General features: G+C 42.1%; 3 protein-coding genes across 4 annotated transcripts in view; 1 reads left to right on the top strand and 2 right to left on the bottom strand.

Annotated features, from left to right (window-relative positions):
- Window positions 1–3,261: 3,261 nt before the first annotated feature.
- lmo2 (LIM domain only 2 (rhombotin-like 1)) lies at window positions 3,262–6,168 on the bottom strand. The gene is made up of 3 exons (XM_041878618.2): window positions 5,365–6,168; window positions 4,587–4,802; window positions 3,262–4,319 (listed from the first exon to the last, which is right to left on the bottom strand). The coding sequence occupies exons 1-3, from the start codon at window positions 5,403–5,405 to the stop codon at window positions 4,097–4,099; spliced, it is 480 nt and encodes a 159-aa protein (XP_041734552.1). The 5' UTR covers window positions 5,406–6,168; the 3' UTR covers window positions 3,262–4,096.
- A 10,856-nt stretch (window positions 6,169–17,024) lies between these two features.
- On the top strand, window positions 17,025–53,346 carry LOC121568046 (caprin-1-like). The gene is made up of 17 exons (XM_045213861.1): window positions 17,025–17,168; window positions 18,105–18,278; window positions 23,106–23,168; window positions 23,415–23,501; window positions 24,449–24,696; window positions 25,044–25,126; window positions 30,662–30,799; window positions 31,224–31,276; window positions 31,548–31,631; window positions 34,926–35,102; window positions 40,027–40,440; window positions 42,659–42,769; window positions 50,219–50,350; window positions 50,846–51,005; window positions 51,225–51,413; window positions 51,639–51,751; window positions 52,218–53,346. The coding sequence occupies exons 2-17, from the start codon at window positions 18,105–18,107 to the stop codon at window positions 52,305–52,307; spliced, it is 2,316 nt and encodes a 771-aa protein (XP_045069796.1). The 5' UTR covers window positions 17,025–17,168; the 3' UTR covers window positions 52,308–53,346.
- A 2,786-nt stretch (window positions 53,347–56,132) lies between these two features.
- The window catches only part of LOC121568050 (tyrosine-protein kinase CSK), a 26,426-nt gene continuing 13,118 nt past the window's right edge, over window positions 56,133–69,440 (bottom strand). The window contains exons 1-12 of one of the 2 annotated variants that reach the window (XM_041878615.2): window positions 69,221–69,396; window positions 68,864–68,959; window positions 65,955–66,071; window positions 64,862–64,974; window positions 62,018–62,237; window positions 60,523–60,682; window positions 60,075–60,174; window positions 59,446–59,536; window positions 59,277–59,350; window positions 58,786–58,981; window positions 58,117–58,203; window positions 56,133–57,351 (exon numbers count right to left, since the gene is read on the bottom strand). In XM_041878615.2, coding sequence (XP_041734549.1) covers window positions 57,169–57,351; window positions 58,117–58,203; window positions 58,786–58,981; window positions 59,277–59,350; window positions 59,446–59,536; window positions 60,075–60,174; window positions 60,523–60,682; window positions 62,018–62,237; window positions 64,862–64,974; window positions 65,955–66,071; window positions 68,864–68,878 — 1,356 coding nt within the window. In that variant the 5' untranslated portion in view covers window positions 68,879–68,959; window positions 69,221–69,396 and the 3' untranslated portion in view covers window positions 56,133–57,168. Of the gene's footprint in view, window positions 57,352–58,116; window positions 58,204–58,785; window positions 58,982–59,276; window positions 59,351–59,445; window positions 59,537–60,074; window positions 60,175–60,522; window positions 60,683–62,017; window positions 62,238–64,861; window positions 64,975–65,954; window positions 66,072–68,863; window positions 68,960–69,220; window positions 69,397–69,440 lie in introns of those variants that run through there. The other variant, XM_041878614.2, reaches the window with a different exon arrangement.

Below are 69,440 nucleotides of genomic sequence, written 5' to 3'. Positions count from 1 at the left end.
CCCCTTTTCCTGAGCGTGCAGCGTTGACATCCAATGACTTACAGTGGGGAAAAAAAGTATTTAGTCAGCCACCAATTGTGCAAGTTCTCCCACTTAAAAAGATGAGAGAGGCCTGTAATTTTCATCATAGGTACACGTCAACTATGACAGACAAATTGAGAAAAAAAAATCCAGAAAATCCCATTGTAGGATTTTTAATGATTTTATTTGCAAATTATGGTGGAAAATAAGTATTTAAATGTTAGACTAAATGTATCAGACTCTAAATATGTAGACTAAATGTATCTGACTCTAAATATGTAGACTAAATGTATCTGACTCTAAATACAGTGGGGGGAAAAAGTATTTAGTCAGCCACCAATTGTGCAAGTTCTCCCACTTAAAAAGATGAGAGAGGCCTGTAATTTTTATCATAGGTACACGTCAACTATGACAGACAAAACATCACATTGTAGGATTTTTAATGAATTTATTTGCAAATTATGGTGGAAAATAATTATTTGGTCAATAACAAAAGTTTCTCAATACTTTGTTATATACCCTTTGTTGGCAATGACACAGGTCAAACGTTTTCTGTAAGTCTTCACAAGGTTTTCACACACTGTTGCTGGTATTTTGGCCCATTCCTCCATGCAGATCTCCTCTAGAGCAGTGATGTTTTGGGGCTGTCGCTGGGCAACACGGACTTTCAACTCCCTCCAAAGATTTTCTATGGGGTTGAGATCTGGAGACTGGCTAGGCCACTCCAGGACCTTGAAATGCTTCTTACGAAGCCACTCCTTCGTTGCCCGGGCGGTGTGTTTGGGATCATTGTCATGCTGAAAGACCCAGCCACGTTTCATCTTCAATGCCCTTGCTGATGGAAGGAGGTTTTCACTCAAAATCTCACACGATACATGGCCCCATTCATTCTTTCCTTTACACGGATCAGTCGTCCTGGTCCCTTTGCAGAAAAACAGCCCCAAAGCATGATGTTTCCACCCCCATGCTTCACAGTAGGTATGGTGTTCTTTGGATGCAACTCAGCATTCTTTGTCCTCCAAACACGACGAGTTGAGTTTTTACCAAAAAGTTATATTTTGGTTTCATCTGACCATATGACATTCTCCCAATCCTCTTCTGGATCATCCAAATGCACTCTAGCAAACTTCAGACGGGCCTGGACATGTACTGGCTTAAGCAGGGGGACACGTCTGGTACTGCAGGATTTGAGTCCCTGGCGGCGTAGTGTGTTACTGATGGTAGGCTTTGTTACTTTGGTCCCAGCTCTCTGCATGTCATTCACTAGGTCCCCCCGTGTGGTTCTGGGATTTTTGCTCACCGTTCTTGTGATCATTTTGACCCCACGGGGTGAGATCTTGCGTGGAGCCCCAGATCGAGGGAGATTATCAGTGGTCTTGTATGTCTTCCATTTCCTAATAATTGCTCCCACAGTTGATTTCTTCAAACCAAGCTGCTTACCTATTGCAGATTCAGTCTTCCCAGCCATAGTGGAGTTTGGAGTGTGACTGTTTGAGGTTGTGGACAGGTGTCTTTTATACTGATAACAAGTTCAAACAGGTGCCATTAATACAGGTAACGAGTGGAGGACAGAGGAGCCTCTTAAAGAAGAAGTTACAGGTCTGTGAGAGCCAGAAATCTTGCTTGTTTGTAGGTGACCAAATACTTATTTTCCACCATAATTTGCAAATAAATTCATTAAAAATCCTACAATGTGATTTTCTGGAATTTTTTTTCTCAATTTGTCTGTCATAGTTGACGTGTACCTATGATGAAAATTACAGGCCTCTCTCATCTTTTTAAGTGGGAGAACTTGCACAATTGGTGGCTGACTAAATACTTTTCCCCCCCACTGTATCTGACTCTAAATATGTAGACTAAATGTATCTGTCTCTAAATATGTAGACTAAATGTATCTGTCTCTAAATATGTAGACTAAATGTATCTGACTCTAAATATGTAGACTAAATGTACAGTGGGGAAAAAAAGTATTTAGTCAGCCACCAATTGTGCAAGTTCTCCCACTTAAAAAGATGAGAGGCCTGAAATTTTCATCATAGGTACACGTCAACTATGACAGACAAAATTAGGCAAAAAAATCCAGAAAATCACATTGTAGGATTTTTAATTTATTTATTTGCAAATTATGGTGGGAAATAAGTATTTGGTCAATAACAAAAGTTTCTCAACTCTAAATATGTAGACTAAAGGTATCTTAAACTGAAATAATCCACCAATGCCTTGTGAGATCAACTGGTAGGAGAGTCATATAAGTGGAAAGTGCAGTTGGAATGTAATATATAGTCCTCTGATGACCTCTTCTGGTTTGGTTTAGATACAGGAAGTGCTTTATCACTACAGTGTGTTGCCCTGACAGGAAGTGCTATATCGCTACAGTGTGTTGCTTCCTGTGTAAAATTAAACCAGAGACACAATTTAAAGATAAACTATATATACAAATGTATGTGGACACCCCTTCAAATTAGTGGATTTGGCTATTTTAGCCACACCCATTGGCAGTAGAATGGCCTTACTGAAGCGCTCAGTGACTTTCAACGTGACACCGTCATAGGATGCCACCTTTCCAACAAGTCTCTGCACTGCTAGAGCTGCCCCAGTCAATTGTAAGTGCTGTTATTGTGAAGTGGAAACGTCTAGGAGCAACAACGGCTCAGCCGCGAAGTGGTAGGCCACACAAGCTCACAGAACGGGACCGCCGAGTGCTGAAGCATGTAGTGCGTAAAAATCGTCTGGCCATCGGTTGCAACACTCACTACGGAGTTCCAAACTGCCTCTGGAAGCATGACAATGCCCCCGTGCACAAAGCAAGGTCCATACAGAAATGGTTTGTCGAGATCGGTGTGGAAGAACTTGACTGGCCTGCACAGAGCCCTGACCTCAACCCCATCGAACACCTTTGGGATGAATTGGAACGCCGACTGCGAGCCAGGCCTATTCGCCCAACATCAGTGCCCGACCTAACTAATGCTCTTGTGGCTGAATGGAAGCAAGTCCCCGCAGCAATGTTCCAACATCTAGTGGAAAGCCTTCCCAGAAGAGTTGAGGCTGTTATAGCAGCAAAGGGGAGACCAACTCCATATTAATGCCCAATTCTGGAATGAGATGTTCAACGAGCAGGTGTCCACATACTTTTGATCATGTAGTGTAAATAAATAAAAACATTATACTTGTTTTATTTATCTTTCATCCATCCAACGCATATAAAATGTATCATCTGAAAAGAGAAGATCAGTGGTCTACTAAATGTAACATATTTTAATGAGGGTTGAATTAAACAGATATATATATAACAAATATCCCAACGTGTTTGAGAGCATATTGAAAGAACACAAAAGTTACAAAAACAAAACACAAACATTGAAAACTTGTCTCATGAACGTCTTTCAGTCCTATTGAAATAATACTGCAAGCTTTCCCCTTGACCACTAGGGGGCACATGTGGACTCCCCAAGTACACCTTTACTGTATGAATGTATTAATTCGGAATGGCCTCGACATTTTTGGACATAACACTTTATATATATATTCATCACAAATGTCATAATACTTATTTCTCTAGAGAGGTGAAACAACAGTGTTGGACTACAACAAATTCCAGTTACATCGCTCATCATTTAGCTCAATGAGCAAATCTGTATTACACTGTTTCATGCAAGAAATATTGAGATTTCTGCAATGAGCACATGGATTATTGCATGTATACATTTTCCTTTTTTTGCATTGAAAGGGTAGAACCCAAGATATTGTAATATTTCTCCCTTCGCTGGTGGATCAAGCCTTCATTTTGTCTCCAGTACAGACCCAATGGTGAAACAACTCTTCAAACATCTAACAAATATGAGAAGTACAAGAGAGCCTGTATGTGGCTACAAAATGTACAAAAGCTTGAGATCCATTATCTTGCTGTACATCTTGAGATATATTGTCATGCTGTTGATCCCAAATGGAGAGATCACGATCACAATCAAAAACCACCTCATCGTTGTGGTGTTCTAGAATGTTCTAGAGTGTTCTACACCATGTTTTTGAGGTGTTCTAGAGTGTTGTAGAATGTTCTAGAGTGTTCTACAATCTACTAAACCATGTTGTTGTTGAGTTTGGTCCACTCAAAGATGTCCTGCTCACACACAATGTCTGAGTTGATGAGCAGGTAACGGTCCCCGACACAGAAGTGTTTCTGGCAGGCCGCGCATTTAAAACACTCCAGGTGGTAGACCTTGTCCCTCACACGCATGGTCATCTCAAACGCTCTGATCCTCTTCTCACAGCTAGCACACAGTCCGTCCTGTCCAAACAGCCTGGGAGGGAAAGGAAATAAAGGTTTATAACTTCCATGGATAAGCATTAATAAACCATTTATAAAGAGTTTACGTGCTATTGACTAATGAGTATTTTGTCATATTTGTATGAATTTTGTAAACATTTACAATCATTTAAATGTAAGTGTCATATGAGCAGGATTTCAATTACTTTTTGACTCTTGGGGGTGCCCAACATCAAAATATCTGACTTTGATTTTTTTGGGGTGAGGGCATGTGGTAAATGTCAACCGTAATGTGTCTAACCTGAGGTAGTCTCTGCGGCAGAGCTTTCGTCCCAGTTTGTAGTAGAGCCTTCGGCCCACCTCTCCCAGCCTGCAGCCACACAGGTCACAGCTCAGACAGTCCTCGTGCCAGTACTTCTCTATGGCCTTCAGGAAGAACCTGTCCCCGATGCTCTGCTGGCACCCCCCACAGTTCAGGAGGGACGGGGGCATCTGTAACACCTCGTCCACAGGCTCCCTGGGTGGAACAAGGACAGGAGACAGATGAGGACATGGAAGAATAGAAGTCCAGAATAGAAGTGTGTGTGTGTGCGTGCGCGCGTGTGTGCGTGCGCGCGTGTGCGCGCTACCACGTAATAAGCACTTATTAGTAGTAGTTTAACCCACAGGAGGGAGCCATTGCCTTATTTACCAGTGAGTACAGCACATAATCTATATGACCAATGTTCATACAACCAAAATGTGTACTGACAAAAGGTCCTGGCGTACAGCAGCCCGTTTAACTAGACCTATATTGTTCTTTATAATGACCTTTCTCCCTTTTCTTGTTGCTTCCTTCTTCAATTTGTTCTTTCATGATGTTGGATTGAATTGGATTGAACTCTGAAGAAACTGCTACCGGCCTATTGCATTTGCCTATTTCCAAGCAATTATTGTAACTGAATAATAATACATTCTACAGCACTATGAAGTCAACATTGAAGGCACTGCCCGTCCTTGATTTGATCCTATTCTATTCTATCATATTCTATCATATTCTATTCTATTTCAAGGAAACAGACTACTAGTAGGTTACTTACTCGTTAGCCTCCATCGTCTTCCTTTCAATTGCAGATGACATTTTCCCAGTATGTAATACTTCTCAGGTTGACATCAAGTCGTTATAGATCCCGCTTCTCTTCTCTGTGATCCCGACTTGCAGGCTTTAAGGCTCGCGCCACGTTCACGGTTAAATATTCAGATCACGCGTATAAGGGTTACCGTCGAAGGGACACACACTGCACCTGCTCTGATATAATGTAGCCCTAGATGTCAGTTGCGCGCGGAATTAACCTTCATTTTATATGACATCATTTCCATCAGCAGCTCTAAATCCAACGAAGATCATCATGACATGTGACGCATTTTCAGTGATGGAGGCAATTCTGAACATTTCCTCAGGCAATTGAGAAACCGCGGTGAAATTCTGTGTAGCCTTCGTCTTTCATAAGTGATTTTTTTTTATTATTCCATTGCGACTGTCTACAGGTCTTCAAACCCTAGATGAATTAAAATCATCAAATGTTGCTTGATTGAGTCTCCCCCTCCTCCTCCTCTTCAGTGCGTATTTTTATGCCCTTCTTCCCTGGCGCGCTCTATTCTGAGAATGAACGTTACCGCGGTTCCGTTATTGAGCGGCTGCGTCGTGTTTTTAAATACCAGCTCGGCCCCCCTAGCTCGGTCTCTGGTTTCGTTTCACCCTTCCTGCTCACGACTGCTTGACAATGGGGGGAAATCGCTCTTAAAGCGACAGATAGCCAGCCAGAGCAGAGCTCGAGAGCTAAACTCCTTCATGCATGATTGCAGAAGTAAGTCGTGACAGAACATGGGGGTCACGAGTGTTGTATCGAGTTCAAGTGGTGTCTATATGTCTGAATGGCAACAAAAGTGACATGAATAACGCATTTTGGCCATTTGTATGACACAGTCTCACACACTGTGAGGTAGTCTTATTAGTGCTTGTTTATTTATTGTTTGTTTCTTCCTAATAGGTCAATTACCCAACAGTCAATATAATATTAGGAACAATCATAACATAAATCCATGGCTCTGGGAACAGCAGCTCCTGGTGGGAAACCCCAGGTTGGATTATCATGAGCCTTGATGGTGCATCTATTGCCTTTTATTGAAAAACTTGTTGAAATGTGCCATGGTATGTGTTCCTTTATACACACAAATATTATATGGACAGTGCTTTCCCCGACAGTTTTATGATATCACATTTGAGGAATAACATTTGCATTATAGGAGCATTCGAGTTGGGTAACATGCATATAGTATTTCAGTCTGAAAAGGGATCTAAAACTCTCATGTCCAAAAAAGCTTTATTTAACCAGCAGAGCGACTCGCCCTCCCTATCTCTCTCTGTATAATCTCTGTCCTTACACCCATCCTCAACCAACGACCTTAGGGAGCCTTCCTCTTATCTGCTGCCAGGGTCCCAGGCAAGGCTGACTGTTAGAGGGAGGGAGGGAGGGAGACACACACAGCAGTTGGACTGAGCTGAGAGATAAAGCACCTTGCCTACAGCAACACCGGTTTATACACACTTGTCAGGCATTAATAATCAATCATCATCAACCCCAGTTTCCACCATTACACTACCGCTGAGGGTGGGTGGGCCGAATACAGCCTGAGAGTGACAGTGTGTTTGTGCTATCATGCCAACTCATTGTCACTCATTGTCATGACACTCAAGCCGGCACTCAGGCTAGGCCGAGTGCTACTCCTCCCCAGGCAGATGCTTGGTTAAATGTAGGTGGAACACAGCCTGTGGCTAGGTGCTGGTGTGAGGTTGGGTTGTGGGTTTTGTTGTGTAGGCCCAGTGGCCACACTGAGACAGAAACAGAGCTGAGAAGGTCCAGGAGCACAGCTATGCCTAGTACGGATCTAAAACAGAACAGCTTTGAGAGACAGAGAGAGTACTATTCAGAGTTACATGATCACAGAACCAAACACAATTCACAGTTGGTGAGTTCTAGAACACCAACCAAGACATCTGGTTAGACAGGAATCTTGGAACCTTTATTTTAATAGGGTTTTATCTTATCTGATGACAAGTGATTTGGAGAAGAACTTATGATGTCTACGAAAATAGATTTAACTCAATTTTGTGTATTTATTTCAGGGCAATTCCACAGTAACGGAATTACGCTTTGACTCTGTTTTTTTTTCACTTTAAAACGTATGCCAAACAAAAACCATTGAGTTAAAAGTTTAACGAACCATACAACTCTATGCACAAGGACTACTTTTAACAATTTCCTCTGAAAAATGTCAACAAACTAATTTAGTGGAAGAACTGTGCAGATGCAAACTTTGGTAATGGAATTACGGTAAAATCTCCCTCAGGTTTTTATGCAACCACGTTTTCCAAAAAACTGTTAAGATTAAGATTCCTTTGACACCTAATTGGATGTGCTCCTGTTAACTTCACATGTTGGTGCTCATGGATCCTTTTCGATAGAAATGGGGAATCATGATGCCCTTATCCAGAGAAACCAACAACACAAGGTTCATCATATACAGTGGCACAAAAAAAAAGGTGCTATCTAGAACCTAAAACGGTTAATCGGCTGTCCCCATAGGAGAACCCTTTTTTTATCCAGGTAGAACCCTTTCCACAGAAGGCTCTACCTGGAACCAAAAAGGGTTCTCCTATGGGGACAGCCGAATCCTTTTGAAAACCTTTTTCTAAGAGTGTAGTCTAGTCTTCCAAGAAAGTCAGAGGCTTATATTAAGCAAGTCTTTGTGACAACGCAGTCAGCATCTCTCCAACGGTTGGTGCTACTGTGAAGATGCATTCACCACTTAAACCATCCACCATTTCCTGTGGATTTGACAGGGCAGGCCTAGAAGGATGTGCAATAACTACAGTCAGCATGCTTCAGTTCTGCTGGTGCCTAGCCGAACTCGGCTCTGCACCAAACGAGTGTGCTCGCATACTTCCTTAAAAGACCTTTGCTTGAAAAACTGGAAAAAAAAGCGGCAATAGTACTGTTTGTCCATTTTGAGACGCGGTAGCCAGTATAGACTTCATCAAAACAGTCAGAATTAATCTAAGATAACTCAAGAAATCTCTCATTAATTTTGACATCTTTGCAGAGATCTTAGTTTGCGCAATTTTACATCACGGAATAAGAGATGAGGCTTTCCTGGGAGGGGTTAGGCCTACTACTTCTGCTGACTAGCCCCATCGCTCCCTTGACTTCGCTGCCTGGTTGCAGATGGCTCGACCTGATAGGAGGCCGACGAGGCTGATAGAGCGCTTGAGAAAATTTAGGGTCTGTACATTTGGCCCAGGAAACAGGAAACAGGAAACAGAAAGTGAGCCTTTCTTACTGCACAAGTCTAGGTAGTCCCTACCTGTTTCAGTCCATTTGGTGCTTAGAGTGGCAACCAGCAGTTGAAACAGTAACAAAATGGAATCCCTGCCACTGTTTCAGTAAAAGGCTGACGGATGGGGCTGGAGAAATGTAACCACTCTCAAATTCATAGACGGAGCTACGGAGGCAAGGACTGACCATCCATGATATCAAAATTATAGTTTTAACCATGTTTTGAGGGTATGCAGTATTTGTTTACATTTACTTTGAGGCATTTAGAAGTTATATTCTTCAAGAGTCAATGGGTACATACTGTATCATTAATGTATTAGTCCATAAATGGATGAACACAACCCTGGTGTGTTGTTTTGGGTTCTGAGTTCATTAGGTGGGAAAGACCATATCAGTCCCCTAGGGTTTCCTTTACAGCTTCTAAAACAAATGGTATATGAAATGACAACAAGTTATACTACCATGGCAACATGACAACACATTAAAATATACTGTAACAATGTGGTAACATGACAACACGTTATAATATACAGTAAATACACAGTAACATGACAACACGTTATAATATACTGTAACTACACAGTAACATGACAACACATTATAATATACTGTAACTACACAGTAACATGACAACACATTATAATATACTGTAACTACACAGTAACATGACAACACGTTATAATATACTGTAACTACATGGTAACACGACAACACATTATAATATACTGTAACTACACAGTAACATGACAACACGTTATAATATACTGTAACTACACAGTAACATGACAACACATTATAATATACTGTAACTACACAGTAACATGATAACACATTATAATATACTGTAACTACGTGGTAACATGACAACACGTTATAATATACTGTAACTACACAGTAACATGACAACACATTATAATATACTGTAACTACATGGTAACATGACAACACGTTATAATATACTGTAACTACGTGGTAACATGACAACACGTTATAATATACTGTAACTACATGGTAACATGACAACACATTATAATATACTGTAACTACATGGTAACATGACAACACGTTATAATATACTGTAACTACATGGTAACATGACAACACATTATAATATACTGTAACTACATGGTAACATGACAACACGTTATAATATACTGTAACTACGTGGTAACATGACAACACGTTATAATATACTGTAACTACATGGTAACATGACAACACATTATAATATACTGTAACTACGTGGTAACATGACAACACATTATAATATACTGTAACTACACAGTAACACGACAACACATTATAATATACTGTAACTACACAGTAACATGGCAACACATTATAATATACTGTAACTACGTGGTAACATGACAACACATTATAATATACTGTAACTACACAGTAACATGACAACACATTATAATATACTGTAACTACACAGTAACATGACAACACATTATAATATACTGTAACTACGTGGTAACATGACAACACGTTATAATATACTGTAACTACACAGTAACATGACAACACATTATAATATACTGTAACTACACAGTAACATGACAACACATTATAATATACTGTAACTACACAGTAACATGACAACACATTATAATATACTGTAACTACACAGTAACATGACAACACGTTATAATATACTGTAACTACATGGTAACATGACAACACATTATAATATACTGTAACTACGTGGTAACATGACAACACATTATAATATACTGTAACTACACAGTAACATGACAACACATTATAATATACTGTAACTACACAGTAACATGACAACACATTATAATATACTGTAACTACACAGTAACATGACAACACATTATAATATACTGTAACTACGTGGTAACATGACAACACATTATAATATACTGTAACTACGTGGTAACATGACAACACATTATAATATACTGTAACTACGTGGTAACATGACAACACGTTATAATATACTGTAACTACACAGTAACATGACAACACATTATAATATACTGTAACTACACAGTAACATGACAACACGTTATAATATACTGTAACTACACAGTAACATGACAAAACATTATAATATACTGTAACTACACAGTAACATGACAACACGTTATAATATACTGTAACTACATGGTAACACGACAACACGTTATAATATACTGTAACTACACAGTAACATGACAACACATTATAATATACTGTAACTACACAGTAACATGACAACACATTATAATATACTGTAACTACATGGTAACATGACAACACATTATAATATACTGTAACTACGTGGTAACATGACAACACATTATAATATACTGTAACTACATGGTAACATGACAACACATTATAATATACTGTAACTACGTGGTAACATGACAACACATTATAATATACTGTAACTACATGGTAATATGACAACACATTATAATATACTGTAACTACGTGGTAACATGACAACACATTATAATATACTGTAACTACATGGTAACATGACAACACATTATAATATACTGTAACTACACAGTAACACGACAACACATTATAATATACTGTAAATACACAGTAACATGACAACACATTATAATATACTGTAACTACACAGTAACATGACAACACATTATAATATACTGTAACTACACAGTAACATGACAACACGTTATAATATACTGTAACTACATGGTAACATGACAACACATTATAATATACTGTAACTACACAGTAACATGACAACACGTTATAATATACTGTAACTACATGGTAACATGACAACACATTATAATATACTGTAACTACGTGGTAACATGACAACACATTATAATATACTGTAACTACATGGTAACATGACAACACATTATAATATACTGTAACTACACAGTAACATGACAACACATTATAATATACTGTAACTACACAGTAACATGACAACACATTATAATATACTGTAACTACACAGTAACATGACAACACATTATAATATACTGTAACTACACAGTAACATGACAACACATTATAATATACTGTAACTACGTGGTAACATGACAACACATTATAATATACTGTAACTACACAGTAACATGACAACACGTTATAATATACTGTAAATACATGGTAACATGACAACACGTTATAATATACTGTAACTACACAGTAACATGACAACACATTATAATATACTGTAACTACACAGTAACATGACAACACGTTATAATATACTGTAACTACGTGGTAACATGACAACACATTATAATATACTGTAACTACACAGTAACATGACAACACGTTATATAATATACTGTAACTACATGGTAACATGACAACACATTATAATATACTGTAACTACACAGTAACATGACAACACGTTATAATATACTGTAACTACACAGTAACATGACAACACATTATAATATACTGTAACTACGTGGTAACATGACAACACGTTATAATATACTGTAACTACGTGGTAACATGACAACACATTATAATATACTGTAACTACACAGTAACATGACAACACGTTATAATATACTGTAACTACACAGTAACATGACAACACGTTATAATATACTGTAACTACGTGGTAACATGACAACACGTTATAATATACTGTAACTACATGGTAACATGACAACACATTATAATATACTGTAAATACATGGTAACATGACAACACATTATAATATACTGTAAATACATGGTAACATGACAACACATTATAATATACTGTAACTACACAGTAACATGACAACACATTATAATATACTGTAACTACACAGTAACATGACAACACATTATAATATACTGTAACTACGTGGTAACATGACAACACGTTATAATATACTGTAACTACATGGTAACATGACAACACATTATAATATACTGTAAATACATGGTAACATGACAACACATTATAATATACTGTAACTACACAGTAACATGACAACACATTATAATATACTGTAACTACGTGGTAACATGACAACACGTTATAATATACTGTAACTACATGGTAACATGAGAACACATTATAATATACTGTAACTACGTGGTAACATGACAACACATTATAATATACTGTAACTACACAGTAACATGACAACACGTTATAATATACTGTAACTACACAGTAACATGACAACACATTATAATATACTGTAACTACACAGTAACACGACAACACATTATAATATACTGTAACTACACAGTAACATGACAACACATTATAATATACTGTAACTACACAGTAACATGAGAACACATTATAATATACTGTAAATACATGGTAACATGACAACACATTATAATATACTGTAACTACACAGTAACACGACAACACATTATAATATACTGTAACTACACAGTAACATGACAGCACATTATAATATACTGTAACTACACAGTAACATGACAACACATTATAATATACTGTAACTACACAGTAACATGACAACACATTATAATATACTGTAACTACATGGTAACATGACAACACGTTATAATATACTGTAACTACATGGTAACATGACAACACATTATAATATACTGTAAATACATGGTAACATGACAACACATTATAATATACTGTAACTACACAGTAACATGACAACACATTATAATATACTGTAACTACACAGTAACATGACAACACGTTATAATATACTGTAACTACATGGTAACATGACAACACATTATAATATACTGTAAATACATGGTAACATGACAACATGTTATAATATACTGTAACTACACAGTAACATGACAACACATTATAATATACTGTAAATACACAGTAACATGACAACACGTTATAATATACTGTAACTACATGGTAACATGACAACACATTATAATATACTGTAACTACACAGTAAAATGACAACACATTATAATATACTGTAACTACGTGGTAACATGACAACACGTTATAATATACTGTAACTACATGGTAACATGACAACACGTTATAATATACTGTAACTACACAGTAACATGACAACACGTTATAATATACTGTAACTACACAGTAACATGACAACACATTATAATATACTGTAACTACACAGTAACATGACAACACGTTATAATATACTGTAACTACATGGTAACATGACAACACATTATAATATACTGTAAATACATGGTAACATGACAACATGTTATAATATACTGTAACTACACAGTAACATGACAACACGTTATAATATACTGTAAATACACAGTAACATGACAACACGTTATAATATACTGTAACTACATGGTAACATGACAACACATTATAATATACTGTAACTACACAGTAAAATGACAACACATTATAATATACTGTAACTACGTGGTAACATGACAACACGTTATAATATACTGTAACTACATGGTAACATGACAACACGTTATAATATACTGTAACTACACAGTAACATGACAACACGTTATAATATACTGTAACTACACAGTAACACGACAACACATTATAATATACTGTAACTACGTCGTAACACAGAAACAGATCTGGCTACCAAGCTATCTGAACATGATCTAGTACACAGGACTGTTATTCACCGGCCGAGGCTTTCGGTGTCTAACAGCAGAAAATGGGAAACAAACAGTTAAGAATCTAGGCTCGATTACCTTTTGGGAAGTGGTGTCACTCATGTCTGGCTTCCTGTTTTGGCTGTTTGGCATTGAGAGAGAGAGAGCGAGCATTATGGAGTTGAAGGCTGTCGGGTGGAATTTCAGGGCAGTGGAAAATATAATGGGTCGGGGCTATTAAGCGAACAGTAAAACGATTTGCCCGCTCTGTAATCATACAGTGAACTATGTGTGAATATGGAGAATTAGGTCCAAGTTTGCTCATTGATCAGCATGAAAGTCGGGGATTTTAGTCGGTCACAATTAGCCTGGCACCAGATCTATGGTCACTGTCTCATAGAAGTTGGCAAGACAGCACAAACAGATCAGGGACCTGGCTAGGTCACAAAATGGACTACGTCCCATACAGAACCTTGTAGACACCTAGAGATGTTTGTTGCCCAGTTTGACTTGTTTTCTTCTACTTAAAGCGTTAATCTACTGGCAAGACAAAGTGGTCATCCATCACAGACTGTCTAAATACACACACACACACACACACACACACAGGCCTATTTCCTGTAACTAGAGAGAGTGTGCTCTGGAGCAGCAATAGCCAGTCTCCTGCTTCCTGTCTATAATCTGAAGCAAAACCATTATTGGCTTATGTTGGAAGTTTAGTTCATCTCTCTTAGATGGAAATCCATCTGATTCATTCTGCCTTATTAGACTATTACCGTGGTGAACTTTGAGAGAATAGACCGGAGAGAGGAGAATCAAGTTGATGGTTTCACAAACTCCTGCTGATAAGGGCAGAGGTCAGAGCTTTAGCCAGGGTCGTGTTCGCCATGCATAAAATGGAAGAAAGCTGGCTGAAACAGGAGGGGACTACCTGGGCTTGTCCAATAAGAAACGCTCATTTTTCTTTATTGCTTGCCTTAATGGTAGTTTAGAAAATGGAGGACGAACAGGGCAGCCCTGCTGTCTAACTGAAACACAGCAGGCTGCCATGGAGCGGAAATGAGTCACTCGTTGAAAGGGAGCATCGCTTCCCTTAGGGATCCTCCCATAATCAGTATTGTCCCTTGAAAAAACAGCCTTTCAATGGGCCAGTGCAATCAAAGAGCAGCGCGGCCATGTTAACTGCTTCCTGAATAAGCCAAACAAAACTGATTCCACATTCTTAAGGACTCTGGTTAGTTTGCACTGTTGGAGCGTTTGACGTTAAATACATGCTCTAATTTGAAGAAAAAACATCTGAATGTATTTCAGATGGACGTGAATTTTCATAGGAATAGAGAAGACCCCATAGACAGTGAGATTGTTTTATCTCCATTTTTGCAAATGGAGGGGAATTGTTTGTATAGCTAACTGTCAGGTATCCAAATTGTATAAATTCCAATAATGTCTGTCACGGTTGGGTTATGTAAAAGCTGAGGCATAATGTTCAATTCATCCAATAGAAGAAAGGCCCGATAGTCCAAATATGACTTGTGACCAAATAAGCTTGATATCACATTTAGTAACTGGTGTATGACCATTTTTACTAGCAGTAGTAGTATACATAAGGTTCAGGAACTCCACAATAATTTTGAGCTAATATTCAATAAGAGGTGCAGGAACTCAAGAAGTAGAACATTTGAGGTGCCGGTACTCATAAGCCAAAACAGGTCAGGAATCTTGGTCACCAATCTGGCAGTCATAGACCTACTGTAGCCTACAGTATACAGTACAGTTACTTTCCATGGCCAGTGTTGGAGAAGCTACTCTGAAAATATAGTTTACCAAGCTACCAATTACTTCACAATGGAAGACGTTAAGCTACACTAAAGCTACCCTTAAGAAAAATATAGTTTACTTAACTAAAGTTGCTTTTAAAAAGTAGTTCACTACATCCAAACTACTTAGTAATAAATTATCATATCTAAATCTGAAACGTCATAGACTACAAATTGCAAGGACAGATCACTCTGAAGTCAGATGTTAACAGAATGTGTAATTTAACTATTAAACACAAAAACTAAGTTTCAAGTGAGAATTAGGCAGGTCTACTAATGCCTAAAAAGAAAGGAAATTCTTGCCTACTTTTCCCATATTTCCTCTTCTTCAGTAGTTAGCCACTGCATGGTAAAAAAAAAAAAAGTAATTAACTACTGAAACACTACCAAAATTTGAATTTAGTTGCTCAACTACCACCAAGCTACTGCAAAATTCAATTAAATTACTAGTTGAACTACATGTAGTTCACTACCCCCAACACTGTCCATGGTACATTACTGCCCTCTGCTGATCTACAGTAAATACATCGATCTCATCACCAAGCTACTGTTCATCTTCGCATTCCAAATTGTCGACTTAACAATGTCACAAAGATGTAGCTAGCAATAGGCTATTGTAATCTGACAAACTTGAACCTAAATCAATGCATTGATTACAGACAATGTAGCAGCATTGTACAGTGCAAGAGCAAGAAATATACAGCGCACACACCATTTAGCTTGAACAAATCAATAGAAGTTATTTTGCAGATTTGGGGATTTTGGGCCAAGATTGGCTATGCGCATTTTTGCCCGTCTTAGAAATAGAAAATCTGTTATGTACATTTTAATATTTCATCAACATACGAGTCTATAATTTGTATTTCGTAATTCAGTCTTTCACAAACTGTCTCTATATCGTGTTTCTTCCCCAGTTGATTTGTTTAGATCAGATCAGTCTGGTTCGTTCAGTCTGGCATATTTTCGGGCAGCCGAAAAGGGACCTTCTTCTTTATAAGGAGTTTCTTCACCAATCAAACCGTCTCAGTTGTCGGTGAGGCCGGCTGGGCGGATCCTCAGTATTGAAAGAGAAAATAAAGCAACACAATAAAAACATCTTGGCTATTGCATTTCTCTCGTGAACAAGCTCCACCGTGGATACATAGAGCATAACGGTAAGCAAATATAAAGCTAGCCAAATGAACCTATTCGACAAGGAGGCGCAGCTATGTTAGCTAATGCTATGCTAACTTTAGCTAGCTGAGTTATCACATTGGACAGCGGGTGCATCACAGCCAAAATTGGCTAACGTTCCTTGTCACGCGATGATTAGCTAGCTAATGAGCCACAATAGCTAAAACATTTTAGTAACTAGCTAACGTTACATCTACATTGCATAATCTAATCAATCTAACCTCTGATCATACGTGTGATTGAGCCTAGATTTAGCTCATGTCCGCTAGCTAGTTATCTGGGCAAGCTGCATACCCGCGTGCTGCATAGTTGGAAAATCTGCTAGCTAACGATAAGGATCTCGGTTCGGCCTTATGCGATGACAGGCTAATTAACGTTAGCTAGCTATCTTATCGTCTTGGTAAGATTGAGCTGCACGTGGTAGCGAACTAGGTCAACTAATATTCTTGAAACTGGTTAACAAGTTCATGACCTATTTAAATGGTCCGGCGTGGGGCGGCTGGCAACACTTGATCTGTTCAATCAAGTGGACCATGTATGTAACTAACGTTCGCTACTTGTGGGCCTCAGATTTGTATTCCACCATGATGCCCATTGTTCTCCAATCCAAGGCTAGATTACATTTGCAACTGTCATTCTCATTCCTCCCTCCTGGGCAAGTGACATGACTGAAATGATATGGACATAGATGGGCTTGCCACATAGATGGGCTTCCTTATGCTCAACCACAATTGAAAGTTGGCTACACCAGCAGTTATTTTGTTAGATGAGTAGGGCGGTTTCCTCGACACAGATTAAGCCTAGGCTAAAAAGCAAACTCAATGGAGTGTCCGGGAAACTTTCAAATCCAGCCATTGTTCCTCGTCTCCACCTCCATAACTAACTTATTTGATGTGCCTCTTGCTTTCTCTATTCAGATGCCCTCAGCGATGAATGGCAACAGGACAGTGCAGTCGGCCAGCCCAGATGTGGGATCTGCTCCTGGACAGATCACCCTGGGCGGAGGGCAGTCCTCTGGGGCCCAGACCGAGGCAATGAAGCAGGTCCTGGGCGTCGTCGACAAGAAGGTCCGCAACATGGAGAAGAAAAAGGTACGTCTCGTTTTATTTTGGGGGAATGAAACTTTCACAAATGTGATGAGGGTGAAAAGTGGCCCCTGGGGGGTATTGGAGTAATAAAGTTACTTGGCCTTTTGATACCTCCATCTCTGGTGCCACCTCCTGCCATTGTGCCTTTGAGCAATACACCTAACCTGGGGTGTAATCATTAGTTCAAAATGTTTTGTAACGAAAATGAGAGTTCAGGCCTTGAATTGTGTGGCCCCTTGTGTGGCCGTAATGCCCCCTAAAAAAATCCATGCCCTTGGGCAGAATATAATAATTAGAACTCCCTTCTCCTGGCTGACAATCGCAGTGCTCTGAAGCACCTCTCACTCACATGGATTTCTCAGATATCTCAATTCTTATTAGCCAATGCCTGTCACATGATCGGGTTCTTTTCACACTCATCGCAGCTCCGAAGTAGGCAACAAGTGAAGATGGGCACATCAGCGGGGCCGCAACGGCACGTATCGTTATCGAATTCTGAGGCGCATATTGAAGATGTTAGAAGAACTGTACACATTTTACTTTTTGTCAGCCAACAAGATGAGCAACGAACACCAAAAGTATTAGCCTATGTCAATCTACTATCCCCCCATAGTACTAAAGTTATATTCTATTAGTCAGCTTGTCGTTCTGTGTGAGAAATAAATATTCAAAAACAGACTCTGGGACAGTTGTCGGACGATAGACCCAATTAATACAACCACAAAGAATTAAAAAAAACAACGTTTAAAAGCAATGAGGCTGATGCAACGGATCAGAACCTTAGCTTAAAATGTTGATAAACTATTAGGCTATTTCTTCACGTTAGAAAAGCAGCAATGCGCACATGGCAGTAGGCTACAAGGAATGAATGTTCCAAAATGCAATTGGCGGAAAACACTGTTCTCAAAAGCGCACTGCAAATGCGAGTGGTTTCAAATGACTGATGAAAAGGTCCTTTTTTTAGAAAGAGGGAAGATTTAAAAATGCAACAACTAGCATGGGTTGTTAATATGACTAGGATTGTCTTTGGTTGCTGGGACAACGAAAGAAAGTTAAGAACATGCCATACTGGTTTCAGTGGCATATGAGGAAGTGTTTATAAAATAATCCACTTAACATTCCTATGGTTGGAACACGGTAAGACATGCCTCATAAAATGACAAAGAAATGTCCAGGTTTTAAACAATTACCTTTATGGTTAAATAGTTTCAAAATGTTGACTGCCTCTGGGTTAATGGCCTTGGTGCCCTGCCAGATTGGGCACTTCCTGAAGGCCAGATGGTCTTGCCCCTAAAATCACAAAAAATTCCAGGCCTGCGAGAGTTTTTATTGGACAAATTCAGGTAGGTCTCTCCCCATTTGGTTCCTAGTGAATACACCCCTGCTCTTCGGCTGACCCGGCACTGCTTCCAGCGTCTTTTCTGTAGTGTCTGGGGGGGACTTGGGAATTAAAAACAGACTGCAAACAGACACATTTCTGTTTTTGATGGACAACAGTTACTTGTATCGTATTCTATGGATGCATAGAGTGTGGCACTTTTGCTACTGCACAGGCTCAGTGCCAACATTGTGCTGATCATGATGACCGCGGTTTCCTATCAGACAAGATCAATCAAGGCGCATTGCGTTATGCAATTCCTTCCAACTGTGGAAGAGGAGGAGGAGAGGGGACTCTAAAATAGACACAGCTGTCCTAGCAAGTCATCCAGTACTGCAGACACAGCATCTTGCTTTTTGCTCTCACTGCTTAGTTGCAACATCACCTCGTCTTCCCCGACATTACAGTTGCACAATCAAAGTGCAAGTCCCTCTCTGCAGACTGGCAAGCTAGCTCAGCTCAGTTTTCAAACTTTTCTTGCCCAGGGACCCCCACCCAGGCAAACCGACGACCCAGGGACCCCAATCATATGTTACAAGTAATCAACATTTTTAACAGTTCATTGGAAGAGAAAGTGTAAACTCTTAACTTCAGCTGTGTTCGAATACTCATACTAACTGTACAATTTTGACTTAATTGAGGATGTAGTATGCTTATTGGTCATAGTATGGATATAGTTAGTATGCCAAAAGTTCCCGGATGTCGTACTACATTCGCCAAAATACAAGGTATACAAGCAGTGGACACTATTTCTGTGCTTTTAGGGCCCATAATGCGATTCTTCAGAAAATGGGCGTGGCTTCACCACATTTTCCGATTTAAAATTTTTTTTGCAGCAGAAGTCCAAGAGCGGATACAAATTCATTGCTTTAACTAATTATGACAAGTGTTAAATGTTGAGCAGTGTAATGACTTTTCAATTAAGTTACATTACACGTTATGTTGGCTGACAATTTGTTAGCTACGCTATCCTTACGAACTGCATAGCATATCATTACAGCAGCAGTATGTTAGCTAGCTGTCTAACGTTAGTTGGCTACTAATACATCGAACTTGCCAGTACATTAACTATATGCTAACTAACTACCCAATCTAACTACTACTTGATTATTCACGTCATTCATAGCTTAGCTAAGTGGTATAGTCTTTGTGCATTCTCAATGGACATTGTTAATTCGGGTGCGTTCGTAAATTCGCTCTGGCTATCTACTCTGATTTCAGAGCACTCTCATCTGTGTGTGCCAGAGCGCAGAATAACTGATGAATTTACGAACGCTCGACACCCGTTGAATACAGCTGGTGTCAGTAAACATTGGCAAAAAAAAGCGTAATTAAATTGTTGCCAGCAGCACAGTTAGTCACCAACACTCTGGATAACATGAAAACAGTCTAACCATTTACATTTACGTCATTTAGCAGACGCTCTTATCCAGAGCGACTTACAGAGCTCTGCTAGGATGAGTAAAATGGTCAGAGTGAGGTGTTCTCTCATTTGTACTGGAAGTAACTAGCAGGCTAGCCAACGTTAGCCAGTTAGCTTGAGTGCTTGACTGCCGTTGTCAGGTCAGAACGCTCGGATCAACCCTACTCCTCGGCCAGCGCGTCCAGTGTGTGCTCTGAATTTTACTAACGGACAATCTGACAACGCTCTGGATTTACGAATGCCCATAGCGCACTCTGGCACTCCAGATTGAATTTACGAACACACCCGAAGTCGTAAGATGTCCTAGCTAGTAATTTGTTATGCTAACAAGCTAGCAAGAGGTTGCATAGCAACAGCATCAACTTCCGGTAGACAGGCGTAGCGCTAGTACACTCAACTGAAAGGATACCGTTAATTTACAGTATACTGAAATGAACTAATGGTATGTAGTGTGTGTATATACTCATTAAGTATAGAGTATGTTAGTATGGGTATTCGAACACAGCTATAATCTATTAGCTAGAAAGCTATCTTGGCGGCGTAGAGAGCATTTTGCAGTAAGGGGGGGGGGATTCTCCCTTACTGTCTAGCTTTTATTTGATTGTTAGTTTTCAAAGATGGTATTATAAAAATATATATATATATTGTTCAATATCTTTTCTGCATGCTTTCTATCGTTTAAATTGACACTGAAACTGTTTTTCCAAATTACTACTTTCTATACAGGAAAATAGGTCCAATTACTGTAATTTCCTTCATATTGAAGGAGATTTTGGCAATGAAGCCATTTTTATCTGTTTCCCCAGAGTCAGATGAACAGGAACCGCGATCATGCTAACTGTACCTGTAGACTTCCAGGCATTGTGCTAACGCTAGTTAGCATTGGCTCATGAAACTACCTCTAACCTCTTTTTTTTTATTTTTATATTGGACACAGAGACATAATGTTTTTATCCACGATGGTATTCTGTTGCAGCTAGCGATATTGAAATTATTTTTCACATCAAGAAATCGCAAAATATACCCCCACAAAAGTGTGGAGCCCCTGTAGAACCCGTATAGGGGCGCGGACCCCCGTTTGAAAACCCCTGCGCTAGCTAGCTACTGTAGCTAGCTATGCGTTGCCTTGTTTAGCAAGCTAGTTAGCAAGCCCGTTAGGCAGATAGACAGACAATTAATGATATGAGGCCTTTATGTGTGAGTGTGTAGAATCAAACAAACGTTTAGCATCAAATATTTCATTTCATTTGGCAAAGAACAAGCAATGTAGGTTTTTCAAGCACATGGAAAAAACGTCTGTTAGCTAACATTAGCATAATAACATGGCGACTGTCTGCAGGCAAAATTATATTGGTTGACGTTGATGTCTTGAAATGGCCAATAATAATCATTCTCGGTAATTGCATGAATTACCGGTCTAGTTGTAAAATCAACTTATCTCAGTTTTAGCTAGGCTTTGTGTTCTCAGTGCGGCTGGTTGAGTAGGCAGGTTTGTGGTGTTTGCCAAAGCTGTTCTGAAGAAGTTGTCCGTCTCATTAACTCACTAGCTGTCAAGCACACTTGTACTGTGTTGAGATGTATGGCGTTGCTCTGAGGTGTCAACAAACCTGTCATGTTTTTAGTGCAGCGTTACCGTGGTCCTCTGTAGTTCAATTGGTAGAGCATGGCGCTTGTAACGCCAGGGTAGTGGGTTCGATCCCCGGGACCACCATGCACGCATGACTGTAAGTCGCTTTGGATAAAAGCATCTGCTAAATGGCTTATTATTATTATTTACCATGGGATTAGCAACCTGTGGATGAGGTTACCATTGGATATCTGTTGCAGGTTTTGATGTTTTTTTGGCCCTAACCATACACTTTAAACAACAACAATCCCACTAATCAGGAATGAGGATCGGGGCATCGCTTCCCACCTAAACCAACAACCGAGACATTTCAGCTCTTATCTTCTACTCTGTAGAATTTAGTTTTTTATTATACCATTAGATCAACATACTGTAATGGTTTTAATCCTCTCTGTCTCACAGGGCAAGCTGGACGATTATCAAGCCAGGAAGGACAAAGGGGAGCGTCTCAACCAGGACCAGCTGGTGGGTCAGCGTTCTACAACATACTGTATGAGTCCTATATCATCTGTAGTCACTGAGCTAACATTACTGGGTTGGTGTAAGCAAATTTTCCACTGCATTGCTTTCACCAATTAGCCGACGTCTTCAGTTCAGTCATTACTTCAAGGAAGCAGGAAGGAATGATGCAATACATTTTTAAGACTTTGAACAGTAGATGTTAGGCTTTCTGTGTTAACCAGTTTCCTCTGTCTCTCTCATCTCCTGAAGGATGCCCTGACCAAGTATCAGGAAGTGACTAATAACCTGGAGTTTGCCAGGGAGTTACAGAAGAGCTTCCTCTCACTGGGGCAAGATGTAAGCAAGACTCTTAACCACTAAACTGCTCCAGGGGGCGCTGCTCTGTGGCTGACCCTAGATTCCAACCCCTTTGCGGGGTTGTGTGTGTTTCTTCTTGGGAGGTTAAAATGGCAATGGATGACTGTGTTCTTCTAACACTGGAGCTCTGGAACTAGTGTCTCTGGTGTTACCCCTGTGTCCGTTTTGTATTGATATGGCCAGCACCACACACTGGAGGTATATTATATTTTCAGCTTATTCATTACGTTGTGGTCCGACTCCCTGCTCTTTGTCCGGCAAACGGTACCGGAGCATCGGCTCTCGGACCAACAGGCTCCCCAAGCCATCAGACTGCTAAATAGCCAGACTGCTACATAGTGCAGATAGTTTGAGTACCATTAATTGACTGACTATCTTGCACACACCCTACGCACACTCACTAGACTATATATATACACATATATACACACCTTACAAAACTCCCACACATTCACTACATAAAACACACGCAGACCAACACAACGCACATTCTCACACTTACTCATCATGTGCTGCTCTGTCCATTATTTTATTATCTATCCTGATGCCTAGTCACTTTGGTATTCGTACTTCCTGTATATAGCTCCTCATTGAGCTGGTACTTCCTGTATATAGCTCCACATTGAGCTGGTACTTCCTGTATATAGCTCCACATTGAGCTGGTACTTCCTGTATATAGCTCCACATTGAGCTGGTACTTCCTGTATATAGCTCCACATTGAGCTGGTACTTCCTGTATATAGCTCCACATTGTTCCTGTATATAGCTCCACATTGATCTGGTACTCCCAGTGTATATAGCTCCATTCTTCTGTATTTTAACTCAGCGTTGTTGGGAAGGGCTCGTAAGCAAGAATTTCACAGTGAAGTCTGTACCAGTTGTATTTGGCACGTGACAAATAACATGTGATTTCTCCTCCTGTCCAGATCCAGAGGGTGGTGAAGAAGGCAGTGAGGCGGGAGCAGCTCCAGAGGGAAGAGTCTGAGCAGAAGAGGCTGAAGACGATCCTGGAGGTCCAGTTCCTCCTGGACAGGCTGGGGGAGGACCGTGTGAGGCAGGAGCTGAGACAGGGGGCCGCCGGGGGAGGCACCCCCTCACTACTCACCGACACGGAGCTCACTGCCCTGGATGAGCTCTATAAACTAGTGGGACCAGAACCACACCAAAACACCAGGTTAGACAGTGGGGGGGAAAAAGATATGTGGACGGTTTTTTTTAATTTATTTTTTACTATAACTTTCCTTCCTCATGAAAACATGTCTTGGTTTCAGGAGAGGGCTTCTCAGCCCATCTGTCGAATAATTTACATACCATGAACATGATGGTCAACTTCGATGTTTAGAAGCTGGGGTTTCACTTTTTTGACAACCCCGATTTGAGAGGGAATTGCAACTCAAGCCTTACCAAGACGTTTGTGTCAATGTTGCACTCAATAAAACTGCAGGAGCATTGAACAGCTTGTGTGTGGGGGGGGTATCCATTTTTCTTTCACAAGTTCCAACTTTACCACTCCTATTGCAGGTTTACTGACCAGTACGAGGAGGCTTCTCAACACCTCATGGATCTGTTGGAGGGGAAGGACAAAGCTGTGGCAGGAACTACGTGTAAGTCTAACCAACAACTGCCTGGGTGTGTGTTCAGTGACGTGAAAAGTTCTGAATGTTGCAGATAGAATGAATAGAGCTGAGAGGATTCTCTATTCTATCTGAATATCATTTCTGTTCTACACGATACCTTTTTGAATGTTCTGTGACTTTAGATCCTCATTAACAAGTCCCTCTGCAATTGTCTCTGTGTGGATGGAAGCTACTGGAAATAATTTAATTTAGATATTTTTGCCAGTAGCATTGCTAGGGTTTTTTTGTCTTCCAGTTTGGCCATAGCCTGCTCCCAGATCAAATATATCTGGGACCAGGCTAGTTTGGCCAATGACTTTGTCTAATATTTGTTCTCTAGACAGGAAAGACATTTAATTATTCAGGAAGACTCGCAGTGTTATCATTTAGTTACCCAGTAGGTGGCGATATATTTGGCAGGATATTGTGGCAATGGCAAATGGCTTTATAACTCCATGATCAGAAAAGACTGAAAGGATTGTGTGAGTGTGTTTGGACTTGCCACTGGATGGTTAGAGCTGGCAGTAACTATCCACTGTCTGTCACACAACTCGTTGATGACAAGATGTCTCCTTCATATCCTGAGGTGTCTGCCTTCAGAGAGAGATCTTGGAGACCTAAAGGCAACCCAGTTCCCGTCTGTTCTGTTATTTCCAAGGCCTTGTACAGTAGATATGAGGGTGCATTCTGCATGAGTAATCATGTCCTAGGGGGTATAGGCTATAAGAGTGTTGGTTTGAGATTGCTGAGGCCTTGGGGGACACAGTGACGTGTTCTGGTGTTGAATGCTGAGGGCTTCTCCATACTCAGCCAGGGCAGGATGCCCCGTCCCCTGTGGTCCAGTAGACGACTATAGGGCAGGGTGCCCCATCCCTGTGGTCCAGTAGACGACTATAGGGCAGGGTGCCAGTTGCCCCGTCCCCTGTGGTCCAGTAGACGACTATAGGGCAGGGTGCCAGTTGCCCCATCCCTGTGGTCCAGTAGACGACTATAGGGCAGGGTGCCAGTTGCCCCGTCCCCTGTGGTCCAGTAGACGACTATAGGGCAGGGTGCCAGTTGCCCCGTCCCTGTGGTCCAGTAGACGACTATAGGGCAGGGTGCCAGTTGCCCCGTTCCAGTAACGGCAGGTGCCAGTTGCCCGTCCCTGTGGTCCAGTAGACGACTATAGGGCAGGGTGCCAGTTTCCCGTCCCCTGTGGTCCAGTAGACGACTATAGGGCAGGGTGCCAGTTGCCCCGTCCCTGTGGTCCAGTAGACGACTATAGGGCAGGGTGCCAGTTGCCCCGTCCCCTGTGGTCCAGTAGACGACTATAGGGCAGGGTGCCAGTTGCCCCGTCCCCTGTGGTCCAGTAGACGACGATAGGGCAGGGTGCCAGTCAGTGGCCCCAGTATCGCCTGCCCTGTGGTCCTCAAAAAGTTATACAGCTGTACCATTGAGAACATCTTGACTGGCTGCATCACCGCTTGGTACGGCAACTGCAAGGCACCTAACAACAAGGCGCTACAGAGGGTGACGTGGATATCCCAGTACATCACTGGGGCCGAGCTCCCTGCCACTCTGTCAGGCGGTGTGAAAGGAAGGCCCGGAAAATGTTTAAAGGGCAGACCATCATTTTGACTCATTGTCTAATGCTCCCGATAGTTTTCCCAAGACGTTCCCCTTCAAGTGATCCCAATGGTTTAATCCAGAACATATCTCTATAACCTAGCAGCAAGCTGCAGTTGCTTGTTGAGCCTGTGTGGAAGATGGAGAACCATAGTCAAGGTTCTACTGTTAGGGTAAGATGAATGATGTATGCAGACTCCAGCCACTCAAGCCAAAGACTGTTCTCTCTGCTTCCGCGAGGCAAGAAGTACCGATGCATCAAGTCCGGAACCTACAGGACCCTGAACAGCTTCTATCCCCCAAGCCATAACACTACTAGTCCGGAACCTACAGGACCCTGAACCTTCTATCCCCCAAGCCATAACACTACTAAATAGCTAACAGTGGCTACGGGGCTATCTCAGTTGACCTTTGTATTTATTTATTTTTTGCACTGTCTCTCACAGGACCCTACACACTCATATGCGTGCGCGCACACACACACACACACACACACACACATAGATTAAATATATGCAGTAGTGGTAACTGTGGGCTTTAATCTTACTCTTGAAATTTGTAATGGTAGAATGCCCAATGTGCAATGTCGAAATTGGGTAGTCCATCGTCATTGTCATGTCAGTAATTTGCATTTGTAACTTGTCAGAAATGTCCAGATCAACTAGCCCATTTTAGCTAGTGTTTTTTTTTTTTTTTTTTTTAGCCCATAGATTTTGTTGTAATGTTTGAGTCACTCAAATATCACATGAATACACATTAGACGTGGCAAAATGTATAGAATTGCAAGAAAATGTGTTTTTAAAACTGCTAAATCTTCTTTGCACCCCATGACAAAATGTGTAGAATTGCAGGAAATAAGCTTTAAACCTGCTTTAAATGTTTTCTCCACCAACGAGGGGTGTGAACAGTTTGTGTCATGAACAGTGCTTGTGGCCATAGAAAGAGACATGGTGTGCAGGGGGGCACGGGATGTTCCTCAATGCTGGAAGGGGGCCCTGAGTGGAAAAAGTTTGGGATATATATCTTGATTTAGATAAGTATTCAACCCCCTGAGTCAATGCATGTTAGAATCAGCTTTGGCAGCGATTACAGCTGTGAGTCTTTATGGGTAATTTTCTAAGAGCTTTGCATACCTGTACTGTACAATATTTGCCCATTTTTTTTATTATTTGAGAAATTCTTCAAGCTCTCAAGTTGGTTGTTGATCATTGCTAGACAGCCATTTTTATGTCTTGCCACAGATTTGGAAGTCAAAACTGTAATTAGGCCACTCTGGAACATTCAGTGTTGTCTTGGTAACCAACTCCAGCGTATATTTGGCCTTGTGTTTTAGGTTATTGTCCTGCTGAAAGGTGAATGTGTCTGTGTCTGTTGGAAAGCAGACTGGATTCTGCCTGTGCTTAGTTCTATTCCGTTTCTTGTTATCCTAAAAAAAACTCTCCCTAGTCCTTGCCAATGACAAGCATACCCATAATATGATGCAGCCACCACCATGCTTGAAAATATGAAGTGGTACTCAGTGACATGTTGGATTTGCCCCCAAACATAACGCTTTGTGTTCAGGACGAAAAGTTAATTTCTTTGCCATATTTTTTGCAGTATTACTTTAGTGCCTTATTCCAAACAGGATGCATGTTTTGTAATATTTTTGTTCTGTACATGCTTCTTCCTTTTCACTGTCATTTATGTTGTGGAGTACCTACAATGTTGTTAATCCATCCTCAGTTTTCTCCTATCACAGCCATTCAACTCTGTAACTGTTTTAAAATCACCAATGGCCTCATGGGGAAATCCCTGTGCAGTTTCCTTCCTCTCCGGCAACTGAGTTAGGAAGGACGCCTGTGTAGGGTCGCTCAGCCCCAGAAGTGACTCTTATCAACTGTATGCAAGAATTTGCTGTGTGTCGTCTTAGGAATTCAACATTCTCTGTGTCGTCTTGGGAATTCAACATTCTCTATGTTGGTCTTGCCAACCTTCATTGTCACACCTCTGAGAAGCAGAGTTTACATCATGTAGGTCTATCTGATTGGATGTTTAACTTTACAGTAATACTATTGGCCATCAACTCAGGTTTTGAATCCTAACAACTCAGGTGCTTATAAAAGGGTCTTAGATTCATTGTTCTATCTCTTATGTGTTCCTGACCTGCTGTGGTGAGATTCTCTCTCCATGCTTAGAAAAATGCTTTGTACCTTTTTAAGTTTATGCCTTGTGAATCCATTCATTTTACAAAGTAATTAAATACACTTGTATTTAGAATTCTATTCTCAGACATTTCTTCATTGCCTACTACTGTAACTCAACTGTAGTCTTCTTGCATATTGTTATTTATCTTATGGAGTCAGATAAAGATGTCATTTAATGGGCTAATGGCTTAGTCTTAATTCGAGTCGCATGTGAGGTATTTATAATAGCATACTTTTTAAATATGACTGTCCACTACACCTGTATCTTAGTAGTAACTGGATGTATTGATACACCATCCAAAGTGTAATTAATAACTACACCATGCTCAAAGGGATATATATTCAATGTCTGCTTTTTACCAATAGGTGCCCTACTTTGCGAGCCATTGGAAAACCTCCCTGGTCTTTGTGGTTGAATCTGTGTTTGAAATTCACTGCTCGACTGAGGGACCTTACAATTATCTTTGTGTGGGGTACAGAGATGAGGTAGTCATTTAAAAAATCACGTTAAAACACTATTGCACACAGTGAGTCCATGCAACTTTTGTGACTTGTTAAGCAAATGTTTACTCCTGAACTTATATAGGATTGCCATAACAAAAGGGTTGAATACTTATTGACTCAAGACATTTCAGCTTTTCATTTTTTATTAATTTGTAAACCTTTCTAAAAAAAAATTCCACTTTGACATTATGGGGTACTGTGTGTAGGCCAGTGACACACACAATCTCAATTTAATCCATTTTAAATTCAGGCTGTAACACAACAAAATGTGGAAAAAGTCAAGGGTGTGAATACTTTCTGAAGGCACTGTATGCTGCTGCTCTGTTTATCATATAATAATAATAAGGCTGCTGAGGGGATGACTGCTCATAATGTCTGGAACGGCGCAAATGGAATGGCATCAAACACATGGAAACCATGTGTCTGACGTATTCGATTCCCATTCCGCTCCAGCCATTACCACGAGCCCGTCCTTATTCCGCTCCAGCCATTACCACGAGCCCGTCCTTATTCCGCTCCAGCCATTACCACGAGCCTGTCCTCCCCAATTAAGGTCCCACCAACCTCCTGTGATTGGAGCTGACCCTGTGTATATAGTTTCTAATTTCTCATGTTTTTCCTTTTTATTTCTATTTCTCGTGTTTTTTGTTCTACCTAATGTTATTTTTTTAGTACTACATTGATAGATTACTGCATTGTTGTGTTTAGAGCTAGCAAGAAAGGCATTTCACTGTACTTGTGCACGTGACATTTTAAAACTTGAAACCGTAGACGGCAATAGGGCAGGATGCCAGTCAGTGGCCCCAGTATCGCCTGCCCTCTGGTCCCACACAGAGGACCCATTCACACACAACAGCACTTAACAGCTCTACAGCCATATAAGTGACCCCATTCTGCTTAACGAGGTTAGAAACCCCCCCCTCTCTTGGAGAACTGCCTTATAACAGGCAAGTTGTAGTGCATGGTTGAAACAAGCAGATTCTCCGGTTAGATTTGTCCACCATCATATTGCATTGTAGATGTCAACAGTGTAGTGTGTGTTTGAATGGAGTTCCTATTGTTGCTGATGGCTCCATCATAGTTTGGGTCGGCATGATGGTTTGAAAAGGGTATCAGATGGTCCCTTTCTGGCATCAGCAGGCACTGACTAGCCTAGTGGAAGTTTTGTACATTGACATGTTATGTTATGGTGTTTCTGATGGTATTCTCAATTCCCCTCCCCACCCAGACAAAGCGCTGAAGGACAGCCTGGACCGGGTGCTGCTAAGCGGGTACTTTGACCAAGCCCAGTCCCACCAGAATGGAGTGTGTGAGGAGGAAGAGCCGGCTGTAGTGAAGGAGACTGAGGAGCAGGCCGTCGACCCAGGTCAAAATCTTTGACGTTGGCGTTTAGAAATGTGCACTTTGAGTTATAAATTGACCAAGTTATATATTTTCTGTTTGCTAAACTGGTCTCTTTCCATCCTTAGAAATGTGCACTTTTTTTTTCTCCCCCATTTATTTTTAAATGACGAAGCAATACCCATGTAGCTGTTGGCGAAAGTACACTTTTTAGTTGGTTAATTTGTAATCAAGTTGTAAGCAATACAAATGTAGTTAGCTTAAGTGCACTTTTCAAATTTAATTTGTAAGCAATACAAAATGTAGCTGTTAGCTCCTTTTTTAAGTTTGTTGTATTGTATTTTTGTTATTTTACCACCACTACAAATTTCCCAATTGGGACAATAAAGATGTTGGTTGATTTGAACATCTTTCGTCCTGCGTTCTGAAAGTTATTTTTCTCTTTCCAGAGGGAGAAATAGTTGACGATTACATAGAGCCCGTTGAGGTGGAAGCTACAGAGGTGAGAGGACTTCCTACCATGGGTCGTGTTGATTTGAGCCTCATTTTGGCCAAACTTAAAACGATAAAAAAAAATTCATTTTGTGACGGAAAACTAAAATGAGTGCTTCTTATTGGACAAATTTAATTCAGATAGTACCACTCAATTTCACTGATTTCAGAGCTTCTTTTTTTCTTCCTTCCGTTTAGTACCTACTGAACACGACCCTTCTATTTCAGTTCTTATGACTTGGCTAGTTTGTGACGGCGGCCATCTTGTTTCTGTGTTTCAGTTCGTTAACAGACAGTTCATTCCAGACACCACATACAGCAGCTGCGACAAGGAGCAAGGAGATGAGTGGACCTCAGAAACGGAGGTATGTATGTATGCTGCTCGCCTGTTCCTGACCACTACTTCCTACAGTCCACTGGTTTCCTCTCCTCACCATCACACAGCACTCACTAAAAGCTGATGGGTACCTTTTTTTCTTTGTTGATTAAAAAAATAAATGAATTATGAATGTTTTTCAGTTTAACAGACAGCATCTATTAAAGATCAGTGTCCATTGCACATGCCCCACACAAACTATATATATGTGTGTGTGTGTGTACAATTGAAGTCAGAGGTTTACATACACCTTAGCCAAATACATTTAAACTCAGTTTTTCACAATTCCTGACATTTTAATCCTAGTAGAAATTCCCTGTCTTAGGTCAGTTAGGATCACCACTTTATTTTAAGAATGTGAAATGTCAGAATAATAGTAGAGAATGATTTATTTCAGCTTTCATTTCTTTCATCACATTCCCAGTGGGTCAGAAGTTTACATGCACTCAATTAGTATTTGGTAGCATTGCCTTTCAATTGTTTAACTTGGGTCAGACGTTTCGGGTAGCCTTCCACAAGCTTCCCACAATAAGTTGGGTGAATTTTGGCCCATTCCTCCTGACAGAGCTGGTGTAACTGAGTCAGATTTGTAGGCCTCCTTGCTCGCACACGCTTTTTCAGTTCTGCCCACAAATGTTCTACAGGATTGAGGTCAGGGCTTTGTGATGGCCACTCCAATACCTTGACTTTGTTGTCCTTAAGCAAACCGGAGTCTGGCTTTTTTATGGCGGTTTTGGAGCAGTGGCTTCTTCCTTGCTGAGCGGCCTTTCAGGTTATGTCGATATAGGACTCGTTTTACTGTGGATATAGGTACTTTTGTACCTGTTTCCTCCAGCATCTTCACAAGGTCCTTTGCTGTTGTTCTGGGATTGATTTGCACTTTTCGCACCAAAGTACGTTCATTTCTAGGAGACAGAATGCGTCTCCTTCCTGAGCTGTATGACGGCTGCGTGGTCCCATGGTGTTTATACTTGCGTACTATTGTTTGTACAGATGAACGTGGTACCTTCAGGCGTTTGGAAATTGCTCCCAAGGATGAACCAGACTTGTGGAGGTCTACACACTTTTTTCTGAGGTCTTGGCTGATTTCTTTTGATTTTCCCATGTCAAGAAAAGAGGCACTGAGTTTGAAGGTAGGCCTTGAAATACATCCACAGGTACACCTCCAATTGACTCAAATGATGTCAATTAGCCTATCAGAAGCTTCTAAAGCCATGACATCATTTTCTGGAATTTTCCAAGCATTTTAAAGGCACAGTCAATTTAGTGTATGTAAACTTCTGACCCACTGGAATTGTGATACAGTGAAATAATCTGTCTGTAAACAATTGTTGGAAAAATTACTTGTGTCATGCACAAAGTAGATGTCCTAACCGACTTGCCAAAACTATAGTTTGTTAACACGACATTTGTGGAGTGGTAGAAAAACGAGTTTTAATGACTCTAACCTAAGTGTACGTAAACTTCCGACTTCAACTGTATATATGCGCGCTTTGAACATTGTATTTGGGAAAGTAGTCAGGTAGGTTGTAGACACGGTTGGGGAGTAACGGGGTTAACTGATTTTTGTAACTGATTACAAAAAACGAACTATTCCGTTACATTACCAGCTAAAATATTGTAATCAGATTAGATACTTTTGAAAAACTAGATTACGTCTAGGATTACTTTTAAATTCAGAAAGGGTTTTTGCGCAAAAGTTGACACCTTTCTGTTTTCTCAATGACATTCAAATCAGCATTGAAAAAAAGGTGCACGTTAAGTTTGTTCCAACTGAGCGAATCTGACCACAAGCTAAAGGACTGATGACACCAAATGCGTTTGTATGGATCGCGGGAAAATCACAGGAATAGGGTTTTGTAAACTACAGTCCAAGCGATGTCTTCCAATGGTGCGACTGCTGTCGGCATCCAAACATTATCCCATTTTAAATAAAAGCTTGGAGGAAAGCAGTGGCGTAGCCTACGGGCGATAAGGATATCACTTACTATTGATATCTACATAGCAGCAGTGTGACTCACGTCAATGCGCTTTCTCATTTGGGTATTGTTGTAGATGGCTGTTCATAAATGTGTGTGTGTATTTTAACCGATTAATGGTTGAACTGAATACGTTTTTAAATTGCCTATCAATCATTGTTTTTGCAGCCAGTGAAAAATGCTCTCTTGCAACAGCTGCGGAACCCAGCCTATGGAATAAAAGTTTGAGTTCCTCTCTTCTAAACTCCTCCATGGTATTTTGCTCCACACTGTCATAACCACGTTTAGTTTAAGAAGACAACGAGGGGGGATTTTGTTGCTCAATTTAATTTGCGCCGATTCCAAAAAAAAAAAAAAAAATGTCCATAGACCTAACGGACACATGTTGAAACTCTCGCAAATTATCGAGATATCAAAGGGTCACCAACAAAAAGGAAATAATAGCTCTAATGTAAATAGCGCCTCCTGGAGCTCAGTTGGTAGAGCATGGCGCTTGCAACGCCAGGGTTGTGGGTTCGATTCCCACGGGGGGGGCCAGTATAAAAAAATATATATAAGCACTCACTATAACTAAGTCGCTCCAGAGCGTCTGCTAAATGACTAAAATGTAAAAATAGCACTTTTTGGTATTGCTCAAAGCATGCCATTCCATGAGAGCAGCATTTTATTTTTCAACTGGAAGCAGTAAGCCCAATCAGTCCTTAGTTTTTGAGTTATGCTCAGGTCAGACAATGTGGTCCTAATCTATTTCCAAGTCCCTATTTTTGAAGACCAAGGGTTATTAAATTAATTATGACTGGAAATCTGACACTTTTATTTTTTTATTTATTTTATGTAAAGATGTAGCCTAATGGTATTATCTGTAGTAGAAAGCAATGGGTTAGAAGAAGCCTACATCACCAACACAAAGTAAAATGCAACATTGATTTATGGTCATTTACATTTTAGTAATTTAGTAGACGCTCTTATCCAGAGCGACTTAGTTAGTGAGTGCATACATTTTCATACTGGCCCCCCCGTGGGAATCGAACCCACAACCCTGACGTTGCAAGCGCCATGCTCTACCAACTGAGCTACATGGGGATTACAATTTTGGACCGGTAACTAACGGATTACATTTAGAAAGTTCCCTACCCTGGTTGTAGAGTGCCAGTTACAGGTCATCCTAGGGTTGCAAAATTCTGAAAATGTTCCCTTTTTTTTTAAGAGATCTTGTTTATAGGCCGGAAAGTTTCCGGAGATTTGCAACCCCAGGTCCTCCCGGGTTACCATGACAGCTACTGACCATACTCCTCCCTTTTCAGGAGGGGAGTGCCATCCTGCAACAGCCTGTACAGTCGGCCCCTCCCCCCATCGTCACGGAGGCCCAACCCCTGAACGGGGCCGCACCCACAGGCACGCCCCCTGCAAACTCGGTGGTCAGGAAGCAGGTGGTCCAGGACCTCTTGTCACAGATGCAGGGGCCTTACAACTTCATGCAGGTGAGGATTTGAACAACAACCCTCTTTTTTTTTTTAAGACTGTTATCCCACAGAGCTAAAGCCTAGGCATTAGCTCTGACTGGTGACTGGTCACAGATGCAGGGGCCTTACAACTCCATGCAGGTAAAGAAGCTGAGCTGCCTTCAAGACTATTCAGATTGAGAACTTTTAATGTCCTCGAGCCAATTTATTTTGCAGCAGTCAAAGTGCATACAGACAACATCACATATTAAAATGTAAAACACAACAGGAAAAAAAGCAAGGGATATTTACAAAAAGTCGGCAGGATCGTGCAACGTTCTTTAAAATTAGGGCCGGGACCATGCCAGTATCACCAGACTCGTTAGTATCGTGGCGAGGAAACAAAACACAAAGCCGATTTTAACATCTTTAGGAAAACAGCCCTAATGTTGCAATCAAACATCATTATGTTGTCATCCAGAGTCACATTTTATTTTCTAAACTATAGCACACCATATTTTACATACAGCAGGTTTTTAAAGGACCAAAGAGTTTGGTCTGCTTCATGTTTTCATTTTTGCCGTGTAAAAAAATATTGCTATACCGGTATCGTCACAGCCCTACTTAAAATGTCTTGAGTAAGGCTGGGCCTATCTAAATGTGCATGTCAAAGTGCTTAGTGATTTTAAAGTGCATATTCATCCAACACCTTGTTCATTTGAAGTATTGCACTGGGAATAAAATAATTTCTGGCCTTTGTTGGTTTTTACTTTTGGATGCCTGTACCTGTAGCCAGAGGGGAGTGGGTGGGAAGAGTCTGACGTAAAAAAATATATACATGTATTTCAATATACAAATATCACAAGACCAAATGAAAGTAAATAATAAATCAAACCAGTGAGACAGAAGTATATTACACTATAGACAAGTTACATTTTGACAAATACTGTAGACACTGATTTGCTATTTATACCTTTTCAGGGATGTTATATAATCAATTATAAAAAAATATTGAGAAGTTTTATTTTATTTTACCGTGAACTTCATTTTATGGATGCCTTTTCCAAACAAAAAGTAACATTCACAATGTATTGGCAGTCACTGTGCGTGTATGTCAAATAAAAAATAACATTTGGTCATGCTTACAGGATCACCCATCTTATCGCTAATATAGCTTGCCTTTTACAAGACCCTGGCGCTTGCCTACGGAGCAGCAAGGTGAACTGCGCCTCCTTACCTTCAGGCTATGCTCAAACCCTACATCCCAACCATCTCTGGTCTCTTGGCCCTCCCACCCCTACGAGAGGGAAGCCCCCGCTCAGCCCAGTCAAAGCTCTTCTCTGTCCTGGCACCCCAATGGTGGAACAAGTCCCTGCCCATCTTCTTCGGAAAACGTCTGAAACCTCTCTTTAACGAGTATCCCCCGAAAAGGCACTGGTCTTCTCATACTAGCACTGACTTCGATGGAAAATGAACTTGATATGATTGTGACGTGTTGTCTCACCTAGCCATCTTAAGATGAATGCACGAATTGTAAGTCACTCTGGATAAGAGCGTCTGCTAAATTACTAAAATGTAAATGTGGTCCGCTGTAGCTCAATTTTACATTTGACATTTTTGTCATTTAGCAGACGCTCTTATCCAGAGCGACTTACAAATTATGGTAGAGCATGGCGCTTGTAACGCCAGGGTAGTGGGTTCAATCCCCCGGAGCACCCATACGTAAAAATGTATGCACACATGACTGTAAGTCGCTTTGGATAAAAGCGTCTGCTAAATGGCTTATTATTATTATTATTATTATTATATATTTTCATATCTGTCCAATATTTCACTATGCAAACAATCACAGAATAAATGCTCTATAGTCTAATTTTCCAATCCACTAAAGCTGCATCCATTTTCTACTTTAATTAAATATTTAGAAATAAGACTATCACAAGGAAAACATCTGTGAAGGATCTTGTAAGAGACTTCCCTCGCTTTACTAGTGATCAAATGTATGTGGATTAGTCCATACATGCTGCCATTTCACATCCAAACGAAGATGCCCATTGGAAAACTTCCTGTTAATAATTTCTGACAAAAGTGTTGTAAAATGTCTAATCTATTGATGCCATTTTTAATTTCTACACTCGCTAACTTGGTGCATGTAATGAAAAGCTTGATCGATCCTTCAGTAAATATGGAGCATTCATTAAAATGTCATTCCTTACACAACGTAGTTAGTTATTTGGCTAATAATTCATTGCAAGTATAAAGATTACCATTTATGATGTTATTGGCAAACCAATTATCTAATATCACTGTTATTAAATACCTCTTAATCCTCTTCACCTTTTTGTAGGCGGATTAAACAGCGTAAAATCTAAAACATTAAGACCACCATCACACATCTTGTTGATACACTTCCTGATCTTGTCTTATTTTTCCAAATGAAATGGAGTAATCATTTTCGAGAGTGGTACACGTATACTTGGAAATCTCTTTTTTTTTTTTTTGTAAAAAAGATAAGAAGCTCGAGGTAGCTTAGTGGTTAAGAGCGTTGTGCCAGTAACCGAAAGGTCGCTGGTTCTAATCCCCGAGCCGACTAGGTGAAAAATCTGCCGATGTGCCCTTGAGCAAGGCACTTAACCCTAATTGCTCCTGTAAGTCGCTCTGGATAAGAGCGTCTGCTAAATGACTAAAATGTAAAAAAAAAAAAAAAAAAAAACTTCTTCCTTTGACAGGAACTCTACCCTGAAGAGAGATCTCTTGTCAAGCATTAATTACATCTATTTTTATAGATTTAGTTTCCTCTCCTTCTGCAGGGCTCTGTACAGATGACAGGTCTTCTTGTTGCTGCCCCATGATTTTACCTCAATCTGACTTTTTTTTTGGGGGGGTGAATTTAGTTTCTGAACCAGCAGGTCAGGCAGTAGCATAGGATACTTTCCACCAATGACTTATGATAGTGCAGTCAACATTAAAGTTACATTTCTGGAGGAAATACAATCCCTGTTGCCCTTTATTTAAAAGTGTCAGTACACTGATCCCAGGACAGCCCGAGGTATTTTGTAGTCCTCTGTGATTTCTATAGGCTCGCCTTTCAGTATTGATGTTTTGCGTGGTGGAGTTGCGTCAAGTCGATCATCATCTCCTTTATTTCAAATCAAATTGTATTTGTCACATACACGTGTTTTTAGCAGATGTTTTTTGATACGTTCCGTGTTAGATGGGACGACGACACACCAGGCCGCGAAATCGTACAGTCTCATCCCCTTCGACTATGTTAGGCTGCTGAGCTAAAGCCTAGGCATTCTCTCCGTTAAGCGCTCAGCTGCCCTCTAGCAGGTAAAACTGTGGTGCAGATTAACGGATGGGCATTTGAAATAATTGTCTTATTCGAGTAATATCAACAACAACAAAACATTTGATATCTGGAAAGTCAACATTTTGCTCTTGACTCTTGACCAATTAGAATGACGCAAACGCTGCTTTTCTTCGTAGATTGGCTAAACGCAACAGCAAAAGAGATCTGATTTTCGCCATGATAGAACTGATTTCTGTTACAAAAAGCTTTTTCGGTGAGTGTTTTGCATTGATCTGTGTCGGGTATTGTGGAAACTCCGTTCGATGAGCGCCTGTAATTGCTATTTGAAGTGGGGAAAATAACACGCTGATATCCAGATATTCGATTTAACCGTGCCCATCCCTAGTACAGATATGGAGCATTGCACCAAGTCTTTCCTGATTCCTTCTAGCTGGTTGACTGGTACAGAGATGGAGCATTGTGCTTCTAGCTGGTTGACTGTGGTACAGAGATGGAGCATTGTGCTTCTAGCTGGTTGACTGGTACAGAGATGGAGCATTGTGCTTCTAGCTGGTTGACTGTGGTACAGAGATGGAGCATTGTGCTTCTAGCTGGTTGACTGTGATACAGAGATGGAGCATTGTGCTTCTAGCTGGTTGACTGTGATACAGAGATGGAGCATTGTGCTTCTAGCTGGTTGACTGGTACAGAGATGGAGCATTGTGCTTCTAGCTGGTTGACTGTGGTACAGAGATGGAGCATTGTGCTTCTAGCTGGTTGACTGGTACAGAGATGGAGCATTGTGCTTCTAGCTGGTTGACTGTGGTACAGAGATGGAGCATTGTGCTTCTAGCTGGTTGACTGTGATACAGAGATGGAGCATTGTGCTTCTAGCTGGTTGACTGTGATACAGAGATGGAACATTGTGCTTCTAGCTGGTTGACTGTGGTACAGAGATGGAGCATTGTGCTTCTAGCTGGTTGACTGTGGTACAGAGATGGAACATTGTGCTTCTAGCTGGTTGACTGTGGTACAGAGATGGAGCATTGTGCTTCTAGCTGGTTGACTGTGGTACAGAGATGGAGCATTGTGCTTCTAGCTGGTTGACTGTGGTACAGAGATGGAGCATTGTGCTTCTAGCTGGTTGACTGGTACAGAGATGGAACATTGTGCTTCTAGCTGGTTGACTGGTACAGAGATGGAACATTGTGCTTCTAGCTGGTTGACTGTGGTACAGAGATGGAACATTGTGCTTCTAGCTGGTTGACTGGTACAGAGATGGAGCATTGTGCTTCTAGCTGGTTGACTGTGGTACAGAGATGGAGCATTGTGCTTCTAGCTGGTTGACTGTGGTACAGAGATGGAGCATTGTGCTTCCAGCTGGTTGACTGTGGTACAGAGATGGAACATTGTGCTTCTAGCTGGTTGACTGTGGTACAGAGATGGAACATTGTGCTTCTAGCTGGTTGACTGGTACAGAGATGGAGCATTGTGTCATGTCTTGATTCCTTATGTCCTTGATCCTTTGCCGCCTCCTAAAAAAAAAATCCATTGGAGGAGAAGGCCTGAGGTTCCTCTCTTTGGACGTGATGATCAAGGAATCAAAGATGTGAGGAATCAAGGAAGCATTTTTGATATTCAGCCATAACTGTTTTCTTCTTCCTGCTTCAGGACTCTATGCTGGAGTTTGATGGGCAGCCCATCGACCCAGCCATCGTATCAGCCCAGCATATCGACCCAGCCATCGTGTCAGCCCAGCATATCGACCCAGCCATCGTGTCAGCCCAGCATATCGACCCAGCCATCGTGTCAGCCCAGCACATCGACCCAGCCATCGTGTCAGCCCAGCACATCGACCCAGCCATCGTGTCAGCCCAGCATATCGACCCAGCCATCGTGTCAGCCCAGCATATCGACCCAGCCATCATGTCAGCCCAGCATATCGACCCAGCCATCGTGTCAGCCCAGCCCATGAAGGCTCCAGCACAGAACATGGACCTGCCTCAGATGGGCTGTCCCCCAGTCCACCCAGAATCACGCCTCTCACCACACAACACTGTTCCCCTACAGCCTGAGCCCACGCAAGTGAGTACTGGGGTTACATTACATTTACATTTAAGTCATTTAGCAGACGCTCTTATCCAGGACGACTTACAGGAGCAATTAGGGTTAAGTGCCTTGCTCAAGGGCACATCGGCAGATTTTTTTACCTAGTCGGCTCGGGGATTAGAACCAGCGACCTTTCGGTTACTGGCACAACGCTCTTAACCACTAAGCTACCTGCCGCCCTACCACAGCGTGATAGCACAGTGTCCTTTTTTAAAAAGCAGCATAACATGTTGAGAAATCCCACAGGGCCTGATGTGACATACTTTATCCTCTGGTTCTCCTACTGCTATCTTGTTTATTATTATCGATCTCTGTCTGTACTCTGTATTGTCGACGCTTGCTTGTGGTGATTAATCAATTTCCCTTAGGAAAGGGATTATTGAAGCAAATCAAATCAAATTGTATTTGTCACATACAGTGGGGAGAACAAGTATTTGATACACTGCCGATCTTTCAGGTTTTCCTACTTACAAAGCATGTAGAGGTCTGTAATTTTTATCATAGGTACACTTCAACTGTGAGAGACGGAATCTAAAACAAAAATCCAGAAAATCACATTGTATGATTTTTAAGTAATTCATTTGCATTTTATTGCATGACATAAGTATTTGATCACCTACCAACCAGTAAGAATTCCAGCTCTCACAGACCTGATAGTTTTTCTTTAAGAAGCCCTCCTGTTCTCCACTCATTAGCTGTATTAACTGCACCTGTTTGAACTCGTTACCTGTATAAAAGACACCTGTCCACACACTCAATCAAACAGACTCCAACCTCTCCACAATGGCCAAGACCAGAGAGCTATGTAAGGACATCAGGGATAAAATTGTAGATCTGCACAAGGCTGGGATGGGCTACAGGACAATAGGCAAACAGCTTGGTGAGAAGGCAACAACTGTTGGCACAATTATTAGAAAATGGAAGAAGTTCAAGATGACGATCAATCACCCTCGGTCTGGGGCTCCATGCAAGATCTCACCTCGTGGGGCATCAATGATCATGAGGAAGGTGAGGGATCAGCCCAGAACTACACGGCAGGACCTGGTCAATGACCTGAAGAGAGCTGGGACCACAGTCTCAAAGATAACCATTAGTAACACACTACGCCGTCATGGATTAAAATCCTGCAGCGCACGCAAGGTCCCCCTGCTCAAGCCAGCGCATGTCCAGGCCCGTCTGAAGTTTGCCAATGACCATCTGGATGATCCAGAGGAGGAATGGGAGAAGGTCATGTGGTCTGTTGAGACAAAAATAGAGATTTTTGGTCTAAACTCCACTCGCCTTTCGTTTGGAGGAAGAAGGATGAGTACAACCCCAAGAACACCATCCCAACCGTGAAGCATAGAGGTGGAAACATCATTCTTTGGGGATGCTTTTCTGCAAAGGGGACAGGACAACTGCACCGTATTGAGGGGAGGATGGATGGGGCCATGTATCGTGAGATCTTGGCCAACAACCTCCTTCCCTCAGTAAGAGCATTGAAGATGGGTCGTGGCTGGGTCTTCCAGCATGACAACGACCCGAAACACACAGCCAGGGCAAATAAGGAGTGGCTCCGTAAGAAGCATCTCAAGGTCCTGGAGTGGCCTAGCCAGTCTCCAGACCTGAACCCAATAGAACATTTTGGAGGGAGCTGAAAGTCCGTATTGCCCAGCGACAGCCCCGAAACCTGAAGGATCTGGAGCAGGTCTGTATGGAGGAGTGGGCCAAAATCCCTGCTGCAGTGTGTGCAAACCTGGTCAAGACCTACAGGAAACGTATGATCTCTGTAATTGCAAACAAAGGTTTCTGTACCAAATATTAAGTTCTGCTTTTCTGATGTATCAAATACTTGTGTCATGCAATAAAATGCAAATTAATTACTTAAAAATCATACAATGTGATTTTCTGGATTTTTGTTCCGTCTCTCACAGTTGAAGTGTACCTATGATAAAAATTACAGACCTCTACATGCATTGTAAGTAGGAAAACCTGCAAAATCAGCAGTGTATCAAATACTTGTTCTCCCCACTGTACGTGTTTAGCAGACGTTATAGCTGGTGTAGCGAAACGCTTGTGCTTCTAGCTCCGACAGTGCAGTAATATCGAAAAAAGTAATCTAACAACAAAGTTTCCTAAGAGCTAGTCGCGAGTACTACTGTCCTAAGGTGCGGAAGAAGTGTGATGTCTGATCAGTCCCCTGTTCCCCCCCTAGGTCCCCATGTTGTCCCCCACGCCTGACGTCTACTCCACGCCACCTCCCATGTACCGCTCGTCACACACGCCAGAACCCCGACCACAGACTGACTCCATCGACACCATCCAGGTAAATAAAGGAAGGCCCGGAAAATCGTTAAGACTCCAGCCACCCAAGCCATAGACTGTTCTCTCTGCTTCTGCACGGCAAGTGGTACCGGTGCATCAAGTCTAGCACCAACAGGCTCCTGAACAGTGGGGGAAAAAGGTACACCCAAACGCGCTTCAGCCCAGTTTAAACGAAAAAGGGGGGAATCGGGTAGGGAAAGGGTGGGAGGCGCCTATACACCCTCACAGGGGAGTGTCCCGTTCGTCATGTCGGTACTGTCAGTAGTAGTAGCAACTAGACGGGTTATTCAAACAAGAATGATCATCATTGAAGATTCCTACACGTTCACGCCACCTGAATAAATAAAAAAAGACGGAGAAACAGATTTACAGAAAGATAAGAAAGACGGCTGTTCATTCAGAGCCTTTTGTCTCGACACAATCGAAGCAGTCGATCCAAATTGCCCCCCTCTGTAACAATTTCCTCACAATATTGCAATATCACGCTTTTTATCCGCCCTGTATTCAGTGGAAAAAAACAAACCCTGGCAGATTTCTCACGTTTGTCTGTTTTGGTGAGGGGGGCGGCTCTAATCGTCTCGTGCTCGCTTGTGAGCCATGTTGAGGAGACTCTCACTGAAGCAGTGTTCCAGAAACCCCTTTTTCATGATTTCAGCTTTAGTCTCAAAATCATTTGCCTTAGTCTAAGGCGGTGGTCACCAACCTTTTTCTGAAAGATTACTTTCGTAGTAAAAAAAAACAAGCCGAGATCTTACCGCTGAGATGTAAAAATAAATAAAATAATAATAAAACAAATAAAGGAAAAATAAACATTACTTAAAAAATGCAAGGCTATGCAACATTAACATTAATAAAAACAGTTTTGTAGGAATGAGGATTGTGCAGTTGGCCTAATACGTTATCACAGCATATTGGCTATATGCCTGGCCTGCCAATATTGTTCTCGGACCATACTATATTTCAAAACCAGACACTTTGATAACAAAATAGATCAGTTGTTGTATCACTTGCGAAGCACAGCTGAGCATAAATATAAATACATTGCTCAAAAAAATAAAGGGAACACTAAAATAACACATCCTAGATCTGAATGAATGAAATAATCTTATTAAATACTTTTTTCTTCACATAGTTGAATGTGCTGACAACAAAATCACAAATTATCAATGGAAATGAAATGTACAGTGGGGGAAAAAAGTATTTAGTCAGCCACCAATTGTGCAAGTTCTCCCACTTAAAAAGATGAGAGGCCTGTAATTTTCATCATAGGTACACATCAACTATGACAGACAAAATGAGAAAACAAAATCCAGAAAATCACATTGTAGGATTTATTTGCAAATTATGCTGGAAAATAAGTATTTGGTCAATAACAAAAGTTTCTCAATACTTTGTTATATACCCTTTGTTGGCAATGACACAGGTCAAACGTTTTCTGTAAGTCTTCACAAGGTTTTCACACACTGTTGCTGGTATTTTGGCCCATTCCTCCATGCAGATCTCCTCTAGAGCAGTGATGTTTTGGGGCTGTCGCTGGGCAACACAGACTTTCAACTCCCTCCAAAGATTTTCTATGGGGTTGAGATCTGGAGACTGGCTAGGCCACTCCAGGACCTTGAAATGCTTCTTACGAAGCCACTCCTTCGTTGCCCGGGCCGTGTGTTTGGGATCATTGTCATGCTGAAAGACCCAGCCACGTTTCATTTTCAATGCCCTTGCTGATGGAAAGGGGTTTCACTCAAAATCTCACGATACATGGCCCCATTCATTCTTTCCTTTACACGGATCAGTCGTCCTGGTCCCTTTGCAGAAAAACAGCCCCAAAGCATGATGTTTCCACCCCCATGCTTCACAGTAGGTATGGTGTTCTTTGGATGCAACTCAGCATTCTTTGTCCTCCAAACTTTTTTTTACCAAAAAGTTCTATTTTGGTTTCATCTGACCATATGACATTCTCCCAATCCTCTTCTGGATCATCCAAATGCACTCTAGCAAACTTCAGACGGGCCTGGACATGTACTGGCTTAAGCAGGGGGACACGTCTGGCACTGCAGGATTTGAGTCCCTGGCGGCGTAGTGTGTTACTGATGGTAGGCTTTGTTACTTTGGTCCCAGCTCTCTGCAGGTCATTCACTAGGTCCCCCCGTGTGGTTCTGGGATTTTTGCTCACCGTTCTTGTGATCATTTTGACCCCACGGGGTGAGATCTTGCGTGGAGCCCCAGATCGGGGGAGATTATCAGTGGTCTTGTATGTCTTCCATTTCCTAATAATTGCTCCCACAGTTGATTTCTTCAAACCAAGCTGCTTACCTATTGCAGATTCAGTCTTCCAAGCCTGGTGCAGGTCTACAATTTTGTTTCTGGTGTCCTTTGACAGCTCTTTGGTCTTGGCGATAGTGGAGTTTGGAGTGTGACTGTTTGAGGTTGTGGACAGGTGTCTTTTATACTGATAACAAGTTCAAACAGGTGCCATTAATACAGGTAACGAGTGGAGGACAGAGGAGCCTCTTAAAGAAGAAGTTACAGGTCTGTGAGAGCCAGAAATCTTGCTTGTTTGTAGGTGACCAAATACTTATTTTCCACCATAATTGGCAAATAAATTCATTAAAAATCCTACAATGTGATTTTCTGGAGAGAAAAAAATCTCAATTTGTCTGTCATAGTTGACGTGTACCTATGATGAAAATCACAGGCCTCTCATCTTTTTAAGTGGGAAAACTTGCACAATTGGTGGCTGACTAAATACTTTTTTCCCCCACTGTATCAACCCATGGAGGTCTGGATTTGGAGTCACCCTCAAAATTAAAGTGGAAAACCACACTACAGGCTGATCCAACTTTGATGTAATGTCCTTAAAACAAGTCAAAATGAGGCTCAGTAGTGTGTGTGTGGCCTCCACGTGCCTGTATGACCTCCCTACAACACCTGGGCATGCTCCTGATGAGGTCTAAAGCATCCGCCAACTCCTGGACAGTCTGTGGTGCAATGTGGCGTTGGTGGATGGAGCGAGACATGATGTCCCAGATGTGCTCAATTGGATTCAGGTCTGGGGAACGGGCGGGCCAGTCCATAGCATCAATGCATTCCTCTTGCAGGAACTGCTGACACACTCCAGCCACATGAGGTCTAGCATTGTCTTGCATTAGGAGGAACCCAGTGCCAACCGCACCAGCATATGGTCTCACAAGGGGTCTGAGGATCTCATCTCGGTACCTAATGGCAGTCAGGCTACCTCTGGCGAGCACATGGAGGGCTGTGCGGCCCCCCCAAAGAAATGCCACCCCACACCATGACTGACCCACCGCCAAACCGGTCATGCTGGAGGATGTTGCAGGCAGCAGAACGTTCTCCACGGCGTCACGACTCTGTCACATGTGCTCAGTGTGAACCTGCTTTCATCTGTGAAGAGCACAGGGCGCCAGTGGCGAATTTGCCAATCTTGGTGTTCTCTGGCAAATGCCAAACGTCCTGCACGGTGTTGGGCTGTAAGCACAACCCCCACCTGTGGACGTCGGGCCCTCATACCACCCTCATGGAGTCTGTTTCTGACCGTTTGAGCAGACACGTGCACATTTGTGGCCTGCTGGAGGTCATTTTTGCAGGGCTCTGGCAGTGCTCCTCCTGCTCCTCCTTGCACAAAGGCGGAGGTAGCAGTCCTGCTGCTGGGTTGTTGCCCTCCTACGGCCTCCTCCACGTCTCCTGATGTACTGGCCTGTCTCCTGGTAGCGCCTCCATGCTCCGGACACTATGCTGACAGACACAGCAAACCTTCTTGCCACAGCTCGCATTGATGTGCCATCCTGGATGAGCTGCACTACCTGAGCCACTTGTGTGGGTTGTGTCTTGCTAATTGCCTATAATTTCCACATGTTGTCTATTCCATTTGCACAACAGCATGTGACATTTATTGTCAATCAGTGTTGCTTCCTAAGTGGACAGTTTGATTTCACAGAAGTGTGATTGACTTGGAGTTACATTGTGTTGTTTAAGTGTTCCCTTTATTTTTTTGAGCAGTGTAATTTGCTTATTTCTTTTACTGGACTGATAGTACCTGCATCTGTTGGTATTTGTATTTATTATGGATCCCCATTTAGTTCCTGCCAAGGCAGCAGCTACTCTTCCTGGGGTCCAGCAAAATTAAGGCAGTTATACATTACAATACATTCATAACAGATTTCACAATATATTAAGTGTGTGTCCTCAGGCCTCTACTCTACTACCACATATCTATAACACAAAATACATGTGTGTATAGTAAGTATGTTATCGTGTGTTTGTATGCATGTCTATGTTTGTGTTGCTTCACAGTCCCCGCTGTTCCATAAGGTCTATTTTTATCTGTTTTTTAAAATCAAGTTTTAGTGCTGGCTTGAGTTACTTGATGTGGAATAGAGTTCCATGTAGTCATGGCTCTATGTAGTACTGTGCGCCTCTTTGTGGCACCTGACCACACGACTGAACAGTAGTCCAGGTGCGACAAAGCTAGGGCCTGTAGGACCTGCCTTGTTGATAGTGCTGTTAAGAAGGCAGAGGAGCGCTTTATTATAGACAGATTTCTCCCCATCCTAGCTACTGTTGTATCAATATGCTTTGAACATGACAGTTTACAATCCAGGGTTACTCCAAGCAATTTAGTCTCCTCAACTTGCTCAATTTCCACATTATTCATTACAAGATTTAGTTGAGGTTTAGGGTTTAGTAAAGGATTTGTCCCAAATACAATGCTTTTATTTTTTGAAATATTTAGGACTAACTTATTCCTTGCCACCCATTCTAAAACTAACTGCAGCTCTTTGTTAAGTGTTGCTGTCATTTCGGTCGCTGTGGTAGCTGACGTGTATAGTGTTGAGTCATCTGCATACATAGACACACTGGCTTTACTCAAAGCCGTTAGTAAAGATTGAAAAAAGTAAGGGGCCTAGACAGCTGCCCTGGGGAATTCCTGATTCTACCTGGATTTTGTTGGAGAGACTTTCATTAAAGAACATCCTCTGTGTTCTGTTAGACAGGTAACTCTTTATCCACAATATAGCAGGAGGTGTAAAGCCATGACACATACGTTTTTCCAGCAGCAGATCATGATCGATAATGTCAAAAGCTGCACTGAAGTCTAATAAAACAGCCCCCACAATCTTTTTATCATCAATTTCTCTCAGCCAATCATCAGTCATTTGTGTAAGTTCTGTGCTTGTTGAATGTCCTTCCCTATAAGCGTGCTGAAAGTCTGTCAATTTGTTTACTGTAAAATAGCATTTTATCTGGTTTACTAAGGGGTTGGTAACAGGCTGCTTGGTCGGCTATTTGAGCCAGTTAAGGGGGCTTTACTATTCTTAGGTAGGGGAATAACTTTTGCTTCCCTCCATCTTTGTTTCATAGTGTAGTTTCTTCTTTTTATTCAGTTTAGTCACATTATTTCTCAATTTGCAGTACGTTTGCCAAATCGGTTGTACAGCCAGACCTATTTGCCATCTCTTTTGCCTCAATCATACCATTTTTTAATTCCTCATCAATCCACGGGGATTTAACCGTTTTTACAGACATTTTCTTAATGGGTGCATGCTTATTAGTAACTGGGATAAGCAATTTCATAAATGTGTCAAGTGCAGCGTCTGGTTGCTCGTCATTACACACCACGGACCAACAAATATTATTTACATCAACAACATAGGAATCACTACGAAACGTATTGTATGACCTCTTATACACAATATTAGGCCCAGCCTTTGGAACTTTGGTTTTCCTAGATATGGCTACTATATTGTGATCACTACATCCGATGGATTTGGATACTGCTTTCAAACAAATTTCTGCAGCATTAGTAAAGATATGATCAATACATGTTGATTATTTAATTCCTGTACTGTTTGTAACTACCCTGGTAGGTTGCAGGCACTGGTTAGTTTGAAGCTTTCTCTTGAGTGGACAGCCTGATGAAAGCCAGTCAATATTTAAATCACCCAGAAAGTATACCTCTCTATTGATATCACATATATTATCAAGCATTTCACATGTTATCCAGATACTGACTGTTAGCACTTGGTGGTCTATAGCAGCTTCCCACCAGAATGGGCTTTAGGTGAGGCAGGTGAACCTGTAGCCATATTACTTCAACAGTATTTAACATGAGATCCTCTCTAAGCTTTACAGGGATGTGGTTCTGAATATAGACCGCAACACCGCCCCCATTGGCATTTCTGTATATGTTATAACCTTGTATTGCTACCACTGTGTCATCAAAGGTATTATCTAAGTGAGTTTCATAAATTGTCAGAATATGAATGTCATCTGTTACTAGCAAATTATTGGTTTCATGAACCTTGTTTCTTAAGCTCCATAAATTGTTAACATGGGCTATTTTTAACACTTTTCTGGGATGCTTGATTATTTTTCTTGCTTTACTGGGAAGCTTAGCAGAGGTAGACATACTCATGTTATTTTTATTAGTGCAGGGTGAGCTGCACACAGTGGACTTCCTGCTAGGGCACACCACCTCAGTGCTAACAGTATTACTCTGGTGCATAGGCACAGGACTCCTGCATACAATAGCTGTAGGATCAGCAGAGGCATTCCGGGCAGTAAGAGGGACATAAATTAGGTTATTTACATTGTCTTCCAACGCCCCTAGGATAATGTACATTTGCTGAATCATTATGGCAACTCAGTGACACAATGGTAGGGATTAAATGAGCTGGACTTGGGTCATTGATAAGTCATTGTCTCAACGCAGCCTTATAATGCTGTGAAAGGATCCAGGAACCCAAATGATTTGGGTGGATCCCATCCTCCTTATAATACAAGCTTTGTTTCCAGAAGGTATCAAAATTGTCAATAAATGTTACGCCCACAGAGCTGCAATAGTCTCGTAGCCAGTTATGGAGGGGTAAAAGTCTGCTGAACCGTTCAATGCCACAAATTAGGGAGGGCAGAGGGCCAGATATTATGGGGCGTTTGTTGGTGTCAAGTAGAGACCCAATCTTTAAAATCCATCTTCAGCTGTTCTGAGCTGCCCTTCATAATGTCATTTGACCCCACATGAACCATGACAGGTCTAAGGAATTGACCAGTAGGAATATTGTTATTTTAGAGGTTTAGGAGGATTACTATCATACCTTTAGGAGCGTCTTTTGGATGAATTAGAATGCCGACTGCGAGCCAGGCCTAATCGTCCAACATCAGTGCCCGACCTCACTAATGCTCTTGTGGCTGAATGGAAGCAAGTCCCCGCAGCAATGTTCCAACGTCTAGTGGAAAGCCTTCCCAGAAGAGTGGAGGCTGTTATAGCAGCAAAGGGGGGGGACCAACTCCATATTTTTGGCCATGATTTTGGAATGAGATGTTCGACGAGCAGGTGTCCACATACTTTTGGTCATGTAGTGTAGCTAGGTGGGGCAACCACGTCTCTACCTGGTGAAATAAATGTTAAATGCATTCTTCCTTCCTCCCCATCCAGGTGTCCCTGTCGACAGAGCAGCCCCCTGCCTCCTCTGAGACCCAGCAGGTCTTCCAGCCTGTCAACGTCTCCAAACCCCCACACAGCTCCGGCATCAATGTCAACGCAGCACCATTCCAGTCCATGCAAACAGTAAGGTCACACACACACACACACACACACACACACACACACACACACTCTCACACTGGGGGATACTTGTAGGGTGACTTGGGGGACGCACACAATGGCTCACATGTCACCTCTTCTGAGATCTGGAAGACACCTTTTTTTTCTGGGAGACTTTACACCCAAAACCATTCTGTGATGTCATTAGGGTGTCAGGAAAAGGCCGTTCTATGTTTAACATCACTGAACTAAGATACAAGCGCATTGGTTTGATTTGAATTCATGTAATTACACTTGGACAGGGTTGGGTAGTAACATATTATATTCCTCAATTTAAGTGGCAGGGATACAATTGGGCTGAAACACAAATCCCAGATTGTAGCTTTAACTCTTACTGAGCCGATGACCTTTTCTCCGATTCTTTTCAGTTTAACAGGAAGTGGCTATTGTTCCTGGTTGAACCACAGTGAACACTGTACTCATCATTGTCTCACCAGGCTGCCTTATTCCTCTCCTCAGGTATTCAACCTCAACCCCCCTGTCCCGCCAGGCAATGAGACGGAAGCCTTGACCCAGGCCAGCCAATACCAGAACAGCTACAGCCAGCAGGGCTTCAGCAGCCAATCACAGCAGCTCCCTGTGGAGCAGACCGAGATGCAGACGGAACCGCTGCAGTGTGGTGAGCTAGCAGGGCTGGAGCAGATGTTTACCCTTTTCACACTACCAAGTTGAGCCGTACCCCACTGGCCTGGTTATGCGTACACCATTGTGCTACTGGAACCATCCTGGAAAGGACAATGTGAACAGGTTGAACAGCACTGGATGGTGTGAAAAGGATATTTCATGACTGTTGGTCTTTAAAAATTGCCATTTTACTTAAACTACTTTTTCCCTGTAGTGGCTGGTGCCTTCCACACCCAGGACCCATCCCTGCCCAGCCAGGACCTGCCCCAGGGACAGCAGCCCGGCCAGCAGGGTTCAGGGTTTGGCCCCGGGGCCGGTCGACAGGCCCAGCCCTTCTACAACAGCAGAGGCATGACCCGCGGAGGGCCACGTAATACCCGCGGCCTAGCCAACGGATACAGAGGTCCAGTATCCCATCTGTCCTCAGACTGTTACGACTAACTGCAGGGCCACACAGCATCTTCAATATACTCTATACTACAGCTTTCTGTTCTCTATAGGGCTTGAATAGAGTTGATGTTTGACATGTTGATGTTATTGTGTTTGAGCAGTGCGAGACACTATATGCTCTTTTTTTTTTATGACAGTGCATACGTGTATCTAACTTGAGTGTAACGATCCATTCCAGGTGGTTATGACAGTTACCGGCCTCCCTTTGCCAACACTCCTAACTCTGGATACCAACAGGCCCAGTTCAACACACCTCGGGACTACTCCAACGGTGGCAACTACCAGAGGGGGGTAAATAACCCTTTGACCTTATCACTCACACAGGGTTGAAGGAAGGATTGGGATGGATGTTGAGCTAACATGCTCAGGCCCGCTTTCCCGGACACAGATTAAGCCCTGGACTAAAAAGAACTTTCAATTGGGGGAAGCGTTCTTTTTTTGTTGTTGTCCAAAACCAGGCTTAATCTGGGTCTGGGAAGTTGGCCCTTAAAGTTGTCTTTCCCCTTGCCATAGGGGATCTTGGATGGTCTGTTTGGCATCTATAAGAGCAGGGGGTGGCTTGGCGGTTACGAGCGTTGGGCCAGTAACCGAAAGGTTGCTGGTTCGAATCCCCAAGCTGACTGGTTTTGTGTTCCCTCTCCTTGCCATATTACTGGATGGTCTCATTTTATTTTATTAGGAATCTAATTTATATAGGGGTACTCTCTAAGAACTGTCAGTAATGTTTTGTCCCTCTGTCTTTTCCCCCCTGCTTTAGGACGGTTATAATCAGAACTACAAGCGTGGAGCAGGTCAGGGACCCAGAGGGGTGTCTCGAGGAGCCAATGCCCAGGCCATGAGGTCCTGATCGGGCCTGTGTTTGACTGACTGACTCTGACTCTGACTGCTGGTTCCAATTCACTCCCTACCCGTTGTCCTTGGCCCTAACATTTCATTGTTTTCAGATCTAAGGGAACACACACACCGCACCGAATGTTGATCTGCCGTTTGTTCGGCAACGCTGTGTATTAGGGACCACCTGCTCGCTGGTGGACGTCTGACTGACGACATTTTCGTGCGATTCTACGTGTATAAATCGGTTTGCAGTCGGCACTCTGTTCAGAGGTGATAAGTACTCTTAGCTGGTAAAAGCTACTGGTGTGTCTTGAGTCTTTTTAAAATGTCTGGATACGTATAACAGGTGTAGGGGTGGACTGACTTAGGTCTCTTTGTCCAGGGTGGGACATAAGGATGCAACAATCATGTGTGGATGTGGAGCTTCCATCATATTGCTTACTTGAGTCTTACAGATCTGCCAAAATGTAAGGGTTAGGTCCAAGGTGGGGGGTAAGGAGCGAATTGGGACAGGTTTTGACTGACCGACAACGTGCCATGCCACACTTAAACATTCAAGATATCCAGAATGCATTTTGCCCCCAGCTCACTTTTATTTGTCCTTTTTGTTGTTCCTCATCAGTTATTTTTCCTGGCTTTTGGATCAAAGTCATGCCTGCTTTGATATTTAAAAAAATGATTGTTTTAAAATGAGTCTGAATACACAAGCCAAGCTGTAAATCTGACAAACGGTTTTAAGCAACCCTGTTTTTGAAACAAATATTCCTGTAAACTTGAAATATTTTTTGTGTATTTTTTTTTTTAATGACATAAAACACAAAAATTCTGCCACTGCTGGTCCGAGCGTCCGGGAGTACTTTTTCGTTCTCTTGGCCAGTCCCCCCTTTTTTTGTTTTGTTCACATACCTTCATTTTGGGTTCTAAAAAAAGTATTTTGGTTTTTAAGTTTTTAAAAGAAGCTCTCAATTCCTCAGTTTGTAAATTGATGTTGCATCAAGAGTTTCAGTGTTGTTGCATCAAGAATTTCAATAAAGATGTTGCATTACCCTTGATTTGATTTGTGGTTGTTGCGTCCAGTGTCTTCTATTTCTGAGTGATGCAGGAGCAGCCAGGGCCGAACAAGATGGTTTCATTGTTGAATTGTCTTCTCCATAGAAAACTGATTGCAGCAGATGGATGACTGAGTTATACAGGAGATGATATGGAGGGTGTGGATTACTAGAGCATGTCATTGTAGGTTTGTCTCCAATACACACGATTTTACTATCATTACGAATTATGTCATATATGAATCCAATTTATTTTAAAGCTTCTTCGTTTTTAATCTGCCTCTTGCTTGTTTGTGTGAGTTATTTAGCTCGTTTCAGTTTTATTTTTATTCAGGAATTTTGTTGACCACATGTGGTGCAGGATGACATCCCTTCCTCCCAAACTAGCTGATCACAGCCCTTCGGTCCTACTGTCGTATAGTTATGACGTCATATCGGGGTCCTTTAAGTGCAGCTGTCCTAAGGTCAATTTATCGGCATGATGGCCAGTTCTTTTATCCCATACAGTAAAAGTGCAGTAACTGCAGTCGACAGTGGTATTTTGGACGCAGTGTACTCAAGTTATAATGCAGTTACACTGCAAAATTACTGCAGTAAAAAAAACTTTCGGACGCAGGATACTGCAGTTATACTGCAATTTTTTTTCATAGGGAATACCTCCGTGTGGCCAGCATTTTAAACCAACGGAACCATCGTTTTGGTCTTGTTTTCATAAACATGTATTAGTTTTATCAGGATTAAACAGCAGTGGGCATACTAACCACGTAAGATAAGAACAATATCTGAACCAATGAGTTTTATAATAACTGCTAGCTAAGTCAAATCCCCATAGTAGAGAGATCCTCTAGCTAGGACTGAAGGGCTGTGATCAGCTAGCTCGGGAGGAAGAGATGTCATCCTGCGCCACATGCTGTCCAAAGCTGCAGTTGGAGCCAGAACCTCTGTCCTCTGGTGTTATTTTTTTTTTTTTTAAAGAGCTGGGCTTCAGCAGGTAAATAATACCCCACAAGACATGCCTGCAATTATGTCTACTTGTCACTTTTCCCAGATCTGTTTATGCTGTATAGCCAACTGATGGTAGTTGTCATGGCAAGATGGCACAAACAGATCAGGGACCAGGCTAGAGAGTGAGGTCTTGCAGTAAGAAACCGTAAGATGCACTGGCGACAGGCACTCTGAACATTAAGCAGGACATTGGAGCTGCTCGTTGCTGCCACCAACATCCGTTACACCTGCTACGAGAGACACAAGATCCTGGGGAACACCTACGGCATGTGTATCCTGCAGGTGAGACGTCATTGTTCTTCTTCTTGTACTTCTTCCTCCAAAGTATGACAGATGTAACTCATTATGTTCAACTCTCCAGATTTTTACCATAGCTGTTTCACTCACAGCAGTTTGAGTTTGTAAATATGTTTATAAAACTGCTACGCTTTCCTTTTCTTTAAATATGACCCTATCACTGTCTCCATGGTAACTAACTGCCCTCCCCTCTCCGTCGTCATTAACGACAAGCTCAACATCAACCTGAAAGCGATATGTTTCTTGTGCCTGGTCTGTTGTCTCTTGGTGTGCTTCTCAGTTCTAGAAACTTCACTCGTCCAGCCGCAAACTCCCCTGACGACATATTTGGCAAACTAAAACAGGACAGATTAATGTATTCAACTGTGTTCAATGCTGAGTCCACGTGGTTAACCGTTTACTGCAGTGGGCTAAAGCAGGGTCACACAGTGTTTCTTGGTAGTCTTAAGCAAATATCCTTAGAAACCAAAGTATACACCTCACACACATGGTTATGGGCTTACAGACACCTGTACCATGTCAGAGTTCAAATGTATTCAATTTTGAGTTTGCAACCTAATATTACACTTTATATACATCACAGAAGACTGAAATATAACAACCGTTTGACAAACAGATTTTCAGCTGTTTTTTTCTTCATGTTTATTAATTAGGAATTACTGCACGAACTACGTTTATGTGGGTGAAATTTAGAAAGAGTTCAAATCACAATTGATAGTTAAGTGACCATAGACAACCAATATCTCCTTTACCATAAGAATGTTATCATCTGTATCTACTAAATGATGGATGACTTTGAAGCCTTGGAGAGACAAGACAAGAGACTGGTTTTGACAGGTGAGTGTCTATATACTGAATATATAAGCTGATCAGTATTATTTGCTGTCTGAGTATCATGTACTGTATCTGTTCAATCAATGCACCATAAGACTCAGAGAAACAATCTGTCATAGCTACGTACTCGTCCAGTGTCCTTTTCCGACTACTGCGGATGGCAGTCATGCTGTATCAAGATATTGAGATGCGTTTTGCGAGCCATGAGTTTATCGATGGTTGAGAACCTGACGGAGCCATTGAGTACAAAGATAGGACTACAAGCTAGCAGTTAGCGTACCAACCTGTTGGAGTGAACTGGCTGGCTAGCTATTCATTTCCACTTCTAAAAAAATAACTTATCTTCAGCCAGGTCAAAAACAAATATATTGTAGACTTAGCACCGTTGGCAGCTGTCAGAATACATCAGCTTCCTCCTCGAATGCAATTGTTTTATTGGGAAATACATGTACTCAAGGATATTTGAACCTGTGCGATCGTCACTTTCTTTTCAGCGCAGATGCTTGCTTTGTTTTCAGTGCTCATTTCCCCGTTGCACCACTACGTTGCAACCGTGAAACATTTCCCCATTCCACCGGAAGCTAAATAATAGTTCCCCAACTATATTCACAAACGCACACCTCCAAATGACAAAATAAATAAGACAAGTTTCAAAACATTTAAGTGGAATGATTTAATCATCTTAGCAAAGTAAAAATAACTAACTTTAGAAACAAGGCTTTTCATTCCACACGGACAGTTCCCTTGAGTTCTTAACTTTATTTTACTCTGAATATTCCAAGACCCTTACATTTCCATACACTTGCCCTTCATTTCTGTTACAAAAATGTATTTTTTCTTCTTCTCCAAAATGTATTTTCCCTCTGGAATCCATGCTCTTTGTCATGTTACAGGTCATCGAATACTTTTTCCTGGAGGATTTGACCTGCTTTCCAGTTTGGTAAATGTGAGATGAACACTTGTCCATAAGAGAGAAGGATATGGAATGAAAATAGACAATGTATAAAACTTAGAAATAACAAAAAAGGCAAGCATGTAGAGGAGGTGTGATGCATCTGTGGGGATAGTCCTGTGTTCGTTCTGGAGGCAACTTTGGCATAGATTAATACCCCAGTTAAATACTCTCTTATCCCGTATTGGGTAGAGTGCAGGGACATGGCAAGGGTATTACCTGGCTCGGGGTGGATTCACACTAGCCTAGCTCTTCCTACTGCACTGGCCTGGTTATACATCCAATGTCAAAATGAACATATCTGAGCCAGCACGGTACGCTTCAGGTCGGTGTGATAGTGTGAAAGGAGTATAGTACCTCAGGGCAGGGCAGGTTGGGTTTGTTTGACACCGGCCAGACACACACCCACTACTGTACTGTAGTACAGACATACAGGCAACCCTGAGGTGGGGGGAGGGATGCCAACATGTGGCAAAAGCATTTCAACAGAATGAGGAAAAAAAACAACAACATCAAGTCAGAAAACCAGTGAACTTTTAACACAATCTGATGGGAATCTTTCATTTTTGGAGAAAGAAAAATGAACAAGGGAGGAAGGAGGATCTCTGACGGAGGTCTTGATAAAGGCAGGTTGTCAACTCCCCTTTCTCCCTCGTCCTTTCTCTACCTCCCCCTCTTCCTCAATGAAAGGAGAGCCACCCTTGTCCTCTCTCCCCCTTCCTCCTATTCTGATCCTCTCACAGGTAGAGCTCCTTAGCTAGGATATGGTGCAGTTTCTCCCGGAGGACTCTGAAGCGGGGCCGCACCAGGGGGTCCAGAGTCCAGCACTGCTTCATGACTTCATACACCACCTCAGGACAGCCGTCCGGGGCCTCCATCTTGTAGCCCTTCTCTACGCGTGGTACCACCTCCTTCAGAGGCTGAGGGAGGAGAAGGGTGGGATGAGGAAATTGGAAAATAAGAAAAAGGTGAAGAGGGGAGTGGACTCGGGAGTCATTCATAGAGGAGGGGAGTGGACACGGGAGTCATTCATAGAGGAGGGGAGTGGACACGGGAGTCATTCATAGAGGAGGGGAGTGGACACGGGAGTCATTCATAGAGGAGGGAGTGGACACGGGAGTCATTCATAGAGGAGGGGAGTGGACACGGGAGTCATTCATAGAGGAGGGGAGTGGACACGGGAGTCATTCATAGAGGAGGGGAGTGGACACGGGAGTCATTCATAGAGGAGGGGAGTGGACACGGGAGTCATTCATAGAGGAGGGGAGTGGGCACGGGAGTCATTCATAGAGGAGGGACAGGTCTTCAGAGGAGGGAGACGGGAGTCATTCATAGAGGAGGGGAGTGGACACGGGAGTCATTCATAGAGGAGGGGAGTGGACACGGGAGTCATTCATAGAGGAGGGGAGTGGACACGGGAGTCATTCATAGAGGAGGGGAGTGGACACGGGAGTCATTCATAGAGGAGGGGAGTGGACACGGGAGTCATTCATAGAGGAGGGGAGTGGACACGGGAGTCATTCATAGAGGAGGGGAGTGGACCCATAACAGCAGTGTCCACATTTCAGATTTACTACATCAACTCTTAACTGCTTAAATTCATATACTCTATAGCTGTCACAAATTGTAACACACCTGCCCAATCAGTCCTTATTCATCCTCTGTCCAGGCATAAAGATACTTACAATTCTGGGGTAAGGCACTCGGCCAAAGGAGTAGATCTCCCACAGCAAGATCCCATAGCTCCACACATCTGACTTGGTGGAGAATTTCTATTGATCAACAAACAGAGGGAAAGACAGCATTTAAGCTTATGTGTAACACATACAGTATAAATGGTGCCAATCAGCAGTACAATACTATTGATACACTACTTAAATCTCAAGTCGACCTCTAACCCCTACTCACTGTAGATCTCAGAGGATTGGATAGGTGGAAAGCAATATGGTGGTAGCTTCATCTTGCCCTCTGATAGGCTAGCTAGAATTGCTACCATATTGCTTTCCACCTATCCAAATCCCCTCCGATCTAAACAAGTTCCTAGAGGGTTGATTTGAGATCCAGGGTATGCTCCTAAAGACAATAAGGAAAGTGACTAGTGAAACCGACGTCAGTGTGCTAGCTAAGCAGTATAGCTTCCTCCCCATCTGAATACAACCCAGGGTAAACTTTCCATACCACGGCTCAAACTCGGGGCTCTCTGGCTCGCTAACACGTGTGGCCGCCCTCCTTGACAAAATACAAGCAGTTGAGCTATAGAAAACGATCAAATTCGATAGCAACATTGACGACATTTCAAGCTTGCTCTGGAGTGAGCTTACGGCACGTTCTAAATCTCTGTTACACTAGCCTACCTTCTCTCTCAGGGCTTCTGGTGAGGTCCACTTGATGGGCAGTTTGGCCGTGTCCTGATTGGATGAGGCCTCTTTGGTCAGGCCGAAGTCGCTGACCTTAGCGATGTTTTCATCAGACACCAGAACGTTACGCGCCGCCAGGTCTCTGTGGACAAAGTTATTGGCCTCCAGATACTCCATCGCCTCACACACGTCTCTACAGAGGAGGAGGGACACAGGCAACATTTAATGTACAGTTTACATTGGCAGTGAGGTCTCTGTTCAAGTTATTGGCATCGAGATACTCCATCGCCTCACACACACGTCACTACGGGGGAGGGGAGACGGTTGACATTTAAAGAGACGGCTGACATTTAAAGAGTCATTGACAACGCTGACCAAAATGGACAATGTTACATTTCCAACTGGCTGCTATAAGTCACTGTCAGCAGACTTCTGATAATATTATTGAAGATGTACAGACCATAGAGATGAATCATTATCATACTCACAGTGAGAACTTGAGTAGAGAATCCCCGAAGATCACCGTCCTGCCTCTGGAGCGCAGGTAATCCACTAGACTGCCCTATAAAGAGAGGTCTTCAGTGCTCTCTGGTTCTTTATTTATAGAACTATTCATTTACTATCCTTTACTTAACTGAATCGTAAAGAGCCACCTACCTTGGCCATGTACTCACTGACGATAAACAGGCTTCCCTTCTCCTCAACGATGACACCTATCAACTGGACCAGGTTTGTGTGTCTCAGCTGGCTGCAGAAGAGAGACCAACACATTAGCAAGAGTTAAACATTTTAGAAAAGCTGTTTGAATAGCTGCACAGTAAACCAACACATATTCAACCAAAACCTCACAGCTCATAGAAACACTGTTCTAAGAAAACAATAAGGATGTTAAACACTTGACCAGAGTTGTGGTCCTCCCAAAGCTCTGAAACTGACTAGAGTTGTGGTCCTCCCAAAGCTCTGAAACTGACCAGAATTGCAGTCATCCCAAAGCTCTGAAACTGACCAGAGTTGCAGTCATCCCAAAGTTCTGAAACTGACCAGAGTTGCGGTCATCCCAAAGTTCTGAAACTGACCAGAGTTGCGGTCATCCCAAAGCTCTGAAACTGACCAGAGTTGCGGTCCTCCCAAAGCTCTGAAACTGACCAGAGTTGTGGTCCTCCCAAAGTTCTGAAACTGACCAGAGTTGCGGTCATCCCAAAGCTCTGAAACTGACCAGAGTTGTAGTCCTCCCAATGCTCTGAAAACGACCAGAGTTGTAGTCCTCCCAAAGCTCTGAAACTTACGTCATAACTGAGGCCTCTGCGATGAAGGCCTGTGCTGTGGCATCGTGCTTGATACACTTCACCGCTACTTTGGTCCCTCTGTAGTCTCCTACCTTCACGTCTGAAGGGAGAGATGGACACAGACTCAGGATGGGTGTTTAAACCTTCTACATCCTGGAAATACTTTGGTTAAATAGTCACAGGTGGCAATGAGCGGCACTCTCTGTGTGTAGAAGGTTTAAACACCCATTCTGAGTCTGTAAGTGAGAATGAAAGCATCCACTTTAGACCATTTTCACACACTCCAACAGAACAGGTATTGGGGGTGGAGTGAACTGAAGAGAGTCCAGAAGACATCCCAGAACAGGGTGTGATGCAGAGGAGAGATCGATAATAACATATGTTCCCGAGGACCTAACGTCCCCCACACAACCGCAGACATACATGCGACAGACACATGACCACTTGCCTCCAAACTCTCCCTTCCCTATGGAATGTTGGATGTTAAGCTCCTTCCTGTTCAGAGCCCAGCCGCTCCTGGAGAACTCGTCCTGGGCTGCCACAGTTCCCTCCTCCAGCTTCGGCTTGATCAGGTTGGTGCAGAGACCGTCTGCGTCTTTGGTATAGTGCTGAGGACAGGGAGAGGAGAAAGAGAGAGAGAGAAGGCATGGGTCAATAACATGGCCCAGGAAGGGTTAGAGGTTGTCAATACTGACGATGATTGATACATTAGGTTAGATTTTTATCTAAGTACCGGTAGGTAGGAACCAGGGTTGGGGTCAATTCCATGTCAATTCAGGAAGTAAACTGAATTCAAATAGAGTTGACCCCAACCCTGGTAGGAACCTTAGGATTTATTCAGCAAGACCTAGCAGTAACCAACAGAGGGCAGCATGGTTAAAAACATCAGAGCATTGGCTGGTTCTAAAAAAAAAAAAAATGCATGTCATCAACACTGGGCTACTGGTCTTTCCCTTATACGCTTTAGGTCCACAACTAAGTCCATGTACAGTGAAATGGCTGAAGGAACAGAGAGGGTGGTTTGGAAGGAAGAGAGAGGGTGGTTTTGAAGGAAGAGAGAGGGTGGTTTTGAAGGAAGAGAAAGGGTGGATTTGAAGGAAGCGAGAGGGTGGATTTGAAGGAAGCGAGAGGGTGGTTTTGAAAGTGAAAGCCGGGTCAGGTGTCTTCAGGTGAAATGATCTAGAACCTACCGCTAACACTTCCTTTTTTTTGTCACTTCCTGTTCAGTGTATTTGTTCCAGGAACTACATGAACAAACAGTCTCAGAGGCCGGAACACCTCACTAACAGGGAAACCATGTCTGTATAGCCAACAGTCTCAGAGGCCGGAACACCTCACTAACAGGGAAACCATGTCTGTATAGCCAACAGTCTCAAGGCCAACACCTCAAACCATGTCTGTACAGCCAACAGTCTCAGAGGCCGGAACACCTCACTAACAGGGAAACCATGTCTGTATAGCCAACAGTCTCAGAGGCCGGAACACCTCACTAACAGGGAAACCATGTCTCTATAGCCAACAGTCTCAGAGGCCGGAACACCTCACTAACAGGGAAACCATGTCTGTACAGCCAACAGTCTCAGAGGCCGGAACACCTCACTAACAGGGAAACCATGTCTGTATAGCCAACAACACGGTGCTCACTGCTCACACACTCTGCTTACAAAATAATAGACAGCTTTTTTAAACCAAGTGGAAAGCTCATTGGTACCATTTCGCTTTAGTAGCTGGTCCCAACTCCTTCCCTACACTTTTCCCTTGGCCCTAGCCCTTTGATGTTTGCAGACCTGTAAGGTGGACGCAATATGGTGGAAACTCCACCACTACACTGTTTACACCTGTCTAGACTCTTCAGATCTACCACCATCAAATGGTAAGGGTCAAGGGTCAGGGTCAGGGAGTAGGGAGCGATTGGGTGTCTTATATGTGTCTTCCCCCTGTACCTCCACCAGCTGCATGAGGTTCTCGAAGAACTCATCCTCGTCGATGCTGAGCTTGCCCTCCTTATAGACGATACGGTAGTGCTCCACCTTGCCGTCACAGCTGACACACAGGGTGTAGTCCCCGGGGTAGTTGGTGCTCTCTCTGACCAGGAACAAGCCCATCTCTGGGGGGATCAGGAGACTCTCTGCCTGCTCCCTGGTGATCTTACCATGGAACCATCTGGAAGGGGGGGCAATCAAATTTGTAGTCACAATGTGCTTTTCTTTTACAAGAAGGAGTCATGCACACACACAGTTAATGTACATCTCAACGCATTCATACATTTACATCTCAATGCACACGCACACACTTTTCTCAGAACTTAAGCATGTGGCTGAATGTGGGAGATTGAAAGAGAACAACAGGAAACTGTGCAGCGTGCACAGAGCAGACAGTGGTGCTGGAAACAGACACAGTGCACTGCAATTACAGGGCTGAATAGACAGAGCCAGGACGCAGCCCAACTGTGGATTAGATTCACATAACAGCGGCTGCACTGCCACGACAAACAGCCTTTCTGCACTCTACAATCACACAGAAACATACCGACAAACAGCCTTTCTGCACTCTACAATCACACAGAAACATACCGACAAACAGCCGTTCTGCACTCTACAATCACACAGAAACATACCGACAAACAGCCTTTCTGCACTCTACAATCACACAGAAACATACCGACAAACAGCCGTTCTGCACTCTACAATCACACAGAAACATACCGACAAACAGCCGTTCTGCACTCTACAATCACACAGAAACATACCGACAAACAGCCTTTCTGCACTCTACAATCACACAGAAACATACCGACAAACAGCCGTTCTGCACTCTACAATCACACAGAAACATACCGACAAACAGCCTTTCTGCACTCTACAATCACACAGAAACATACCCGACAAACAGCCGTTCTGCACTCTACAATCACACAGAAACATACCCGACAAACAGCCTTTCTGCACTCTACAATCACACAGAAACATACCGACAAACAGCCGTTCTGCACTCTACAATCACACAGAAACATACCGACAAACAGCCGTTCTGCACTCTACAATCACACAGAAACATACCGACAAACAGCCTTTCTGCACTCTACAATCACACAGAAACATACCGACAAACAGCCTTTCTGCACTCTACAATCACACAGAAACATACCGACAAACAGCCGTTCTGCACTCTACAATCACACAGAAACATACCGACAAACAGCCTTTCTGCACTCTACAATCACACAGAAACATACCGACAAACAGCCTTTCTGCACTCTACAATCACACAGAAACATACCGACAAACAGCCGTTCTGCACTCTACAATCACACAGAAACATACCGACAAACAGCCTTTCTGCACTCTACAATCACACAGAAACATACTGACAAACAGCCTTTCTGCACTCTACAATCACACAGAAACATACCGACAAACAGCCTTTCTGCACTCTACAATCACACAGAAACATACCGACAAACAGCCTTTCTGCACTCTACAATCACACAGAAACATACCGACAAACAGCCGTTCTGCACTCTACAATCACACAGAAACATACCGACAAACAGCCTTTCTGCACTCTACAATCACACAGAAACATACCGACAAACAGCCTTTCTGCACTCTACAATCACACAGAAACATACTGACAAACAGCCTTTCTGCACTCTACAATCACACAGAAACATACCGACAAACAGCCGTTCTGCACTCTACAATCACACAGAAACATACCGACAAACAGCCTTTCTGCACTCTACAATCACACAGAAACATACCGACAAACAGCCTTTCTGCACTCTACAATCACACAGAAACATACTGACAAACAGCCTTTCTGCACTCTACAATCACACAGAAACATACCGACAAACAGCCTTTCTGCACTCTACAATCACACAGAAACATACTGACAAACAGCCTTTCTGCACTCTACAATCACACAGAAACATACCGACAAACAGCCTTTCTGCACTCTACAATCACACAGAAACATACTGAAAAACTTTCAACCTGAGTTAGTATCAGTCACTGAGCGGTGAACTAGAAATGAAGTCCTCTCTTAAATGTTTAATAGTTTGCTTTCACTTTATATTATACTTTACATTGAATGTGTTTATTCTTTAATTGATGAGAGCTCTTACAAAAAACACATTCCTATATACATACAAAATGGCATAATAAACTTAAAATCTACCCTAGTAACTTATTGACTGTTGACCATAAATGGTACTCCTGAAAGCCATCTTTTCTGTTACTACACTACCGGTGAGTCATGGAACAACACAACACCGGTGAGTCATGTAATAACAACACTCATACTCCTGAGTGGTGCAGTGGTCTAAGGCACTGCATCGCAGTGCTAACTGTGCCACTAGAGATCCTGGTTCGAATCCAGGCTCTGTCGCAGCCGGCCGCGACCGGGAGACTCATGGGCGGCGCACAATTGGCCCAGCGTCGTCCAGGGTAGGGGAGGGAATGGCCGGCAGGGATGTAGCTCAGTTGATAGAGCATGGCATTTGCAACGCCAGGGTTGTGGGTTTGATTCCCACGGGGGGCCAGTATAAAAAAAAATATATTCACTAACTGTAAGTCGCTCTGGATAAGAGCGTCTGCTAAATGACTAAAATGTAAATGTGTCATGTAACAACAAAACACTGGTGATTCATGTAACACAACACTGGCAGTGTATTGATGGGAAGTCATTTCAGTACATGGAGTGATGAGTGTGCTGTACTTCCAGCAACGTTTTGAAAGATTCTGTCTGGTTTAACCAGGCTATGGAGACTGTACTGTACTTACGGCATTAGACTCAGCTTGCCTCCTTGCTTCACCCCTTCCCTCTTCTGGACATAGTTAGCTGGGATGGTGCCTTCTCGACCTGCGGTGTTCTTGGCTTTGTACCAGTTGGGGTCCTGGGACAGAACATGTCACCATTACTCTGATTAGAAGATCAGGGTTGACTGAGTAAATAACATAGAGAGATGGACAACATTACTGAAACCCTCTGCAGGCTTGGCCCTACATGATGTGCTCTCTGTCACTTTGGGCCGCATGGAGAATACCCAGAAAACACAAAGGACAATGTATGCACTCACTAACTGTAAGTCGCTCTGGATAAGAGCGTCTGCTAAAATGACTAAAAATGTAAATGTAAAATGATTTACAGCCCACCTCCTCAGACTATCACACAGATGTGACCCCCATTCCTAGAGGATGCTGGCTTGTTCCATCTAATTGAATATCTTAGTTGTATTACCTTTGGTTTGGTCTGTGGATTGGTCAACAATTGATTTTGAAGTCAGATCTGGTATAAATGGAATGAAAGTATTTTCTCCCTCGTCCTTGTTAAGCCCTCTATGGAAAAGTTGTATGATCAAGTCTAATTTCCTATGGCCTAGTAGGCATCTCTTTGTTTATGCTTTGTCTTGTAACCCCGTTAGATATGTATGTGTGCCTAGATTGTGAATGCTATGTTAATGTCAGTATTGCCTTGTAACTAAAGCATTATGCCTTACATTTGATTTAGTTCATTTTACAATGATATTTAATAACATAACACTTGCGTTTTGCATTCGCTTCTCATGACCATTTCTTGATAGTCATCTAAAATCATAATACTTAATTGCACATGGTTTAACTATATTCAATGGAGGCAGATAGTTAGGTTTATAATCTAGATTGTTAAATATTATTTAGCACTATGCCCCCTTCAAAAAAAAAATCTAAACTATTTTCTTTAGAAACATGACAGAAATGTGAAAGATTGAGCATACGTTTCTCCTTACTCAAACGATAAACCATTTTGGCCTGTTTTCTAGTCTCGCTTGCCAGAGACATGGCGGCTGTGGTAAAAGACTACCTGCTTCCTAACATAGAGAGTTAGGTACTTTACCTTAGTGACGACGATGATGGTTAAGACGTCTCCTTTGTTGAAGGGCAGGTCCTGCTCTGTGGTGCCCTTAAAGTTGTACTTGGCCATACACTCCGTGCCCTGCGGCCATGTTTCAGTCTGAGGGAGAGAGGAAATGTTCAGAAAAGCAATGAGGAAAATGTCAGTTTACTTTCTGGATTGAAAGTGAAGTGACCCCAACCCTGCAATAAACCAGTTCAATGACAATAGGTGGTATAGTGCAGGGGTTCTCAGACGTCTCCTCAGGGACCCCCAGACGTTCCATGTATTTCAACTACTCCGTGGCAGGCACAACTGATTCAACTTGTCGACTAATCGTCAAGCCCCTGAATAGGTGAATCAGGTGAGCTAGTTCAGGGTTACAACTAAGTCAATGGCAGGTGGTACAGTCGTATGAAAACGCTTGGGCACCCCTGACAATTTCCATGATTTCCATTTATAAATAATTGGGTGTTTGGATCAGCAATTTCATTTTGATTTATCAAATAACTGATGGACACAGTAATATTTCAGTAGTGAAATTAGGTTTATTGGATTAACAGAAAATGTGCAATATGCATCAAAACGAAATTAGACAGGTGCATACATTTGGGCACCCCAACAGAAAAATCACATCAATATTTAGTAGAGCCTCCTTTTGCTAAAATAACAGCCTCTAGACGCTTCCTATAGCCTCTAATGAGTGTCTGGATTCTGGATGAAGGTATTTTGGACCATTCCTCCTTACAAAACATCTCCACTTCAGTTAGGTTTGATGGTTGACGAGCATGGACAGCCCACTTCAAATCATCCCACAGATTCTCAATGATATTCAGGTCTGGGGACTGGGATGGCCATTCCAGAACATTGTACTTGTTCCTCTGCATAAATGCCCGGGTAGATTTTGAGCAGTGTTTTGGGTCGTTGTCTTGTTGAAATATCCAGCCCCGGCGTAACTTCAACTTTGTGACTGATTCTTCAACATTATTCCCAAGAATCTGCTGATATTGAGTGGAATCCATGCAACCCTCAACTTTAACAAGATTCCCAGTACTGGCACTGGCCACACAGCCCCACAGCATGATGGAACCCCCACCAAATTTTACTGTGGGTAGCAAGTGTTTTTCTTGGAACGCTGTGTTCTTTTGCCACCATGCATAACGCCCCTTGTTATGACCAAATAACTCAAATCTTTGTTTCATCAGTCCACAGCACCTTATTCCAAAATGAAGCTGGCTTGTCCAAATGTGCGTTTGCGTACCTCAAGCGACTCTGTTTGTGGCGTGTTTAGCAGAAAAGGCTTCTTCCGCATCACTCTCTCGTACAGCTTCTCCTTGTGCAAAGTGTGCTGAATTGTTGAACGATGCACAGTGACACCATCTGCAGCAAGATGATGTTGTAGGTCTTTGGAGGTGGTCTGTGGGCTGTTTTTGACCGTTCTCACCATCCTTCGCCTCTCCGATATTTTACTTGGCCTGCCACTTCTGGCCTTAACAAGAACTGTGCCTGTGGTCTTCCATTTCCTCACTATGTTCCTCACAGTGGACACTGACAGCTTACATCTCTGCGATAGCTTTTTGTAGCCTTCCCCTAAACCATAATGTTGAACAATCTTTGTTTTCATGTCATTTGAGAGTTGTTTTGAGGGCCCCATGTTGCCACTCTTCAGAGGAGAGTCAAAGAGAACAACAACATGCAATTGGCCACCTTAAATACCTTTTCTCATGATTGGATGCACTTGTCTATGAAGTTCAAGGCTTAATGAGCTCACCAAACCAATTGTGTGTTCCAATTAATCAGTGCTAAGTAGTTACAGGTATTCAAATCAACAGAATGACAAGGGTGCCCAAATGTTTGCATAGCCTATTTTTCACATCTGATTTAATTTCATACAACTTAATATTGCTACACTAAAAATCTTTGTCTGGACAATACCCCAGTACTCAGCTTTAATTAGAAAATGAATGGCATGCCACTGTGATCATTTTCTGTGACGACAGAGTAAATTATTATGCAGCCTCAGAGGGGTGCCCAAACTTTTTCATACGACTGTATATAGTGTTCTCTCTATTCAACATATAGGGTTATCTCTCTATTCAACATATAGGGTTATCTCTCTATTCAACATATAGTGTAATCTTTCTATTCAACATATAGTGTAATCTCTCTATTCAACATATAGTGTAATCGCTCTATTCAACATATAGTGTAATCGCTCTATTCAACATATAGTGTAATCGCTCTATTCAACATATAGTGTAATCTCTCTATTCAACATATAGTGTAATCTCTCTATTCAACATATAGTGTAATCTCTCTATTCAACTTATAGTGTAATCTCTCTATTCAACATATAGTGTAATCTCTCTATTAAACATATAGTGTAATCTCTCTATTCAACATATAGTGTAATCTCTCTATTCAACATATAGTGTTCTCTCTCTATTCAACATACAGTGTAATCTCTCTATTCAACATATAGTGTAATCTCTCTATTCAACATACAGTGTAATCTCTCTATTCAACATATAGTGTAATCTCTCTATTCAACATATAGTGTAATCTCTCTATTCAACATATAGTGTAATCTCTCTATTCAACATATAGTGTAATCTCTCTATTCAACATATAGTGTAATCTCTCTATTCAACATATAGTGTAATCTCTCTATTCAACATATAGTGTTCTCTCTCTATTCAACATATAGTGTTCTCTCTCTATTCAACATATAGTGTTCTCTCTCTATTCAACATATAGTGTAATCTCTCTATTCAACATATAGTGTAATCTCTCTATTCAACATATAGTGTAATCTCTCTATTCAACATATAGTGTAATCTCTCTATTCAACATATAGTGTAATCTCTCTATTCAACATGAAGCCATCTTTGTTTGTGATCACCAGGTCTCACCTGGGGTCCAGACATGCTGAAGGGGAGGAGGCAGTGGGTCTCCTGTCACAGGCCTCACACACCGGACGTCACCATAACACACAAACGCATACACACCTGCGGAGATACAAGAAAATACCGTTACAGGCAATACAGTGGACAACCTAAGTAGACAGTCACCACCTAAACACAACATTCAAAATGGGGCACTCGATAGACCCATCAAAGAACAAGAGTAGAAATAACAGCCAGCAGTAAAAAGTAGGAAGTAACTTTTTTTTTTTTCTTCTCACTTTCGCAACAGTGTTTCCATTACGCTCTAACTGTGTCACAACACTAGGGTGGGCTAATTATTGGTTCAATCAATAATAACCATACTCTTGAGTTCTCAGCAACATTTCAGTTTGGCCCAGCCCACATTCTAGTACGGGAGATAAAACTTCAGATTAACGCGGTGTTTGTAACAGACGATTTATGGTCATTCCGGAATCTGCATCGGGCCATACAGCATTTACTGCGATGCGGCCTCCGCAGAAGTCAAGGCATTCATGCGTCTTGCGCTTTGCGGAGCAGAGCCGTTGTGAAGGAAGTTGTCAAG

The sequence above is a fragment of the Coregonus clupeaformis genome, unplaced genomic scaffold (genome assembly GCF_020615455.1).
Source record: "Coregonus clupeaformis isolate EN_2021a unplaced genomic scaffold, ASM2061545v1 scaf0162, whole genome shotgun sequence".
Taxonomy (NCBI): Eukaryota; Metazoa; Chordata; class Actinopteri; order Salmoniformes; family Salmonidae; genus Coregonus; species Coregonus clupeaformis.
The sequence above is the reverse complement of the archived record's forward strand: the minus strand, read 5'-3'. Positions and strand labels throughout refer to the sequence as shown.

Bases quoted from the DNA above. Each gene is read 5' to 3' on its own strand.
- lmo2 (XM_041878618.2), bottom strand. From the start codon at position 5,405: ATGTCATCTGCAATTGAAAGGAAGACGATGGAGGCTAACGA. The intron at 4,803-5,364 runs GTAAGTAACCTA...TGTTCCACCCAG, and splicing joins AAGACGATGGAGGCTAACGA to GGAGCCTGTGGACGAGGTGT. The intron at 4,320-4,586 runs GTTAGACACATT...TTTCCCTCCCAG, and splicing joins TGCCGCAGAGACTACCTCAG to GCTGTTTGGACAGGACGGAC.
- LOC121568046 (XM_045213861.1), top strand. From the start codon at position 18,105: ATGCCCTCAGCGATGAATGGCAACAGGACAGTGCAGTCGGCCAGCCCA. The intron at 31,632-34,925 runs GTATGTATGTAT...CTCCCTTTTCAG, and splicing joins AGTGGACCTCAGAAACGGAG to GAGGGGAGTGCCATCCTGCA. The intron at 42,770-50,218 runs GTAAATAAAGGA...CTCCCCATCCAG, and splicing joins ACTCCATCGACACCATCCAG to GTGTCCCTGTCGACAGAGCA.